We start from the raw sequence: 72,089 nt of genomic DNA, 5'->3' as shown, positions 1-72,089 counted from the left end.
AAGGTACTCTTTGAAGTTCCTCTTCCAGTGCCCATCTTTACCACAGTGGAAGCACTGGCCTTTGTCCTTTGTTGGGTCTTTCTTAGCAACCTTTGCTTTACCTGGTTTGCCCTTGCCCTTTCCCTTCTTAAGGGACCTTTCTGCTTTCCTTTTCTTTCTGGTCTCACCAATGTAGAGAACTGGCTTCTCTTTCTTAATAATACTCTTTGCCTCCCTCAACATATTGAGGAGCTCTGGGAGAGTCACCTCAAGCTTGTTCATATTAAAATTCATTATGAACTGTGAAAAGGAATCTGGTAGGGACTGAAGAACAATGTCCACACACAAGTTATCCTCTAGGACCATTCCTAGACCTGTGAGTTTCTCTATCCACTCAATTATCTTTAGGACATGGTTCTGAACCGGTATCCCCTCAGTCATCCTAGCGCGGAAGAGGCTCTTGGATATCTCATATCGTTAAGTCCTTCCCTGTTCCTCAAACAATTTGCGGACATATAGGAGAATGGATCTGGCATCCATCTTTTCATGTTATCTCTGTAACTCAGGAGTCATAGAGCCCAATATATAGCACTGAGCAAGAGTGAGTCATCAATGTACTTCACGTAGCGAGCGATCTCATCCTCGCTCGCCCCTTCTTCGGGCGTAGGCATCACTATATCAAGGACGTACATGATTTTCTCCGCTGTGAGAATAATTCTCAAGTTACGGAGCCAATCCGTATAATTTGGACCAGTGAGGCGGTTGACATCAAGTATGCCACGTAAGGGATTTGAAAACGACATTTTTTGAAAATAAAGATGTAGCAGAAATGAATAATATACAGATTTTACAAGAAATAAACTATCAAGATATGAATTCTATCTTAATATGCTCCCACTATTTTACTAACGAGTCACACGACACCCTCAACACATGAAACGGAAGTCTCCGGCAAACTTCTAGTGGGGATCAGGATCCAATCAGCGTCTTAGTGTAACCTCGAGGGACTCGACCAATCACACTAAGCCTAAAAGGTAGGCAACTCTTGTCAATCATAACTCCTTGTGATTCCCGTCCTATTCGGCCTCCGAATCACTATGGTCTCGAGGGACTCGACCAACCATGATGCTTAGTTAAGTCAACACCTTCGTTACAAGATGAGTCTGATTTGATGATATACCCTCGATGGACTCGACTAAGCATACCATTCCCTCAGGTCACCGGTGACATCTCTATGTCGTAAGCAAGATAGCGAATCGCGATATAGGTGAGTCTCGAGGGACTCGACCAACTCAACCTACACCGGGAATCGGTTCCTACTCATAACGATGGAAGGTCACGTGGGTCAATCTAATTGCCTCACGTTTACCGACTTAATATTATCGAGAGATGTTTCTATGATTTGGTCTCCTAATATGACATGTCACACATATACATATTTAATATATATCTACATCGCATGCAAATATATATCATATCTAGTATGTGTATAAACAATCACACCAGATGATCATGGACCACAACCTAATGTGATTAGGCCCGAGCCAGTAGGCCTAATCACTCACATCAAGATCTATGTGTGCAACGGTGCATCTTCATGCCCTATGATCGTCCATCTCGTCCTCGTTGGTTCCGTCGACATCTTGATGCATCTTCATGCATCGCGATCATCCGTCTCGTGGGTCCCGCTATCGCATCCACGCTCCCGCTGTGCCTCCTCATGTGATTACAACTTAATCATAGGCACGTAGGCCCGATAATAACCGAGAAATATAATAGAGGCTCGCATACCTCAATAATAATAATCACAAGTACACACATCACACGGTCCATGATCATCCGTCCATACATCATACATCACATATATAAATAATCATCATGTAGGACTACTAGATAATAATAAAAAATAATAATCAACTAAACCTTTTAATTAATTAGTATTTTATGAAATCAGGGACATATAGGGAATTTTTTAATTTATAGGGGTATTTTCATAATTTGGACAAAAGATAGAAACTGAGATTTCTCAAATTTCGAGGGGCAAAATTATCTTTTGCCTAAAAAACCCTAATGCCCTACTCCCCTTTGCTACTGTCGCTTGCTGGCGGCGGCTTGTGCGGCGGGGCGGGGGCGCCGCCCCTATAGGTGGGCGCCACCGTGGGTTGGCGCCCCTACGGGTGGCGCTGCTCTCGCAACTGGGCGCCCCCGCGGGCGCTGCCGCCTCCGCGGGCGGTTCTACCCACGAGGCAGTGCCCGCAGGTCGTGCTGCCTTGCCGGGCGGTCGCCCCTACGGGCGGCGCTCCTCACCCTACTGGAGAAGCGGTCGCATACACCTCTGCCCGCGGGCTGCCAGCCCCACCGGACGCAAGCCCGCTGCAAGCAAGCCGCCGGCCGGCTGCTGCAGACGCAGCCCCTGTGCTGCCTGCCTGCGGCTGTGCTGCACGCATGCAGATCGAGGGCAGCAACTGTTGCTACCCTTTCTCGCTTTTGCGTCAACGATTTTGACGTCAAAAGTTTCTTCAAAACACAACACATGCAATTCAAAACTAATATATCACACGAACAACCTGGCTCTGATACCACTGTTGGAAAATCTTGGGGGCGACATCACATGCGCAGCGGAAGAACAAGAAAACAAAATCTCCGATTCCCAAAGAGATGTTCGTCGTCATGCGAAGATTGGTGCGCAAAATCCGTGAAACTTAAAACTACGTATAGAGTAGATTGTGTTACCTAGGGAGATCGTATATCCCTGTTTCCTTGTAGATCCTTAGGAGAGGTTGAAGGAGGTCAAGCATCCTCCTCTCTAGCGGTGATCCACAAAACAGGGTTGCAACGACACTCCTCAAAACTCCAGGCCTACTCTAAGGTGGAGAGGGGGAGGAGAATAGGAGAGGCAAGCAAAGGCTTTAGCCTATGAGGCTCTGAATCCCTCCTATTTATAGAGATCCCCTGTCAAACCCTAATGGGTCCTCTCCTAGTGGGTATTGGATCTGCATCCAATAAGACAAGGGCTCCGTCGGATATCTTATATCCGAACCTCTACTCATCGCAATGCCTACCATGTGTGTGTGACCCTCTAGGCCCAATATCGAGCTGGCCGTGAGTCATACCTGTCAGAACTCCTTCTAACTCAGTGAATTATTATTTCTGTAATAATTCACTTGACTCATCGACTACGGACGTACTAGGCCACTACGCCGTAGTCCCCAGATGATATAGGGGAATCCAATCCATTGGACCTATCTATCCTCAGTTACCGTGTACCTATAGTCTCTCATCCATCTAATATCCCAGAGACCATATATCGAGCATGGTGCTGTCAGACCCACACGGTTTCTACTCGAGTCTCGCTCTAATCGAATTCTCACGGAGAACTCTTTTTCTATCAACCCGAATGACCCTAGCCAGGGATTTGTCTGAGCAAGAACACATGGGATATTCTTCTCATGACGCCGAGAGTGGATAATCCTCTATCGACACTCAATAGCCCTCGTAAGGTTGACTACCACTCCCAATGACCAGCTATACTAGATCTGGGACAGCCAAACCTATAAGTCTGGTATCAAAGAGTGGAGCACTCATACAGGACATCCTTGGTGTCTCAAGTCTAAGGACCAGATACACTACTAGGACTACGGAATCGTTGTCTGATAATAATGCATCATCAACCATCCAACATTCCGTAAGCGGGTCAATCAGTGAACTCATTCTCCAATGAGCACTTGTACTGTATCCCTAGTGTCCCTACACGAGCAGCTATGAGACCAGCTGCATCCATCATATGGATGGGTATACAGCACACCAGTCTGTCCGGTTATCACGATGTCCCTCTCAAGTAACCTATGACCGGGATTATTTAGGATATGTGTTTAAAGGTAAATCGATCTCATTATCGTGATCTCATCACGATCCGATTCCCATTACACAAATTCAAGGACATCACAATATATATGCACATATGCAATAGTTATAAAGTGATATACGCCAAAATATAATAAGCAAAAAGATTCTATATCAAGTCACACGTGTCTTCACTCACGTGATTGGCTTACTGGGCACCTATGACTAGCAGCGAGGCCCTCTTCGATAAGGCTCCCACCTTCCACTAGTAAATCTCTTGAAGGAGAGGGGCAAATACCCCTCTTACAACTTTTTACAAGCGGTTCACACTCTTACAAATTTTCAGCAAGAAAGAAGGAGGTGAAAACTCTAGCAAATTGAAAACAAGACTTGCTAAGACTTTTCTAAAACCTTTCTCTCAATCAATTGCTGCTCAAAAAGTTGTAATCTCAACTGAGATTTGAGGGGTATTTATAGGCCTCAAGAGGATTCAAATTTGGACTCTAAAATTTGAATTCTCTTTGGTTCCCGATGTTGGTGGTGCCACCGCCTATCAGTGGCGGTGCCACCGCTTGGCTCTCGGGTGCTGGACGGTGCCACCGCCTGGCTCTCGGGTGCTAGGCGGTGCAACCGCCTAGTTTGGCGGTGCCACCGCCAAACCCTTCGGTTCACTGGTTGGGCTTTAAATTTAGCCCAAACCAAGTCTAATTTTGGGCCTAGTTGGCCCCTAACCAAGATATAGGATTATCTCTTAATCCTAATCCTAATTACATGTGAACTACATAACTAAAAACATCCTAAGCAAGTTTTCAACCATGAACGTTAGAGTCTTGTTCCAGCGAGATTTTCGACGAACTTCTTCCGACGGACTCCCAGCAAGCTCCCGATCTTGTGATGACTTTAACGAGTAGCTGAGTCTTCTCGGTGATCTCCGCGAACCTCAGACGATCTCTTCGGTGAACTTCCGAAAATTCCGACATGTTCCTGATTTCTTCTCGGTTGGTTCCGGCAGCATCTCCGACGATTCTTCGGTCTCTTAAACGTCCATCGAACTTGACTCTAGTATTTTTGCTTTGTGTTTTCTGGTTATCGTAGTGAATCCTGCACACTTAACTCAGTAATATGGATTAGATCAATTAACCCATCAATTGATTTTATCATCAAAATCCGAGATTCAACAATATCTTAGTTTTGTGTAATAAACTAAGATCACTACTGGCAAGTAAAATATCATCTACATATAAGACCAATATAATAAACTTGTTTCCACTTACCTTCAGATATATGCATTGATCAATAGTATTTTTTTTAAATCCAAAGGAAGTAATAGTATCATAAAACTTTATATACCATTTTCTAGAAGCTTGTTTAAGGTCATAAATGGATTTCTTAAGTTTATAAGCCCAACTTTCTTTTTCCTTTTATATGAATCCTTCAGGTTGTTCCATATAGATTTTCTCATTCAGATCCCCATTCAAAAATTTTGTTTTCACATCCATCTAATGTAACTCAAGATCATAATGAGCTACTAATGCCATGACAATTCTCAACGAGTCCTTTCTAAAAATTAGAGAAAATGTCTCATTATAGTCGATGCCTTCTTTTTGAGAAAAACCTTTGGTCACAAGTCTAGCTTTATATCGTTCGATATTGCCCGTTGAATCATGTTTTGTCTTAAAAATCCATTTATAACCGACTCTTTTATAATTATTTTGTAATTTAACAAGTTCCCAAACACCATTCTAGACTATTGATTTTAACTCTTCTTTTATTGCATCATATCATTTTTCAAAATCGTTATTTTCTATGGCTTGTGAAAACGATAAGGGGTCTCTTTTTATTCTTATATCATAATCTGATTCTTATAGATATACCACATAATCATCAGAAATGACATGTTTCCTTTTCCTTTGAAATCTTCTCAAAGCTATAAATTGTGATTGTTCTACAAGATCATTAGCGGCGATATCAACATCAAGCGAGAGTTTTTTTATATTATTTTATTACTCACTCTCGTTAATACTCTCATTGATTTGAGGAACAATAATTTCTCGAATAGGAGATGATAGGAGAGAATTAACCTGAATCTTCTCAATATCAAAATTGATCCTTCGAGATTTTTCACTCCCATTGATTTCATCATTTTCTAGGAATTTTACATTATCGGATTCTACTATCCTCGTACTATGATTAAGGCAATAAAATCTGTATCCCTTGGATATTTCTGGATAACCAATAAAATATCTAGAAATAGTTCTTGGATCCAATTTCTTTTTATGTGGATTGAATACTCTTATTTCTACAGGACATCCCCAAATATATAAATGTCTCAAACTGGGCTTCCTATTAGTCCATAACTCAAATGGAATTGATGGAATTGACTTGCTAAGAACTCTGTTCAAGATGTACATAGTTGTCCTAAGAGCTTCACCCCACATCGACTCATGTACAGAGGAATAACTCATCATACTCCTAACCATATCCATAAGAGTATAATTTCACCTTTTAGCAACACTATTCTACTGTGGCACACATGGTAATGCATATTGAGCACAAATACCCTATTGTTCTAGGAATCTAACAAAATGACCAATGTTCTGACCAAATCCATCATATCTACCATAAAATTCATCACCCTTATCAGATTTGATAATTTTAACTTTTCTATCTCTCTCGACATCATTTATGTATACTTCAAGAGTATCAACGGCTTGAAACTTTTTATGTATATGGACAGATCATCTATAAATGTGATAAAATATATTTCTTCACTAAAATAAGGAATATGAAGTAGTCCACAGATATCAATATGAATAATCTCAAAGAGTTCTTTGCTTCTTGTAGCATTTTTTTTATATGTTTAGTTTACTTTTCCTTAATACAATCTATACAAACATCAAAAACAGTGAAGTCTAAATATTCCAAAATATTATCTTTCACTAATCTTTAAATTCTTTTTTTGGAGATATGTCCCAATCGTCTATGCCACAATATAGAATATCTTTCATTATTGAAACTATATTTCAATCCAACACTTGATTTTAGGTCAATAATGTCTTTACAAACTCAAGATCCAAATTAATTTTGTACAAACCATTACATAGAATTCCTGAACTAACTTTTATTGAATCATAAAATATACTGAGTTTACCATTACTAAAAGAAAGACTATCCTAACTCATCAATTCTAGATAGAGAAACTAAATTTTCAGAAATAATAGGAACATAACATGTGTCAACAAGATCCATCAGATGACTCATCTCTAAGCGTAGACGATAAGTCCCCACTGATATCACTTTCATTTTAAGATGATTTTTCATAATGATGAATCTTTCATGTTATTTTGGTTTCCGATTGAAAGAAATCCCTACATATTATTGATAACATGAGTTGAAGCACCAGAATCAATCCACTAAGTATTAGAAGAAACTTTTGTAATGTTTGATTCGAAACATACAAAGGTTGAGTTAATACATTTCTTTTCGAACCAAGTTTTACGTTTAATGCAGTCCTTCTTCACATGTCCTTTCTTATCACAAAAGAAGCACTTTACTATAAAAGCTTTTTTTTTTCATTAGTCTGTTTAACATTTCCAGACCCAATAAATTTCTTTGATTGATGATACTTTAATTTTCTTTTCTTATTGTCAGCTCCTTGAGTAGCAATCATGACATTATATGAGCTTTCTTGCTTTAATCTTAATTCTTCCTAAACACACATGCTAGTTAACTCATTCAAGTCTTATTTATTCTTATTTGTATTATAGTGAATCTTGAATGGGCCAAACTGAGAAGGAAGAGAATTGAGAATGAACTGTACGAGGAAAGACTCATCAGCATCAACGCCCAATGCTTTAAGTTTTGCAGCTTTATCAGCCATATTGATGATGTAATCCTGAATTCCTCGAGTGTTATCATATTGAGTTGTAGTCAGTTCTTTCATTAGTGTGCTAACCAATGACTTATCAGCAGATTTAAATCTATCTTCAATAACCTTTAAATATTATTATGCACTAGTTGCAATCGATAATAAAATCTTTATATTATTTGCAATCACCATTCTTATGAATATTAAACTAAATCTATCAGATCTTTCTAAGCTTTTATTTCATTAACTTGTTCTATAGTATTTTTATCAATCAAATATGTAGGCTTTTTAACAAGTAATGCTAAATCAAGATCTAATACACCTAGTGTAAATTGCACATGCTCTAACCATTCTGAATAATTTGATGTAAAGAGTATAGGGACACTAGAAGCATATCAATATATAGACGGAAGTACCACTGTAAAATATAAAATAACATCAATGCTTTGAGTTTTTTTTTTTAATTTGATGAACTATTGATATCATCTATATTACACTTTTGGGTGAAATATTGACATATCTAGTGTTCACTCAAAGATCATCTATGGAAGACTGATACCATTCTTGTGAAATAGTGTTATTACCTTTGTGTATACAACCCTAAACTATAAGGATATCCAAAACAGTATCATCCTACTCTATCACATAATTATTTGAAGTAGATTCTCCTTTGGGATTATCTAAATCTCTTAATTATGTGTACCATTGTAAATATTATTTCTTTAATATCATTTAGGACCAATTTCTTAATATTATTTTATAAATTATTAGTCTAGGTCACTTTAGTGGCTACAAGACCAATACAATAATATAAAATATAATTTAAAATATCATATAAATAATAAAACTTTTATTGTAATTCACATCACAAAAGCTTATCATCCCAAGCCATTTTGACAACTACAAGTCAAATAATAAAACTTAGGAATATGAGTTGAGTTACAAATAATATTTATCATTTTTTCTTCAATTTAATTTATACTAAACAGTTCAATAATAAAATAACAATCATAATAATTATTAAAAATTAATCATAAAAAAAAACTCATATAATAATCATGATAACATATAAATCATAATGAAATGAATATCCAAAAATAATAATTAGATTTTATTTACCATAGGTAAAAAACATAATCAATAATTCATATGAGAAAACAATAAAACTAAATCATAATTTATATTTTTTTTAGTCAAAGATTAATTCCAATCAAATAATCAAAATATAATCATGATTAAATTTAATCATAATGATAATGAATCATATTTATCAATTTTACAATTGAGAATATAAATTAGAATTCTCAAATTCATAAGGGTAAAACTATAAAGATTTGACAAGACATAAATTAGAATTATAAAATTATAAAGGGTAGAATTGTAATTTGATAAAACTACCTCGAGGGCAAAACCATAAATATGCTAAAACCCTAACTTGCATGCAGCGCTGTCGTTGACCGTACGCGATTGCAGACACCTGCGCGTGCAGCACTACCGCTTCCCGGGCGCAACCACTGCGGTGGTTCCTGCCCGCGCGCGGCGTTGCCGCCATGGGGCCGCCTCTACTAGCGCGCAGTAGTTGCGATGGTTCTTGCCCGCGCTGGCTGCCACCTTGGGGTCGCCTTTGCTTGTGCGTGATCGCTACAGCAGTTCCTACCTACACGTGGCTGCCACCTGGGCGGGGTTGCCGACACCTACACACGACTGGCCGTGGTTGCCGCCAACGCATGGCCGCTACCTAATGCAACTGTCAACCCTCGTGTGGCCACCGCATGGACGCGGGTTCTGCTCGTGTGTGGCCGTCGCATGGATGCGGTGTGCCTAGTGTAGCAGAATCACTAGTTGTACGCAGCAAGGTCAACGACGACTATTGCAGCTTCGCGATCATTAGAGAATAGGTATTATTTATGCATCGTAAACAAAATAATATATCTAATGTATTTGATCCCAAGAACCTAGGCTCTGATACCAATTTTAAGCATAAAATCTGTAATATGTTGTATTAAATGTAAATCTTTGTTTGATCTGCAAAGGCATTGTCTTTAATTAAAGATCGTTGTGAATATGTAAAAAGAACTAGATCTTTCTCCTCTCTTCCTAAAAAGACTGTAATCCCTCAAGATAACGTCTCTATTTTCTTGTTCTTCTTATCTTTAATCTCGTCCTGTCTATTTATAGGCGAGAGCAAAGGGTCTATAATAAGTAATTAGGAGAGTTCCTCCCATCAAGGTTATGTCCTAAATAATCCTATTTTAAGTAGACTTTTTTTATTGACAAATATATTTTATCAGAATCCAATTAGTTATATTATATATATCTTATCCAATTATAAAAAATCTGAGCACTAAGAATTATATTTTTATCTTTTTAACTTAATTATATATTTCATAATATAAATCTGATTCAGATATTTATATGTTATTAAGTGAATGCACTTCTTCCAGCAGTCCAAGTAGTGACTCTGTTGCAGCAGCCGTCACTGGGCCCACATACCTTAACCTCTTCAGGTACGTGACAGCCAATGGCCGATGTAAAAATCGCAGCGACAGGCCCGCTCTATTTATCTCGCAGCAAGTCCTTTTCCTTCTTCCTGTAGATGTTGAGGCAAACATCTCACGGTTGCCAACCCCCAAATCACCCACCGACACACATCCGGAAAGGATCGCCTCACAGCAGATCTCTGCGATAAGAGAGAGAGAGAGAGAGAGAGATGCCGAGCGTGGCGGTGAAGCTCTACAGCGTGTTCTTCAAGCTCCTCCTGAAGCACAAGCTGCAGCAGCGCCTGCAGATGGAGGACGCGGCGAGCCCCTTTGGCGTCACCTCCCGCCCGGAGGAGTCCACCGCCCCGGCCAACCCCTCCTTCGGCCCCGACGGGGTCGCCACCAAGGACATTCACATCGACCCCCTCACCGCCCTCTCCATCCGCATCTTCCTCCCGGACCCCGCCCTCGACCGCGTTGGCACCAAGCCACGCCAAGCCCCTGATCAGGACCGCCGCAACAGCTACGGCGGCGCCTGTGCCACCCCCCCGCTCGACCATACCCGCCGCAGCAGCTATGACGGCCCCGGATCCCAGAACGGCAATGGAGCCGCTGCGGCTGAGACTGCCGCCACGGGGACCTACAGGGGATACCTGCCCTCTGTCGTGGATGCGCGTCATCGGACTGGCAGATCGAAGAAGTTGCCCATCGTCGTCCAGTTTCATGGAGGCGGGTTCATTGCCGGGAGCAATACTTCGACCGCGAATGATTTCTTCTGCAGACGGATCGCTAAGTTGTGCGATGCCGTAGTGATTTCGGTTGGGTATAGGCTGGCGCCAGAGAGTCGGTATCCTGCTGCATTTGAGGATGGGTTGAAGGTACTGTATTGGTTGGGGAAGCAGGCAAAATTAGTGGAATGTAGGATGTCGATGGGGACTGCCAGGGGATTAGGGGTTGGAGAGGTGAGGAGATCCCAGATCGTTGATACATTTGGGGCTTCCACTGTGGAACCATGGCTAGCAGCTCATGGTGATCCTTCCAGGTGAATCTTCTTCTTAGGGTTGTGTTGGTCCTAGGTAATTATTTCTGTTAGCTCTATGCCACAGAATTTGATCTCAAGAAGATAATGCCTAAAATTAGTTCTCTTTTGTGGTTATTTGTTTATCTTCTCATTGTTGGAGGATCTTCAGATGGAATGATATCTAAGCTTCTGGACTTGGTTGGTGTATGTGAATAACATAGATGAAAATAGTGGCTGACATATGGATCACTGCTTATATACTTTTGTGAAGTTGCTTTGGACTGGAACCCCAATTAGAGATAATTCAGATGCACATCTGATGACTTTACTGCATGAACTTTGGCACTCGGTAATGTAGTTGTGCATGACATGAAGTAACATTTAAAAAGTTGGCATTAAACATGCATATATGCAGTAAAGTATTGATTCACCTAGGAAACATTAGTTACATAGGGAACTTTGTGAACCATTAATGGAGGATTTAGTTTGGCACTTGAGTTATAAATTGTTGGTAACTTATAACTTGTGCCAGACACAACAACTGAATGAGCAAGGTGAAATTCTTGAGCTTAACTTTAAATGCAAGATTTTTTAAACAGCTTGTTAATGAAATCAAATGGAATGGGTGCGTGGCTACATATTATTGTGTAAGACACATTTTGAAAGATTTATTATGAAATACTTGCATCATGGAAAATGAACACGATTTTTTGCCAAAAGATTTGTGTGCTCATATGCATTTTTTATATGCGAGGCACAAGATTTGATATGAATGAAGAATTTGGGATCTACACAGTTGGTTTTTTATTTTGTTGCTAAGTTTAACTCACAACAAAATGGTGATGCTTACCATTTGGCAAGTATTTAAATGCTGAACTGAATGTATATACTTATCGTGGTTTCATGTTTTTGCTGCATACATGCAATTTATTGGCTGCAATTCTTCTTAGATGGGAATGATGGCATATCGGAAAGAACAGAAGTTTCGGAGGTTTTGTTTAAATAAATACGGGGAGAAGTTGTTCAATATGCAGAGTCAAACACTGTTCTGATTATTTGTTTCTTACATCTAAGAATTCAAAGAGAATTTCAGAAGCCAAGTATGTTATGGAATATAGATGCTGCACCGAAGTCTAAATAAGATGATGGACTTAAGTCTTTAATTGTAGTCATTTTTATAGACTAAAAATGTAAGACCGATGTTTTTCTGGTAACCAATTTCAGACAAGCAATTGGTTTTTTACTGAAAGTAAGAAAATAATATGTCATTTTTTTTTTTAGCATTGTTTCATTGTACTTTTTTTGGACATCTTGAAAGATTGTGTTTCATTTTCTCTGAGGTCTAGCATAGTGCTTGCATCATATGTTATGTCAACTGCCCAGTACGTCACATGCCTATAATTGAGATGAGTATAACTTAAAGTAAATGCCTAATGTGTACTTTCTTAATGGATCTTAAGAATCTGAATTGTTAAGTGGTGATTGAGTTGTATTTTGAGCATGAGATGTTCAATAAAACCCTTGGGGTAAACCACTCACATCATGTTTGCTAATTCAATCTGACCAAGTTGGGCTGACACATATCTTGTTCTGTCACTTGTGTCGTGTTGACTTGGACTCCATAGTTGTTACCTGAACAACATGTTATGTTAAAGAAAAGTGGCAACTTGAGATTATGGAAAAGGATTGGATGAGTAGTTCGGGGGATGATGGATGGGACAGACACTAAATTCTGTGCAAAGCATCCATACTCTTAGTAATTAAATAAAGATACCTTTACCTTAGATATTTTTATATGACAAATGAGAAACTGGAAAGAATAGGATTTCACTTCTCAGTAAACAAGTATTTTTTCTTCTTTTTTTCTTTTTTGATTTTCTTTTTGTTGTCTGTGTTTCTATTTATTTATTTTTGTTTTCAGATGGTGGAAGTTTGAGATGTGTGAACAGAATAAGATCACTTTTTTTTTGTAAAATGATCTTTGTTTCTGTATAGTTCTTGACCTATTTGGTTTTCTAGGGGAATGTGCATCTTTAGATTGGTTGCTAATGAAGATCATGGTAGAAACTGGCAATAAGACTGAGAGTTTGAATTGTTAAAACTTAAAAGCAGTATAAGTAGGTGAGTCTCTTAGGTTGAATTTTTGCAGATCAACAAGGCGCAATAACCAACTTTTATTCTGCTTGCCACAAAAATGCCAAGCCTAAGTATCAATTTATATTCCAATTATGTTTTTTAGCCAGTTGGAAGTGTTGGTATCAGCAATCTTGCAGGTCCTTTGGTTTTGGTAGTTGTGGTTTTATGGACTATTGACAGGTTTTGCCTGTTCAGCTGATTCATATTGGACTTGGTGGTTTTTAATTGAACATTAACAGATATAATTATATAAAAATCATAGAACACCATTAGTTGCTTTTGAAACTATTAATCTGGATCTGAACCAAAAGTTTGAAGGAGTTTTGAGTTAGGTCCAGCTGATCCAAATCCATTGTGCAGCTTCTTTTCATCTTAATGTTTGTTTTATTTGTTTATTTGATATGCTCAAGGTTTTCATGCTGGTTTTATTGGCCTGTGCCATTAGCTTGGGCACTGGCACCATGTTGTTCATGCTAGTGCTGTGCTCATATACGTACGATAAGCTATGTGACTATGCATGTGATAGACACAGCACATATGTGGCACTTGGAGACATGCAACAGCACATTGCTTTCTGGTCTGAATCTGCATGCATATGTTGTGGTTGCTGTTTGCAACATTTGTTTCAAGTTTGCTGATACTTAGTAGCTGCTGATACTATCTTCAGCTACTATTTGTTGAATATCATGACAACTCTTTAAATTAGTCCTCCTTTAAGCAACTATGAACCTCTCATAAGTTATATTGGTGAGAGACTCATGCACTGCACCGTCTGCCTTTTAAACAACTATGAGATGTTTAATTGTAATTGTTCGGTATGTTCCGTTAAATTCTTCAGATATTTTAATATTTGGTGACCTGTTAGTGTATCTCTAAAGGTAATAGCTATTACATCTGCAGCTATAGCATTTGACCTATTGGCTTCTGGCTGCTGTGTTGAAACAGATGTGTTCTACTTGGTGTAAGCTGTGGAGCTAATATTGCCGATCATGTGGCTCGTAAAGCAGTTGATGCAGGAAAACTCGCTGAGCCAGTTAGGGTTGTTGCTCAAGTTCTGATGTGTCCCTTCTTCATTGGATGCGTCTCCACCCGTTCTGAGATAAAGCTAGCAAATTCTTACTTCTATGACAAATCTTCGTGTGTGCTTGCTTGGAAGTTGTTCTTACCAGAGGATGAGTTTAGTTTAGACCATCCAGCTGCAAATCCTCTCGTTCCAGGTAGGGGACCTCCATTGAAATGTATGCCTCCGACCCTCACAGTGGTTGCAGAGCATGATTGGATGAGGGACCGTGCAATTGCATATTCCGAGGAGCTTCGCAAGGTAAATGTTGACGCACCAGTCCTTGAATACAAAGATGCAGTTCATGAATTTGCCACGCTCAACATGCTCCTCAAAACTCCACAGGCGCAGGCCTGCACAGAGGACATTGCAATATGGGTGAAGAAGTATATATCGATCCGTGGACATGAATTCTCATATTAGATGCCACAATTTTGTGACTTAGATATCAGGGAAGGGCATTGCTGCAATTTTCTTTGCAGGGGCTGTACGTTTGTTTAGCTGCATCTGGTTGGCACGGTTGATGTGGTCAATTCTTTTATGATATTCATTCTTATATGGTGTAAGATGTGAAGAACAGGCTCATTAAATGTAATGCTGTTTCCCTCTGTTCCCATTATCACTCCACAAGAACTATGAGACATTTCTTCTTCATTGCAGACTTAGTGATGAAATTTGGATGTATATATATTTTATTTTGATCATAGTTTGATAATCCTCTTTATGCTGATAGCGATTATGGATGTTAGTTTAATTTAATCCTTGCCAAAACATTTTGGTATATGGATAGATACTTACGAAACGAGCACTTTGGTTTGCTCGATGTTCTTTTCTTTGATGTTCTTTGGTTGGTTAATTCATATGAGAGTTTTACATGTATGAGTCTTTATTTTTTATCCAATGTACTAACTAGGACTTAGCATGGGTGCTGATTTGGAGTCAATTAGGATTAGGATCCTTCTCTGTCTTTGTCCCAGGATTGTGTTGACTAAATTGTCGTCCGCTTCTACTTCTGAATCACATCAAAACCTATAAAATTGGATTGGGAGCATTTCGGATAAGGCTTCTCGAACACATTTGTACAGACTTGGGTGCCAAACCACGGGTATTACGTTGAGTTGGACCACGAGCTTTGGGCCACATTGGGCCTATGTCATTCTTGCTTACTTGACTCTGGTTTGATTCTCACACAGGTTGCATCGGACTAGACTTAACCTAGGTTTAATTTGGTCCATCTTAATAGATTGTTTCGACTCAACTCGATCTAGTCTAGGCTAGACCAAAGTGTCGATTGGACAAGATCCAATAGTGCCTCATCGATCCACATTTTAATCTAACAAATAATTTATTATATAATAGTATAAAATTTGTAACAACACAACTAAACTAACAATGATAAGGTAATTTAGTATCATTATGAATTATAAATGTAACTCTCTTTTTTTTTTAAGTCTAGTATCAAATAATATGTGAAATTCATAAAAAATCAGCAACATAAATTGAATATTTTCAACTTAAATTAAAGAAATATTGGAGGACTTACATATGTCCTCGATCAATGATCACTGCCCTTCGTCCTTTCATCCTTTCCACCAAACACTTCATGATCACCGTGAGATTGAATTGGGGTACATCATGTGACCTAAATAGGAGAGTAGCGAGGATGTTAATTACGATAGAAACTGTAATTGTATTTTTCTATTCAATAATTAATTAAATAATTATGTTAGTCCATATTTGCTCATTAGAAACAGAAAAATAGTCTTTTTGTTTAAAAATAAATTTTCATTTTAGGAAACACCTATCAGGAAGTAAATTGTGCTGTTATTGTTAATGGCTAATTATGGAATGATTTAGGAAATAAAAATAAAATTTTGGTGATTGCACTATGGTGATTTCATTTAAGAAATTAAAAATATAAAAAAAAAAGAATTTGGTCCTCACAATTTACCTTATGGTAAAAGATGTAGTCATGTTCTTTGACGTCCTTTTCCTAAATGGCATAATGGTCTTTGTGTAATATTATTAGCAAATTTTTACTAAGAGTATGATTTTATTCTAGAAAACTGGTTTTCAAAATTTGAATGGGTTATCTAGATGAGTAGCATCATCTCTCAACTTGGTTTGTGTCAACATGAGATGGATTTTCGATATATTTTTGAAGCATTAGTATGTACATTATGTGTGTTTGCAAATGCTAGAGTCATGGTCAATCGGTAAGCCACAAATTCACTAACCTTAGATAATATAACCAAGACCTTGTTGGACTGTGTCCAAGGGGTTCCATATGGAGACAAGATTATTTTATGTATTTTTCCTTTTGTACCACCTGCACAGACTACGACATTTCAAGCTTTACAAATAGAATCATAAAAATAAAAACATGCTGCCAAAAGAAAATTAATGCTAATAAAAATATGTCACATCCTATCCCATATAATAAGTTATCTATGAGAAAATATTTGAGAACACTGAAAAAACCATAATCGAAAAGCATCAAACACCTTAACTACGAGGAGGTTTTGGGTAAATTACCAAAGAAACAGCTATTTTAAATTAATATAAAATAAAATTAATTATATAAATATTTTGCTAAGATTAGATCATAAAACTTTACAATTATTATAAAGGCCAGGTTCAAGTTCAGGATTATGAAGGTAATTAATGAAGGAAATATCTTTCCATACTTTTTGAGTTAGTCAATATTCAAGTTAGTACACATGAAAATTTTATTCCTTCTTGGTGTTTTCTAAAACAGCCTCGGTACTCGACTATCTTCTAAAAAATGACGTGAAAAATATTTTCGAAAAAAGCTAAAAATAATCATCTATCAAATCTTATAAAATAAATAATATTTTTTGTTCATTTATATTGGACAATTTTCCTAGAAAATACTCGATTATTCCCCAAAAATACCCCATCTTTTGTTTTTTCTAAACAATATCTTTCATTTAAAACATATCCCAAATACCCATCAAAAAGTTTTTCCACCAAGTTTTTTTACCCGTTCTTTTACTAGTTTTTAACTGATATAGTATTTTTATTCATCTCATTTATAATATTTTTCTATAGTATTTACAATGTTTTATTAATATACTGAAAATATTACAAATTATTTAAAAAAATTATAAGTTATATCATATCGTGTCTATTTAGTTATTATTGCTCATATACCATTTCAATATTATATCTTTAGGCTTATAGTTAGTTTGATATAGAATATTCAGATCATTTACAGTGTTTTTAAAATATTATATTTTTGATATGGTGGCCTAAATTTATAATATTTTTGTCATGGTAGTCAAAATATCAAAATTGTAACAATCTAAAACATTATAATAGACGAACAGTTTAATTTTTAAAAAAATTAGGGGTATTGTTTGAAAAAAACATAATGAGGGATATCGGTTGGAAAATATCTAAAATATAAATACTTTATAGAAAAATTACCCATTTATATTTATGTGATATATTTAAATTTTATTTTGGACTGATATCCAAAATAAGTGACAGTAGGTACGTTACTTTGACTGGTAGAAGGTAGATCATTTACGAACAAGTTTAGGGTTAAGATAAGAAGTAGAGAAATAAGAGAACAAGTAAAATTAAAAGAGAAAATTAGATCTATATTTTATATTAGAAAAAAAATTTATAAGAGATGATGGATTTTGTTCCTTTTGATGACCGCCTCAACCATTTTTTTTTCTCATGCTCGATCAGTCTCGGCAAGCAAGCAGGTGAAGCTGCTCCCTCTTTTCCCCTACAATGGTCCGGTTGAATCGGCATTCATGATCGGGAGATGGAACAGTTGACCACCAGCGTTGAGACTAACATGCAACATTTTTGTAAAAGGATATCATTCCCTTTCTATAATTTACAATCTTATCTTAATAATTTTTAATATTCTTAAAATACTCCTCTATAAACCCACATAAATGTCTTATTCTTCCTCTTATTTCCCATTGCTCATCCCACTGCCATCGCCTAAGCTACAGATATGATCACCTCCTGCATGACTTCGGTGGCTGCTACTACCACCTTCTTCTTTCACTCATTGTCCGTGCTTCAACAACTTTGTGACCGCCGTCATCGCCTTTTCTCCCTTCAGTTATTGTTGATATTGCTATCCGAAATGATTTCAAGAAGCCCCACGTATTGTTCTTGCCAACCCTATATTACTAGTGGGATCCACCTACTACTGGAGTGACGAGGAACCAAGGAGCGAACGACGAGCAAAGTCAATGGCAAGCAATGTAGGCAGTGGGTGAAGAGGTGACGAGCACTGTCAATTCTTACTGCACCCTATTCTCACATATAAAATTAAAAATTATAAGTGAGATATTTGATATAATGTTAAAGTATGTCTGTATTTTTTAATTTTATTCATAGTAGGTAAAGGATAAATAGTAGACTAAATAATTTTATTTTTTTAAATTTTAATGATCGACTTGTAGATAAAAGTTATGTGGGCCCTTATGAAAATTTTGATGTGGATCATTTTAGACATTTTATATCGTTTAAAATTTATGAAATTTATTTGTAATTTATATTGATTATAAAGTGTTTAATGAAATGATTGTTTGTATATCTCAAGTGAAATATTTTCTCTAATCTATTTTTTTTAAGTCTATTTGAAATAATTGTATCATATAATTTGTACAAAAGTAATTAAGTCCTTGACACTATGATGAACTGGGAAGAAGCGTTGATAGTAAGTAGAGATGAGTCGAAAGGAGTGACAAGCGACATTTACGAGTGACGTCGACGATGAGCACTATCAACAACGAGTATAAATATAAGATTAGTAATAATGGGAGTATAAATATTAAAATAATATATTATTATTATTTTTTCGATTATCAATAATAAATGAGTTGTCAAGGCGCGCCCCCCGGGGGGAGACAGTAGACAGTTGAATGTAAACAGGAAAATAATATTTTATTATTTTATAAGAGATTATTAATAATAGATGAGTTGTGAATGGAAAGTCTCTTTGTGAAAAGGTAGAAGGTTGAGGGCAAAAGTTGTTGGTGAGACCGCTTTATCCTTATTAATTCCTTTCCGCACTACACCAACTAGGGTTTGGTTTCCTTGATTTCGGGAGTGAGGCTCGGTGGTTATCTCCAGGATTTGAACGGGGACAAAATCTTTGATACCGTCTTCGTTCTCTATCTAAGAAGGTAAGTTATTTCTTGTCCCCCGTGCTCTCGTTCGTTCTCTTTCTTTTTTCCTTTTCTTTTTCTCTTTCTTCGTTTGTCTTTTCGCTTTTCTTTGTGGAAGTATTTATTTATTTGACACATCAAATTTTTGAAAAGAAGCTTTCGATGGATTGGTTTGAGGGATATGGTTGCATTTGGATGGTTTTGTCGCATTTTATTTTTGTCACAGGTAAACAATCTCATGTGATAGACAGAAGGCTTTATGACTATTTGTGTGTTTTTTATTAAAATATTGTGCTCTTAATCTTTTTAAATTTATCGTTGTCATGGGTCAACATTCGGTTGGAAAATGGATTAAAAAGAAATGGATGTTTCTTCAAATTCTTGATTTTTGGATTATATTATTTACATTAATATTTCTAGACGTTTGGACTTAAAAAAATCCATTTTTTTGAAATGGATTAGAGCCGTTAGACTGGTCGGATATAGCCAAAACCACATTGAATATGAATACTAAGGAATGCTAACTTTAGAAATCATATTTTTTTAAAGTGGATACAAATTTACATGTTAATATGAATAAAAATCAAATGTTAAAGCTAAACAATAAAACAGATCATGGGAGGATGCAATGTGAATCAAATATGAAATGGACACATGTTATAATAGATTGATGGATATAGGTTAGTAATTAATGTATTATGAAAAATTATAGTTTGCAAATTTGCTGTCAGAATCGAATTGACCAAGGGCTCCATGAGTGTCTTTTTGTTAAAGCCTTCAGCATAAGTAAGCTTTTGTTCTGCAACATTTTTTTTTTCAAGATACTGAACAAACACAACATGAGATCAACATTTACAAGAGCAAAACAAAAGATGCAATAATGAGAATCCCCTTCAGCTGTTGAAAGGTATAGGAACTTACTGCTGTGGTGCATATTATGGATTTTCTGTGAATCCAGCCTCCTATAGCTCTTTGGATTTCCTAGGTTAGGTTAATTAAGCTCTGGGCAGCTGGGTAAAGAATTTGATATTGGAGATAAACCCTGAGATTTATCATCATCATCAACAACTCATTACCACTTCACATTTTATTTGTATTTTATCTTTGTTCTCATGGCTTTATGTTGCCTTGTATTTAAAGCTGTTTAAGTCAGGCAAGAAGCTCAAGAGGATGTCACTACCCTAATCAACTCAAATTATGCATGAAGTTTATAGTATGTGACAAATAACATATATAGAAAATTTACCAAAATATTTTTGTAACATATTCAATTGTCTATCTTGTTTTATATTCTGACATACATCTTTGGGTATGCCTTCATAATTTGGCAGCTGATGACTAAATGCAATTGTGTAAACTATTAAAATAAATAGTTGTTAAATTTATTAATCTTTTATGCCTATATCTTGCTTTTGAGAATATCCAGTGCAAATCTGATGCTCTTTCTGTGCTTCCATGTTATCATATTTTATCTTCTTCTGATATGTTATTAGGTAAATCCTTTATAAATGATTTATGACAGGGTTTGACTTCTTTATGATGCCTGAAAGTTCTTCTGTTACGCAAAATGAACTAGGGCCTGACTATTTTGGTTACTTCAAGCATCTATTCTTTGAGCTGTTTCCTCAAAGTGGTGATAGAGCTTCACCTTCTCTGCCATCAAATTTGGAGTCACTGTTAGGATATCCTAGTGGACAGGTTGAAGGCATTGTTAGTCCAAACAATGTTGTGGAAGATAAAAGTTGCTATCATTCGGCTTCGTTCTTTACCAGAGTAATTGGTGAAGAGCTTTCAGAATATAAGAAGGAGAGACTGAAGGCAATCCTCCACCATGCAACAGTTTGTCTTAATCAGGAAGCTGATGAAGTACATTACAATTTACTTTTTGTCACTATCTAAAAATGTCTCCTTAATAATTAAGTTAGCTTTTTACAATCTGTAAATTGTTGTTTCAGGAAACTTTTGCAGATAAATAGTCATGCTTGGCTGCTTGCATCAAAAACATATATTATGCATCAACAGTGTATAATTACAGCTGTTCATGTCATATGAAATTTAGATGTATTTGACAATATTTTGGCATTCTAAGCCTCTCTACTTCTGTTCTCTAAGATACTATCATATGTATAAAGCGACATTTTTTGTTGCCTACAAAATATCCCTTTAATATGGTAGTAGCATTCCTTGCCGCTTGAGGCATTAAATTGTTCTGTCTGTAACATGTTTTGTAGCATGAGGTGGCTAAGTTTATCAATATTTTATTTGTTCTTATCATATGAAGCAATCAATACAAGTTGCAAAGATCTATAATGATTATTACCACCTTGAACAATGAATGCAGGTTTTTGGCTGTATTTTAACAACTCTACTGATCGAGTTGGATCTGCAAGATAAAAGGCAATTGTCATGTCATTCAAGTTTCTCAAATGAAGAGATTTGTGAACCTCTTTGCAACAAGAAGCGAAAGTCATCTTCTCTCGACAACTTTGGTGGCTTTTCTAATCCTTTCGGTGTCAATACCCAGTTTAGGACAAAGGTATATGTTATGTTTAAGAAATTTATCTTAAAGATATGCATAGTAGAATAGTCACTACTCTTAGGAAAGTAAGAGATATGTATAACTTGTATCCTGTAGTCATAAAGCAGTACCAAGCATTAATGTTAAGTTTTTATATTTTTGAATTGATAATGGATGAACTTACAAAGCATACACATAGGCTTTGGTGCTATATTTTATTTGTTGATGATATCATTCAGACTCATGGGTGTTTAGTTGGGTTTAATTCTAAATTTGAGTGTTATATATATACATATATATATATATACATATATATATATATATATATACATATATATATACATATATATATATATACATATACACATATACATATATACATAAATATACATAATTACATATACATATACATATATATACATATACATATATATACATATACATATACATATATATATATATACATATACACATATACATATACACATATACATATATACATAAATATACATAATTACATATACATATACATATATATACATATACATATATATACATATACATATACATATATATATATATATACATATATATATATATACATATACACATATACATATATACATAAATATATATACATATACATATACATATACATATATATATATACATATATATATAAGAGTTAGAAATGACAGGTTTTAACAAATTAGGATTGTGATAGGATAAATGAGATATAATGCTAAGAAAAAAATTATAGACTTATTTAAGATACATGGACAAAAAGATCACAAAAATAAAGATTTAGATATCTTTGATCTAATATTTAACAAAAAAGAGAGATTGATGTAGATATTATTTATGGAGTATGGACTAAAAGTGCGATGGATAAAGTGAGGAGAGGCATTAAGGGTTTTTGTTTTATTGTTGTGTATCATAAAAGAAAATTTATATGTGATATTACGAGGCCAGCCACATCTCGTGGATCAAGATGTTGAGGAATTACAATATAACATACAAAAAAGTTAATGCCACCAAGATGAAAATGTTGGGATGGATGTGAAGAATTATGTAGAAAGGATTAAAAGTAAGAAGTTCAAAAATAACATCCTATTCAGACAATAAGTATGTGTCTTTTTCTTTATCTTTTTCACCCATGTGATAATGAAGGCAATAGCGGCAACAATTCTTAAGACAAAGGTGGTGGCACCAATCAGAATGGTGCTCTACCATAATGGTGGCAGATGTGGACTGCATGTCATAGTGCTATTAGTAGATATCATGGACTACATATCATTTATAACTTCAATGTTGTAACCTATCACAAGGATTGTGATGGTACATAGTATCAAGGTTCGCCGTACTGTACCGTACCGGGGTTTCGACCCGGGCTCGATACGGTACGGTACCGGTGTATTGGGCGGTATATTAGGGCATACCGAGCGGTACACCCTGATGTACCGAACAATTTAATATTTTTTTCATACTGTAGCATTGCTACAGTATAGTACTGTAGCACTATAGCGGTACCGGGCGGTCCGCGTACCGGTAACCTGTCGGACCGGTACGTACCGCCCGGTACGGGCGGTATGCTTCGGTCTGACAGACCTTGCATAGTATCATTGTACTTAAATGAATCAGCACCCTGCCCTCCAGATGCTTTGTCGATAAACTCCAGATATTCATAGTACAAGGAAGAAAACATGCTTTATGTAAAGCATGTCCTATCTTGCCATGGGTCTTTAGGTGTGATAGTTAGGTACAATAAGAGCACCTTTCTCCTTGGTTAATCTCTCTTGAGCATTGGGTTTACTTTGGTGATGTTTTGGGTGATGTTGTCTTTATGTATATTTATACATACGCATGTACTTGAGAACTATATGCAATTCATCATTTGAAGTACATGAACTGAAAATATAGATACATCTGACGCTGACATGAGAAACATCATCTGTCTTTTAAACTGTCAAAATGTAATGATTTTAATTATCTAATGAAATGGAGAGATTGTTGAAGATATTGTTCATAGAGTAAAAACAAAATGATTAAAATGGGGCATTAGGAGTTTTGTATAAGCATTAGTTATATTTGTTGGATAAGAAGTTTATGTTGTTGAGATGAATGTTAAAGTGGATGTATGAAGTTTACAGGATATTTCATGAACAATTAGGTGTCTATTCGATAGAGGATAAAATAAGAAAGAATGGCTTAAGATGATATGAATGTGCTATAGAGATCATATTGTAGAAAAGATAAAATGATTACTATTAGAGGTACAACAAATGAAGGGAGACATGAAAATTTTTTAATAAAAATTATAAACAAAATATTTAAATATTTTTAATGGTTCTTTACAAGATCTCAAGGACAGCAAAAGATTCATGTAACCGATCTCAAATAGTTAAACATTATAATTTTATTGTTGTTATGGATGTTATTGTTGTAGAAACCAAGGTATGCAATTTTGAATAATACTGCCCGGTACGGGCGGTACGTACCGGTCCGTTGACCGATACACGGACTGCCCCTTACCGGACGGAACGAACTATATATATATATATATATATTATATATATATATATATATAAACGAGGTGACGTTGCGTCGCCGAGGCGATGCGACATCGCCTTTTATAAAAAAAATATAAATATATATAATTATATATATATATATATATTTATTATTTTATATATATATAAACGAGGCGACGTCGCCCCGCTTGAGAGAAGAGAGAGGCACGTCGCCGAGGCGACGCGACGTCACCGAGGCGACGCGACGTCACCTTTTATAAAAATATATATATATAAATATATAATCTTTTATATATAAATATATATTTATTAATTATATATATATATATATATATATATATATATATATATATATATATATATATATATATATATATATATATATATATATATATATATATATATATATATATACGTCGCCCTGCCTGAGAGAAGAGAGAGGCGACGTTGCTTCGACGACGTCGTCAAATTATATATATATATATATATATATATATATATATATATATATATATATATATATATATATATATATATATATATATATATATATATATATATATATATATATATATATATATATATATATATATATATATATATATATATATATACACACACCGAGTGGTATATCGAACGGTATACCGCTCAATATACAATATCGTACCGTACCGAGCGAACGTCGAAACTCCGGTATGGTACGATATTGCATACCTTGGTAGAAACTAAAGATGGTAATTCTTAAGCAACTTAAACTATGAGTTCCAAATCTTAACATGATACAACGTGAAATTTATAATAGAAACCGGTAAGATGAGTGCTTTGTACAATTGTTCCTTTGTCCAAAGTCCCATAGATCATACAAAAGCTAATGTAAAAAGAACTATACAATTATGTAAGTGATTTTTAAGCATAATAATATTTACATATGCTTAGTGAGAAATTAAATGTTCCAAGAGGTTAGTTGGAATCAACAGTTTAACTAGGTGCCCGGGTGCTCGCCTAGGCGCTTGGGCAAGGCGAGGCTTGAACGCCTTAAGGGTGGACCAAGCAGCATGCTTCAATGAGGCGCCGCTTGGATGCTTGCCTGAACCCATGCATTGGGCACCTCAAGTAAGCGCTCGGCTCAAATGAAGCAATTGAACTAGTTTGGTTCGGTTCAATAGTGGTTAGTTGGTTCAATCGATCCAACTAACCAATTTCTTACTCACAAAAGCCACCCCCAGATGCTCGTACTGCCCCGAGCCATCAACCCTAGCGTTGGTTTTGCCTCCGCTGTTGACACTTTCTATCGCTGTCTTCGTCGCAGACGCAACAAACCAAGGCTTCCTCTATCGTCGACAGATAGGTCCGACGACCTAGCCTTCGTCTGTAGCTTCCTTTCTCCACCACTGCTTTTGTGTGCAGTTCTTTCCACCGTTGAGGGAGAGGACCGTAGCTTCCTACGCCATCGATAGACACTTTTGAAGCTTCCTTCGCCCACGACGTCGTCGTCCGCAACTTTCGCCACTAACATCGTTGTAGCTGTTGCTTGTTAGGACTCTAGCTAGGAGAGTCCTAATTGAGAGGGTCATTCATGTAAAACTTACCTAAGCCGACCCCTATTAAAGAGGTGAAGAGGCCGGCTAGGGTTAGGAGGTTGTTTCTTAGAGAAGAATTAGGAGTTGTAAAGGAATAAGAGTCTTGAGTAGGAGTCCTATTAGGAGTTAGGGTTTAGAAGCCCTATAAATAGCCATGTATTCCTCTTTTCATAAGCAATAGATGAATCTTTTCTGCAGCCTTTGAGCAGCAACTTAAAGGGAGGAACCCCTATAGAGTTCCAAGGAGGCCGATCCCCTAAAGAGATCAACCCCAAGTTTAGAATCTGCAAGGGTTCTAACACCTGGTATCAGAGCAGCGTTCTTGGCGTCTCGCTGCCCTTCCACAGCCATCCATCAGCCCTCCACAGCCGCTCAAAGCAATTCCCACAATTACTTAAAAGATCGTTTTCAAATTCCGCCGTCATCTTCACCATCGTAGATCATCCTTTGATCTCCTTGTGAATTGCAATAGGTTCTGGTTTCCTACCTTACTTCTGTTGCAATTTAGTTATCCTTATTCGAAAATAAAAAAAAAATTGTTCCAAAATTGATGTATAAACTTTTCGTCGCAAAGTTTTCATCTCTACGACGAAAGATACATTGCAGAATTCCAACCGCATAGTACAGTCTGTTTGATCTTGCTATTGCGTTTTTTCTATCCAAATCTCTACGAAATTTTTATGACAGCTTTGACACTTCCTAACAACAGATTTCTCTTTAGTTTTGTCAAAAAATTCTTAATAATAACCATTGATCTTTTACGTATAAACTGCTATACTTGAAAATCTACACTATAAAATTCCAGCTACATAGCACAGATTGTTTGATCTTGCTACTACGTTTTTTCTAACCAAACCTCTACGAAATTTTTATGACAGCTGTAATACTTCCTAACAGCAGATTTCCCTTTGGTTTTGTCAAAAAATTCTTAATATAAACCATTGATCTTTTACGTCTAATCTGCTATACTTGAAAATCTGCACTGTAAAATTCCAACCGCATAGCATAGTTTGTTTGATCTTGCTACTTTGTTTTTTCTGTCCAAATCTCTATGAAATTTTTATGATAGCTTTGACACTTTATAACAGTGGATTTCCCTTTGGTTTCGTCGAAAAATTCTTAATATAAACCACTGATCTTTTACGTCCAATTTGCTACACTTGAAAATTTGTGATGTAGAAAATTTCAGCCGCATATTGTTGCCTTAACCCATCTATTTGCAATCTTTTTTGAATAAAATTTCTTATACACTTCATAGATCATCTTGACTTTCATATAAGATTGATCTATTGAGGAATTCATCTCTAAAAACGAATTTTTATAGTTACAAATTTTTGTCGTAAACCGCTAAAATTTTTCGACGAGAATTCTGCTATCACAACTTGCATCAATTTCCTTGTTGTTATACTACCGAAATTTTCTTGATTAAATTGGACATCCTTGCTGTCATATAAACTAAGATTTTACTGTCAATTCTCTCTTTAAATTTCTTAAGTTTTTGGTGGAAATTTCATCGAGAAATCGTTATTTCTTCGACGACAATTCTGCTCTTACAAGACAACACATACCTGCAGCAACTTCTATTGATTTCTATCAAACCTTTGCTGTCATCTACCACAGATTTAAAACTTTCATACACAGCCTTAAAACTCCACCAAACCACACCCTCAAACTGCACCCAAAACAGCTACAAAACAAGCCTAAACCGCAGCCTACATCCACCAATCCACCAACCCTTTCAACCATCATTTCTCTCAACCTATACATGCCTTTAACCCGACAACAAAAGAGAGATCTTAACATCATAGATTTGGAGGCATATACTATGGCATTTGAGGAGGTAATCAATGCTAAATTTGAAGCCTTCGAGGCGCGAATGGAGGATAAGATTCGGACTCTCTTTACCAAACTCAGTTTGGGCAGACCACCAAGCCCGAAGAAATCACATCAAGGAGAGAGTTCTAACCAATCGCACCAAGCCCGAAGAGATGACTTCCAAGAGAGGGGAGGCTCTATGATCGACCCCAACTATCCAGGCATGAGAGTGGACTTCCCTAGATAGGAAGAAGGAGACCCGATTGGTTGGATCTCGTGCACGGAGCGATACTTTTGGTACCACAAAATTGCAGACGCATCTATGGTGAAAATTGCGGCTATACATCTTGAAGGGGATGCCATACAGTGGTTTAACTGGTTTGAATACACTCATGTAGTCCTCTCATGGCAACAATTCAAAGAAGGACTGCTGATCCGCTTCGGACCAACCGATTACGAGAACACTAACGGACAACTAGCAAAGATCCGATAAACCTCCACCATTCAGGAGTACCAAACCAGGTTTGAAAGGTTATCTAATTAAACTCATGATTGGCCTGAAAAACAGCTATTGGGGATCTTCATTGAGGGCTTGAAGCCGAAGATCCGGGGAGAAGTTAAAGCGCGACAACTGTATACGCTTATGGCAGCCATCTCTTTCGTACGATTTCAAGAGGAGCGATTGAACCATGAAGCCCGGAGGACTAGGGTCGCTCCTCGACCAGCAATACTGAAGCCCTCAGTCTCCCATACTATCGACCGAGTCCCTGCACTAAAAAGGTTGACAAGAGAAGAGCTTCAGGAGCGAAATGCGAAGGGGTTATATTGGCATTACGATGAGCCGTGGAGCCGTGAGCATCGCTGTAGTAAAGGGAGACTTCTTATGATTGAACTAGTAGAAGAAGAGGTCATTGAACATCCATAAGAGAGCCTTGAACATAAAGAAGAAGATGTAGAAGAAGAGCCACAACCGACCGAAGTTACGGTACATGCACTAGTCGGCTACTCAAACCCGCAAACGATAAAAGTTGGAGGCCTTCTCAAACAACAACCGATCATTGTTCTCATCGACACGGGCAACACTAATAATTTCCTAAACAGTAAGGTTGTTGTCCAAATGGCCTTACCTATCGAGAATTGCAGTAGGTTTGATGTTAAGGTCGCCGACGGATGAATTTTGAAGTATGATCGTAGGCGCCCACGAGTGAAACTGTTGCTGCAGGACCAAGAGATAATTGCATATTTTTTCCTCCTCCCTCTTGATGATTATGAGGCCATGCTCAGAATTGAATGGTTGATGACATTAGGTGATGTTTCCTGGAATTTTATGAAACTAATTATGAAATTTTACAGTAAGGGGAGACAGGTGATACTGCATGAGAAACGTGGGGGCGACGTAACGACGATTTGCACACAACAAATGGAGAAGGTTTTGCATAAAGCATACGACTTTTTGGTATAACTTGAGCAACAAACTAAGGGAGAGCCAATAGAATTTGAAGATCCAAACCTACTTCTTTTGCTTGCTGAATTTTCATATATATTTGACGAACCGCACAACCTACCTTTTACCCGTCGGCATGAACATTATATAACGATTCTTCCTGGCAAACCTCCAGCAAATACTCGGCCGTATCAGTATCTACATCTCCAGAAGAATGAAATAGAAAGGATTGTAAAAGAGATGCTCGAAACAAGAGTTATTCGGCCATGTTATAGTCTCTACTCTTCACCGGTGCTACTTGTACGCAAGAAGGATGGAACATGGCGAATATGCGTTGATTCCCAAGCTCTCAATGGCATAACCATCAAGGATAAATACCTTATTCCAGTAGTAGATGAATTGCTTGATGAAAGGGAGCACAAATCTTCACAAAGCTGGACCTTCGATCCGGGTATCATCAAATACGAGTGTGCGAAGAAGACATACCGAAAATCACCTTTCGAACACACAACGGTCACTACGAATTTTTGCTTTTTTCAACAAAAGGTGAAATATCTTGGGCATATCATATTAGAGGAAGGTGTGACTGTGGACCCCTCTAAAATAAAAGCAATGCAGAACTGGCCAACCCCGAGGAACATAAAATTGCTACGTGGCTTTCTCGGTTTAACAGGCTACAACCGTAAGCTTATGAAAAACTATGGAAAGATCAGTGCACCACTCACTTCTTTTCTGAAAAATGATACCTTCTAATGGTCGGACAAAGCCTCCGCTGCTTTCAACAAACTTAAGGCAGCCATGACGACGATGCCGGTGCTAGCACTACCAGATTTCAGTTGACCCTTCATCATTGAGGCCGATGCATCTGGAGTCGGAATTGGATATGTTCTCATGCAAGATGGTCGACCACTCACATACACTAGCAAGGCATTGTCTCCTTCCCATCAAAACATGTCAACATATGATATGGAGATGCTCGCCATTGTGCGCGCAGCAACGAGGTGGAGATCGTACTTGATTGGGCGATGCTTTCAAATCAAGACCGACCATAAAAGCCTAAAATATTTCTTGGAGCAGAAAGATATCTTCCCCCAAATAATAAAAATGGGTAACAAAGCTTCTTTGATATGATTATGAAATAACTTACAAAAAGGGGAAAGAGAATGTTGTTGCAGATGCGCTTTCATGGCTACCTAAGCAAGCTGAATTTTTGGTCATTTCATTTTCGACTAGTGACTTCCTTAACGATATTAAGAGGGAATGATAGGAAGATCCGGAGACTAGTAAGATCATAAAAAAATTGGAGGAAGCACCAAGCTTCGTGGCTCATTACAATTGTGACTCAAAAGAATTATGCTATAAGGGATGCATTGTGCTTGTGACAAATTCTACTTGCATTTTCACGAGCAGATTTTGGACAAAGTTATTCTATATGCAGGGTACTAAATTGAAAAGGAGTACGGCATATCACCCATAAACCGACGGCCAGACGAAAGTTGTAAATAGGTGCTTGGAGACAGCCCAAAGCCACCCACCAAATATGACTACCCAAGGAGAACTCCAGACCCAGCCAAGTGCCATTATTGATCGACGGATCATGACTCGATGGCAACGACCCACTACTGAAGTGCTAATACAGTGGGCGAACCTACCAATAGAAGATGTCACTTGGGAGAACTATGACGACTTGAAGATCAAATTCCTAGAATTCATGAATCATCAGCCTTGAGGACAATGCTGATTTGAAGAGGGCGGGTCTGTTAGGACTCTAGCTAGGAGAGTCCTAATTGAGAGAGACATTCATCTAAAACCTACCTAAGCCGACCCCTATTAAAGAGGTGAAGAGACCGACTAGGGTTAGGAGGTTGTTTCTTAGAGAAGAATTAGGAGTTGTAAAAGAATAGGAGTCTTGAGTAAAAGTCCTATTAGGAGTTGGTTAAAAGTAGGAGTCTTGAGTATGAGTCATATTAGGAGTTAGGGTTTAGAGGCCCTATAAATAGCCATGTATTTCTCTTTTCATAAGTAATAGATGAATCTTTTCTGCAGCCTTTGAGCAGCAACTTGGAGAGAGGAACCCCTATAGAGTTCCAAGGAGGCCGATCCCCTAAAGAGATCAACCCCAAGTTTAGAATATGCAAGGGTTCTATCATTACTGTCTGCTGCTTTCGCTACTGTCGTCCTGTCACAAACGATCGTCGCGCATTGCAACAACTCCGTTCAACGAACCGTTCATCGCTCTAATCTACATGTACAGCTGCTTGGCAACATGTTTTGGCTTGGCTTTAAGTCCTTTTGTTTGTAAAAATGTAAGTTCGAACAAGTTGCAGCGCTACAGTGCGATCGCTCATCGAACTGAGCAAAACAGCTCTGTTTTCGCGTGCCATGGGCTGATTTCTACAGCTCGCTGTTGCACGCGAAACGTCAGCCGTCTCAGCACCCTGGAACCACCCGGGTGGCACAAGGTTGGATGGGGCTTCGGTATAGTGTCGGGCGTTGAACACTCTTTCGCAAGTTCGCACGTTACCTTGACGGGAACTTGTTGTCGCGCCCGGCACTTGGTGAGCAGCTGTTTGTGGACTTGCAGTTGTTCGTTCAACCTTCTAAAGTCTTTGTTTTCCCCCTCTCCCTCTTTTCTCTTGTGCATGCAAGGTGCTCGCTGAATTGCTTGTAAAGCTTCCTCTTTTCGCGAGACGTCGGGACTTGTCCGTCGCTCGTTCTTCGAACTAATCAACTTTCTCTTTTATAGGTCCTTCGGGACCTGCGAGAGGTTGCAAGTGGGCAGATATTTGCAAACGCAAATCGCAAGGGGAAGTGCGACTTTGGCAACGTAAGCTAAGTTCGCGTCTTTGCCGCAAGGGTGCTTCGCGACTTAGGCAACGCAAGCTAAGTTCGTGTCTTTGTCGCAAGGGTGCCTCACGCCTTAGGCAATTCCAAATAAGGCCGTGACATTGTGGTATCAGAGCGGGCAAGCACTTCGAGCGAGCAGCAAAGGAACTTCGCAACTTCGCCATGGCTAAGCATCGTGGCGAATCAAGCAAGACGGGGCAAGTCGGACCCTTGCCCTAAGCAGCCGCAGGTGGGTTGCAAGTGCACATTCGCTCGCATGTTGTTGGAGCCGCTCAGGAGGAGCGTGACAGCGAACATGACGAGCGAGAAGTTGGCTACTCTTCGCGAGCGGAGGAGGCGCAATATGGAGCGTCAATCGGGAAAAAGAGTCATAAGGAGAGACTCACAACGGCGGAAACCCACTTGGATGTTCTCGAAGCGAGCTTGGAGGAACTCTACCATGGCCAACGAAGGCTTGTTTGGGTAGAGAGCTCGCAAGAAGAAGCGGAGTCCAGGATCGACAAGGTTGAGGCCCTAGTCGACCAATTGTTAGATGACACCAAAGTGTCCGTGCAACACTTGCAGGAAGTTGTGGCAGAACTCACTTCGAGGGTGTCCATGCTCACAAGGGCACTAAATGCGGGAGGAAGCAACACTCGCGTTTCGTCGCCACAAAACTTGAGGGCACCCGAGTCGCATGGTTATGGAGGGGTCAGAGATGCAAAAGAGCTCGAGAATTTTCTATTCGATATGGAACAATACTTTCGAGCTACGAGGCCTGATTATGAAGAAACCAAAGTTTTTATAGCGACCATGTATCTGAACGGAGATGCAAAACTTTGGTGGCAAACCCGTTGGGAGGAGATCCAACAAGGTCAGTGTCGAGTTGACACATGGGAGGACTTGAAGCGGTAGTTGAGAACTCAGTTCCTACCGGAGAACACCGAGTTCGTCGTAAGAAGGAAATTGAGACAACTCCGCCAAAATGCTTCCATTCGAGACTATGTGAAGCAATTTTCTGCGCTAATGTTGGACATCCAGGACATGTCCGAGAAGGATAAGCTGTTCAGCTTCCTCGATGGTTTGAAGCCATGGGCACAACAAGAACTACATTGAAGGAATGTCGCCGATTTGATCAGGGCAATTGCTGCCGCAGAAAGGCTCATAGACTTCGTTTCCTCTGAAGACCCGGGAAGAAAGAAACAATCTTCAAGCAACTGCCCTCCAAAATATTCTCGAGGGAAGGAGCTCGGGGGCGAACAAAAGAAGAAGAGTTCCCACAAAGGGCCAAGCCCGAAAGGCAAGACCCCGAAACCTAACGGATGCTTCTTGTGCGGAGGGCCACACATGGTGAGGGAGTGCCCACAAAAACATGCACTCAATGCTTTAACAGCTTTCATCCACCCTCCCAAATCGGACAAGGGCAAGGCTGTCGCTCTTAGTTCGAGTAGTTTTAAATCCAGTAGCGACGGCGAGGAGTCGCAAGGACCCCGAATGGAGCAATGCGTTTATTGAACGCCGTGCGGGGTCAAGTGGGGGAGAACACAAAGACAAAGCTACAAAAAGCAGGAAGTGTTGAGCTGATGTACGTCAACATCAAGCTAAATGGCCAAACGACCCGTGTAATGGTGGACACGGGTGCTACCCACAACTTTATTGCCGATTGTGAAGCAAAGCGACTTGGGCTAATCTTGGAGAAGAGCCCAAGTCGAATGAAGGCGGTGAACTCGGAGGCCAAGCGAATCTCCGGATTGGCAAAGGGTGTCCCCATCAAGATTGGAACATGGAGCGGGAGCATGAACATGATGGCGGTGCCATTGGATGACTTCCAAGTGATCCTTGGAATGAAGTTTATGAACGCGGCGAAGTTGGTGCTAATGCCGTTCCTAAACACCCTATGCATGATGGGGGGTGACGACCCCTGTGTGGTTTCCGTCTCTAGGAGAGGAACCAAAGACCCCCAGCAGATATCGACATTACAACTGAAGAAGGGGGTACGAAAAGGCAAACTAATATTCGTGGCTGCTATGAAGCTAGAGCCACTCGACGAGAAGGCCATTCATGAACCTGCTGTGGTGGCGAACATCCTGAAAGAGTTCACTGACGTTATGCCACCCGAGTTGCCAAAGACTCTTCCGCCATGCAAAGGCGTGGACAATAATATCGAGCTAGAGCTAGGAGTGAAGCCTCTAGCGAGACCACCCTACCGCATGCCCCCGCCAGAGCTGGCAGAACTCAGAAAGCAGTTAGGTGAACTGCTAAGTGGTGGTCTCATCCGCAGTTTGAAAGCACCATTCGGAGCTCCAGTTCTCTTTCAAAAGAAACAAGATGGGAGCCTCCGACTATGCGTTGATTACCGAGCCGTCAACAAGGTGACGGTGAAGAACAAGTATCCCATCTTGCTCATCGCGGACTTGTTCGACCAATTAGGCAAAGCCAAGTATTTCTCAAAACTCGACCTTCGGTCAGGGTATTGGCAGGTGCGCATTACTGAAGGCGACGAAGCAAGGACTACCTGTGTGACCAGGTATGGAGTGTTTAAGTTCTTGGTGATGCCTTTTGGCTTAACCAACGCTCCAGCCACGTTCTGCACCCTCATGAACTAGCTATTCAAGGAATATTTGGATAAGTTCGTGGTCGTCTACTTGGACGATATCGTCGTCTACAGTCAAACGCTCGAGGAACATGTCAAGCACCTTCGGACAATTTTCAAGGTTCTTAGGGAGAACACTTTGTTCGTAAAGAGGGAGAAATGCTACTTTGCCCAAACGGAGATCTTATTCTTGGGGCATCGAATCTGTGATGGCTCCATTCGGATGGACAAATCGAAGGTGCAAGCGGTTGCGGATGGCGAACTCCAAAGAAGGTGCCAGAGTTGAGATCTTTCCTTGGCTTCGTCAACTACTATCGACGCTTCATAGCGGGGTATTCAAAACGTGCAACTCCATTGACGAAGTTGTTGAAGAAGGAGCAGCCTTGGAGGTGGTCGGATAAATGTGAGATTGCATTCCAAGATCTAAAGGCTGCTGTATTGGCAGAACTGATGCTTAAATTGTCGGACTATGGGGAGCCCTTCGAAGTCCATACAGATGCTTCAGACTTCGCTATTGGGGGAGTACTCATGCAGGAGGGTCATCCGGTGGCCTACGAGAGTTGTAAACTCAACGAGACTGAGCGGTGGTATCCGGTGCACGAGAAGGAGATGACAGCGGTGATCCAACTGGATGAGCGATGTGCTTCAGCTTTTGTCTTGGGCCTGCCCTGTCCCCTAGACGCTGAAGCTAGGTGTCCTTTGGGCAGTGTCTTTAGCTAGTGCAAGTGCCCTTTCCAATTGTTGTTGCTGCTGGAGGACGGTTGGCAGCCAATCTTTGTACCAGTTGCTGTTCCCTGCGCTTCTTCTTCGATACTCATCCACTTTGAGTGAGTGGATGTCTTTATATTGTTGTAGGGCTTTGATTGCTTGCACTGTCTACGAGTTTGGCGACACTACCTTCTTGGATCGTGATTTATACTAAGGACAGTTTTGGGTCCAGGAAGGACTTGTTTATACCAAAGGGAATAGGGTTTATGTTTCTTGAGTGGACAATCTGAGACGTGAACTCTTAAGAGAGTGTCACGATTGCCTTTGGGCTGGGCACCCTGGCATTCACAGAACCTTGGCTCTCGTGGAGAGGGCCTTCTATTGGTCGAAGATCGGGACTGATGTGGAGGAATATGTTCGAACGTGCCTCACTCGCCGCAAGACAAGATGGAGCAACGGAAGCCGGTGGGACTTTTGGAGTCGTTGCCCGTACCAGAAAGGCCGTGGGAGAGCATTTCCTTAGACTTCATATTAAGCTTGCCCGCAGTAGGGAGACTCGGATCGATACTCGTGGTGGTCGATCGATTTTCAAAGTATGCAACTTTCATTGCTGCTCTCCTACATTGTTCAGCGGAGGAGACGGTCAAGTTGATGATGAAGGATGTAGTGAAGTATTGGAGAGTCCCGTACAATATCATCAGTGATTGAGACGCTCGGTTCCTGGGACGATTCTGAACCGAGCTTTTTAAATTGTCGGGGTCCAAGTTATACTTCTCCACAAGCCTCCACCCCCAAATAGATGGTCAAACCGAAAGGATAAACTCGCTCTTAGAGCAATATCTTCGGCACTACGTGAGTGCCAACCAACGAGATTGGGTGAAGTTGTTGGACATTGCCTAATTCTCCTACAACTTGCAATGGAGCTTTGCGTCCAACAAGAGCCCCTTCGAGATCATTACAGGACAACAACCGTCAACTCCTCACACCATGGCAATCGGGTATATGGGGAGTAGTCCGTCAACCTACCACTTCGCAAAGGAGTGGCACCGAAATGCAGATATTGCGGGGGCTTACTTGGAGAAGGCGGCAAAAAGGATGAAGAAGTTGGCAGACTTGGGAAGGCGACCGCAAGAGTTCAAGGTCGGCGATTTGGTGCTAGTAAAGCTCCAACCAGCATCACTCCAATTCTTTAGGAACAAAGTACACAAAGGATTGATGCGCAAGTATGAAGGGCCCTTCCCAATTATCAGCAGGGTGGGCAACGTCTCCTACAAGTTGCAGCTGCCGGTATGGTTCAAAATTCACAATGTTCTTCACGCCAGCAACCTAAAAGCCTACCACTCGGATCCGCAAGATGCTTCCCGAAGTGTTCCAACTTGGCTACCCCCCACCAGAGTCTCCTACGAGAAGTGAGTTGAAACTATTTTAGTGGATCGCAAGATAAAGCTACCCAATGGAGCTGAGCAGACCGAGTGCTTGGTGAAGTGGCGAAAGCTTCTCCGAACTGAAGCCAAATGGGAGCCCGAAGATACCCTACGACATGAAAAAACAATTATCAACAACTACCAACAAGCGTCGACGAGGGCGTCGACAGGTTGAGTGGGGGAGAATGTCACGAACGGTCGTCATGCACCCGCAACAACTTCGTTCAACGAACCATTCGTCGCTCTAATCTACATGTACAGCTGCTTGGCAGCATGTTTTGGTTTGGTTTTAAGTCCTTTTGCTTGTAAAAATGTAAATTCGAATAAGTTGCAGTGCTACAGTGCGATCGCTCACCGAACCGAGCAAAACAGTCCCAAAACAGCTTTGTTTTCATGTGTCACGGGCTGATTTCTATAGCCCGCTGCTGCACGCGAAACGTTAGCCATCTCAGCACCCTAGAACCACTCGGGTGGCACAAGGCTGGATAGGGCTTCGGTATAGTGTCGGGCGTTGAACACTCTTTCGCAAGTTCGCACGTTACCTTGACGGGAACTTGTTGTCGCGCTCGGCACTCGGTGAGCAGCTGTTTGTGGACTTGCAGCTGTTCGTTCAAGCTTGTAAAGCTTCCCCTTTTCGCGAGACGTCGGGACTTGTCTGTCGCTCGTTTTTCGAACTAATCAACTCTCTTTTACAGGTCATTCGGGGCCTGCGAGAGGTTGCAAGTGGGCTGATCTTTGCGGACGCAAATCGCAAGGGCGAAGCACGACTTAGGCAACGCAAGCTAAGTTCGCGTCTTTGCCGCAAGGGTGCTTCGCGACTTAAGCAACGCAAGCTAAGTTCGCGTCTTTGTCGCAAGGGTGCCTCACGCTTTACGCAATTCCAGCTAAGGCCATGACAGTCCGTTGCTTCTTTCGCCACGGTTGTCATCCGCAGCTTCCTCTACTGTTGTTGGTACCATCCACAACTTCGTCATCGTCGTCGTTGTCCGAATGTTTCTTCATCACCGCTGCCATTTCCTTCCCCACTTTCCATTATCGGTGACACTTTTCTCCCCCTCTACTACTGTTAACAGCTCTTTTCTCCCCTCTAACTACTGTTAATAGTAAATAATATACTGTTAACAGTAGATTGTTAACTACTGTTTAAAGCAATCTCTATTTAGATTGATAATATACTATTTAGATTTTAACACTGCTAATCTTTATTTATTTAAAATTATTATTAGAGTTTTAGAATTAATGGCAAGTGTACAAAGCAATTTAGAAGATTCTTCAAAAACTTTAAAAATGATCTTACCTGAAAATACAATTATATAAAGGATGCTAATGATCATAATGCAGTTACTTGCATCTTTTGTGATAAGACTACCAAAGGTGGTATTTTTCATGCAAAGCAGTATTTAGTAGGAAATTTCAAGAATACGTCAGCTTGTAAGAAGTTTCTATTTCATTAAAAAAAGAACTATTGGCTTATATGACAGAAAAAAGACATAAAAGAATTAATCTTATGGGATTTTACCAAAGGATAGTGTTGAACATATTATAGATGATGAAGAAGAAGATTATTCTAAAAGTGTCAATCCAAGTGAGAAAAAAATATGTGATAGAAAAGGAAAAGAAGTCATGGTTATTAAAAAGGGTAAAAAGGGACCGATGGACTTATATATGTATCAAGGATCACAGAAGCAACAAGGGCAAGCAAAAGTAAAATTAAGATAAACAAATATAAGTGATACTTATGATAAAGAAATAAGGGGAAGAACAATTCAGCATATTGCTCGTTTCTTCTATCAGGTTGGCTTTCCTATTAGTACAACTCGTTTAGACAGTTTTAAAGAGATGATTGAAGCTATTGGATGATATGGTGGGGGATTAAAACATCCAAGTTATTATGAGATGCAAGTTTCATTATTGAAAAAAGAATTGAATTATACAAATAACTTATTAAAGGGTCAATTATGGGTAAAGCATGGTTGCTCTATTATGTTAGATGCTTAGACCAACAGGAGACATAGGAGTATAATTAATTTTATGGTTAACTGTTCTTTAGGAACCATGTTTGTGAAGTCAATAAATGCATCATTTTTTATGAAATATAGAGAAAAGATATATAATTTGCTTGACAACTTTGTAGAGGAAATTGGTGAACAAAATGTCGTCGAAGTTATAATCGATAATGGAAGCAACTATGTGTTAGTTGATAACATTTATCTTTTGACTTTTTTAATCTTTTAATTATTTTATCTCTAATTTGAATGAAAGAATTATGTGATTCTTAAGTCTTATCAATTTTGTTATCCTTTATTTTAGGTAAATTACTTGAAGTAAAAAGACCACTTATATTGGACTCCATGTGCAGCATATTGTATTGATTTAATGTTGCAGGATAGTAGAAAGATTTCTGAAATCAATAAGACTTTAGAAAGGGCAATCTTTGTCATTGGATTTCTCTATAAACATGCTTGGACTTTGAATATGATGAAAGAATTCACAGATAATAAGAAATTGGTGAGATATTGTGTCATCTAATTTGCTATTTCCTTTTTGACATTACAGAGCGTGCATTGTCGATCTTTTGTAATCTTGTAGTTCATATATTAAAGGTAACGAGCCCTTTTGTTTGAGCCTTTCAGTTGGTAAATAATGAAAATAAGCTTGTAATGTAATATATTTATGAGGCTATGGATAGAACAAAGACGATGATTTAAAAGTCTTTTGATAGAAACGAAGAAAATTATAAGAAAATATTTATAATCATTGACGAAAGGTCAACTTCATTGTCCATTACATGCAGTAGGACATTATTTGAACTTAAAATTCTTTTATAAAAACACCTTCGTTAGGTTTGATGCAAAAATTGTAAATTGGTTATATTAGTAGTGCATTGCAAGATTGGTTTTAAGCCTTGAGGTGCAAGATAAGATCATACGTGAATTACCTTATATAAGAATGTCGATGGTCTTTTTGAAATTCTAATGACAGTTCGATCTTGGATAACTACATCCCTAGGTATTAATAAATTGATATAATTAGTTTTATCTATAGTATATTACTATGTTATTGCTAATAATAAAATAAATTTTGTAATGGTGGAGTTTATTTGGGAATTCCACATCGATCTAGCAACAATTGGCTATTAAAATTTTTTACTTGACATGTAGTGTCATGGGTTGTGAGCAAAACCGGAGTATCTTTGAGCATATAAGAATCAGAGAATATTTTTGTTTCAATTAATCAATTCTTTTTTAGATAGATGTATTAATATATTTTCAAATTATATGACATGATAGATTTACATAAACAGAAGAAATCGGTTAGAGCATCAACAATTATATGATCTTGTTTATATAAATTATAATCAAGTATTGAAGGCTCGTCATTATTTGCGAAATAGTATTTATCAAATATCATTATGAGACATTGATGATTGAAATGAGTGGTTGGTGGGAGAAATGGGTGCGAACTTGCAAGATGCCGAAGACGAGCTTGTATTTGAAGATAATAGCTTGACATGTAGAGATGTGGCAAGAGCATCAGGTGTGGAAGAATTACAGATATGTACAAGACAGATGACAAAGGAAAAAATGAGTACAAAAGTCTTAAGCTCATCTTTTGTCATTGTTGAAGAGGAGGAAATATATTTTGATGAAGAAGGACGAGAGGAAGAGAAGGATGATGATATGTTTGAGAATAATGATGTTTATTCTAATGATGAATGAATTTGATACAAGACTTTATTGTTTTGAGTCTTTTGATATTTTTGTTATTTGAAGATGAATAATGTGACTTGGTATTTTAGATCTTTTTAATTTAAATTTATATTTTTATTATATATAATTATTTTTATTAATTATATTTTATAACTTTTATATTTTAATATTTTAGAGCGTTTCGCTTCGCTCGGACGAGTGCTTAGCACCTCAGGCATTTTAAGACTTTGGCGTCTAATGTTTTTTAAATCACTGGTTGAAATAAAATTCAACATCTTAAGCCGAGTAGTGTAGGTGAACATGGCTATCAATCAAATAAAGAACATATTTGGCCATAAACATTATATAGCATTAGAAGCTTAAGTAGAAAATTGTGTTTCTTTTGGTTTGGATCTTCCTTACCATTATAGGTATATGATTGGTGTGCTTACATTATCAATTTTGAGACTATTAGATATATATAGAAATTATGAATATTTCTTTACATTAACCTTAATCTATTGGATTCCTCTACAAGCATGGAAATGAAAACGAGTTTTTTTCCTTAGAGAATAGAGGTTTTATAAAGTGGACTAGTGGGTGATGGGTTCATCTAATTTATTGCTGAGTATTTGTACTAGACGGTGATTTAAAAAGTGCTAGGCACTAAAAGGAGCTAAGGTCCTAAAACGCCCGAGGTGCTGGGCGTTCGTCATAACGAAACAAGATGCTCTAAAATATTAAAATATAATAAATATATAATCTAATTAATAAATAATTATTTAAATAAAATATGATATTAAATTAAGAAAATCTAAAGTATAAAGTCACAATGTCACTTTAACAAAAGTCTCGAAATTCAAAACAATAAAGTTTTACATCAAAGTCATTCATCATAATCAACATTATCATCATTTTTAAACAAATCATCTTTATTAAGTTCGTCCTTTTTCTCTTGTCCTTTCTCATCAAAAGATATTTCATTCTCTCTGTCTTCAACAGTAGCAGGAGCCGAGCTTGATGCTATTGCACTCATTTTTCTTTTTGCAATCTGTCTTGTATATATTTGTAATTCTCCAGCACCTGAAGCTCTTGTCACATCTCCCTATGTCAATCTATTATCTTCAAATACAAACTCGTTTTTGGCATCTTGTAAGCAGTGATTTCAATAGGCGCTCGGGCGCTCGCCTAGGCGCTCGGGTGAGGCGAGGCTCGAGCGCCTCGCTTTATGTCCGGGCGCCTCGCTTCAAAGAGGCGCCGCTTGGGCGCTCGCCCGAGCCCAGGCGTCGGGCGCTTCGTACGAGCGCCTGGGTTAAACTAGGCGATCAAACCAGATTTTTAGGTCTGGTTGGTCTCCTGTGCTTTAGTTGGTTTAATTGAACCAACTATATCATCGATATCAAGCTCCCTCACGCGATTTCCCCAACTTCCCCAACCCTAACACGCGATTTTACTGTCGAGATTTCTTCTCCGCTACCGCTGCTCTCTATTGTCGCTGCCACTGCCACTGTCGTTGCTCGCCACTACTGTCGCTACTCGTTGCTGCCACTACTGTCGCTACTCGTTGCTGCCACAATCGCTGCTCGCCAACTGCTTGCCGCTGCCATAATCGCTGCTCGCCATTGCTGTCGTCGCTCGTCGCTGCTGTCGCCGCTCTCGTTGTCCCTTGCAGTTGCCGCTCCTATTGTGGTCGTCACTCGCCGCTACAGCTACGGTTGTTGCCTGCTATCGTTGTTGTTGCCTCGACAGCCTCTGTCTTCTCACAATCTTCTCAATATAGTATTAACAGTATATTAATAGTATATTGCTAACTGTATACTAATAATTATATTTTTATTTATTAGATTAATAATATATTATTTTAATTTTAATATTATTAATTTTTATTTATTTAATAGTATATTTTTTTATTCAAAAATAAAAAAAATACTATTATGATTTATTTATTATGATTTTGTACCTAATTTTCTTAATTTAATAGCATATTTTTTATTTAAATAATTATATTTATTAATTATATTATATATTTTTATATTTTAGTGCCTCGCTTCGCTCGGGCGAGCGCCTGTGGTATTTTTGGATCTTGGCGCCTAACGCTTTTTAAATCACTACTTATAAGTTGGCACCTATTTTTCTCACCAATCACTCATTTGAATCATCAATATATTGTAATGCGATTGGATCAATTATATTTCGCAAATCATGACGAGCATTCAAAGTTTGATTATATTTGATATAAATAAGATCGTGTAATTGTTGATGTTCTAACCGATTTATTCTCTTTAAGTGAATTTGTCGTGCCATATAATTTAAAAATATATTAATACATCTATCTAAAAAAATAAATTAATTGAAACAAAAATATTCAATGATCCTTACATATTTAAAGACACTCCAGTTTCGCTCACAACCCGTAGCACTATATGCCAAACTAAGTATTTGATAGCAAATTGCTGCAAGTTCGGGGTGGAATTTTCAAATAGACTCTATTATTCAGTTGCAAAATTTATGTTATTATTAGTAATAACATAGTAACATACTATAGATGAAATTAATTATATCAAATTATTAATACCTGGGGATGTAGTTGTCTCGGATCGAAATGCCATTGGAATTCCAAAATTACCATCAACATTTTTATATAGAGATAATTTATGAATAATCTTATCTTGTACCTCAAGGGTTGGAATTAATCTTATAATGCACTAATATAACCCATTCAGGACTTCTACATCAAACCCAACATATTTGATCTTATAAAAGAATTCTGGGTTCAAATAATATCCTACTACATGTAAGGGACGACGAAATTGATAATTTCATCTTTCGTCAATGATTGTAAAAATTTTCTCATATTTTCCTTTATTTTCATTAAAGGACATTTGAATCGTCTCATTTGCTCTATCAATAACCTCATAAATATATTTCATTGCTGGCTTATTTTCATTATCCACCAACCGAAAGACTCGAACAAGAGGGCCCATTACCTTTAATATATAAATTATATGATTCCAAAAGGATGACATTAAGATGATATCAGTGGTCCTCTTGCCTTTTGCTTCTTTTTCCCATTTGCTTATCACCCATTTCTTGAAGGCAAACATGTTTCATAGGTTATGTTTTTGACGATGCACGCTCTGTAATGTCAAGAATGAAGTAGCAAATCGGGTGATACCATATCTTATTAATTTTTTATTGCTTGTGAATTTTCTCATCATATTTAAAGTCCCAATATGATTATAGAGAAATTCAACAACAAAGATTGCTCTTTCTAAAATTTTCTTGATGTTATGGTTCATTCCAATATTCTCCAACATTAAATCAATATAATGTGCTGCACATGGAGTCCAATATAAGTGTTGTCTTTTTGTTTTAAGTAATTGACCTGAGACAAATGATAATAAAAATAATAAGACTTAAAGAGTTTAATACATCTTCTATTTAATTGAAGATAAAGTAATTAAAAAAATTCAAAAGATGAATCTTATCAGCTAATATATAGTTGCTTCCATTATCGGTTATGACTTGAACGATATTTTATTCACCAATTTCTTCCACGAATTTATCAAGTAAATCATATATCTTATCTCTAGATTTCACAAAAGATAAAGCATCTATTAACTTCACAAATATGATCATTAAAGAATAATTAACTATAAAATTAATTATACTCTTGCGTCTCTTATCGGTCCAAACATCTGACATAATAGAGCAACCATGTTTTACTCATGATTTTTTATGGCCTTTTAGTAAGTCATTTGTATATTTTAACTCTTTTTCAATAATGGAACTCGCATCTCATAATAACCTGAATGTTTTAATCTCTCACCATATCTTCCAATAGTTTCAATCATCTCCTTAAAATTGTTTAAACGAGTTGTACTAAGGGGAAGACCAACCTGATAGAAGAAGCGAGCAATGTGCTGAATTGTTCTTCCTCTTATTTTTTATCACGAGCATCACTTATATTTTTTTGTCTTAATTTTGAGCTTCCTACTTGTCCTTATTACTTCTGTGATCCTTGAAACATATATAGATCTATCGGTCTCTTTTTATCCTTTTTAGTAACCATAACATATATAGATCCATCGGTCCCTTTTTACCCTTTTTAGTAACCATAGCTTATTTTTCTTTTTTGTTGTGTACCTTTTTTCCACTTGGGTTGATACTTAGAATAATCTTATTCTTCATCATCCCTGATATGTTCAAAATTATCCTCTGGTAATTCCCATAAGATGCATTCTTTTGCATCTTCTTTTCATTCATATAAGCCAACAACTCTTCTCTTATCTCAGGTGGATACTTCTTGCAGGCTGTTGCATTCTTGAAATTTCCTACTAGATGTTTTGTACGAAAAATATCACCTCTAGTAGTCTTATCATAGAAGATGTAAGTAACTACATTAGGTTCTTTAGGATTCTTTAGATAATTATACTTCTATGTAGGATCCTTTTTGATGTCATTGAATAATCTATTGAGTTACTTTGTACACTTACTATTTATCCTGAAACCCTAACAATAATTTCAAATAAATAAAAATTAGCAGTATTAAAATTAAAATAATATGTTATTAATCTAATAAATAAAAAATATTGTTAATAGTATATTAACAGTATAATGTTAATATATTGTTAATAGTATACTGAGTCGATGTGAGAAGTAAGAGTAGAGACCTGTGTGAGGATTGAGGAGGAGACCGAGGCTGTTGATTGAGAGCAGGAGGCTATTGACAAAGAGCAGTGACAATGGTAGTGGCAACAGAGAGTAGCGATAGTGGCAACGACAGCGGCAACGACAATAGAGAGAGGCAAGGGCGGAGAGAGGCAGTGAAAATGTTGATGGTGGAATTGCACGTAGGGTTAGGGGAAGTCGCAATGAGGGTGAGGCTGATATGCATGCGATAGTTGGTTCAATCGAACCAGCTAACGTAAATGCGACCGATCTGACTTAAAAATCTGGTTCGGTCGCCTTGTTTAAACCGGGTGCTCGCTTGAAGCGCTCGACGCTTGGGCTCGGGCGAGTGCCTAGGCCATTAAATGAGGCACTCGGGCCTCACCTCACCTCGCCTGAGTGCTTAGGCGAGCGCCCGAGTGCCTTTGTAAATCACTGTCTAGACAAAACAAACAACGGAACTATTTAAAATAAAGTGTACTAAAGAAAGTCTTTCCTGGTCACACAAAGCACAGTGAGACTATGCAAATGCTTTCACTTTATCTTTATTCTAATTTGGTTTTGCCTTACATGTTTTTGTTGGGATTCAACTGATTCTTTCAATTGCATCTCAATTAATGTCTCTGAGTTCTGTGCCCCTGAATATCAACCTTGGCTCTGCTACTGATTACATTAAGACATTCTAATTTAGTACTAGTTTCATTAATATATTGGTCATTAAATATTTAGGTTTTGGATTACATTAGGTCTACAATGAAATTCAAGCTGTTAAAGGAGATGGTGCAATATGTATGGAAGCTGTGGAAAAGTACTCAGATAAGATAAATGAGAAGGTGCTCTCCTTAATATGTATGGTGGCTTGAAAGAATTACCTTTGAGTTCAATTTATTCCCTAGAATATAACATTTTTTTGCCAATGGATACTCGATACTGTTAGTTCAAAGTAGGGTTGGTGTTCTGAAATGTTAACACTGGAGCAAGAACATCTCTTGTTTTTTCAGCTTATGGAAATGGAGGAGAACATTGATGAATATCTGGATATGGTTGTCTCCAAATGCAGGTACTCTATTAGTATTTCTTGATCTCGAAACATGATGTTTTGTAGAGTACCTTCTTTTTCTTTCTTATGAAATCTTTAGTACGGGATGCATGGGCTATTTGGATCTCATGGTTAATTTAAAAGATTAATTCTCTAAAGACTCTACCTGCAAATGCTGCATAGAACTTACTGGACACGAATAAAATCAAAACTTGAAATTGTGGAAGAGTATTATAACCTCATCGATGTAATACCTTGACAGTCGAGTGTGTAAACTGTAATTTTTTTAATTTTACAGTAACATTCAACATGGCACCAAAGTTTCTGATCTAGAAATGACATTCTCTTGGTCCAGTTATCTTGACTCATCTAAAAAACCAATAATGAACTTGGGAGTATGATTTTTTTTTTCCATGAAGACCCTGATTATTTGCTAAAGGGATTAGTAATGTTTTGGCAGATGAGAATCTTAAATGACTGGGCACATGATTTAGGAATGCATTATGGCCACAATTGGGAAGGGAAATGGAAAAATCTTTTAATTGAAATTGATTTTTGTTTTTTTTTAATTTAGTTTTTATGGAAGCATGGAACTTGGTCTCAGTTCTTGAACCCAAAATTTGTGCCAGTATACCTAATTATCCATCTAGATCGAGGTATGCTGAGTTTTGTAGGAAATAGAAGGGAAAGATCTATCAAATCACATACATTTGAACACATCTGTAAATTTTTTGTGTTTTAAGGGCACTTAAATTTAAAAAAAAAAATCATCAATATGTAATGAGATGACTGGCAAGCAGATATTATAGTTTTTTTCCCAGAAATATCATCAGAGTATCAAAAGTCATTTATGATCCAATATGATAAGGTATGATGATCAATTTGTGAACATATTTAAGCTCTACAATTACCAAAACTGTGTTGGAATAATTTCCTGATACGTGTTCTTTGTGACCCTAATCTGGGTTTCTCAGTGTTTGTAGCTGACAAGCTTAATTTTGGGAGTGTAAATCTTCAAATTTTTGAAGATTTGAAGAACTGTCAATACAGCATCAGTAACTTATAGAATTTACCTAATGTCAGGTCTCTGCTCCTCTGATGTCAGTTATGTTTCAAATTTGCCCAAGTCACATAGGTTTTTAGTTCTGAATTTTTACTAACTTGTCAAATCATACCTTGATTGGTGGAGTAGTTTTCTTTATTATCAGTAGTTGAAGGTAATAAAGTGTACGGTAACAACAATAATGAGCCCTAAGATTTCAAGCATATAGGGCTGGTGCATAAAGTAAATCATAATTGGCTTTCTTGCAATGCATTGTTTATCACAAGTGAAGTTTGCTTTCTTTGTCCAAAAAAGTATATTTTCTTTCTATCTTGAGATTATATTTGTCTCTATAAAGCACCATTTTAAAATCTATATTTAGTTTTTTCTTAATGAAGCCTTTCCTCAGGAAAATATATTATACTTGCAGTTTGTGCTGTAATTTGCTAGTTGGATAATTGGGGCTTCTCTAAGTTGGTCTTCCATCTTATTTATATCGACTTATGATGTAGTAAATTTAGTACACAATCAGTATAATTTCTTATCTGATAGCCTTATGATGTATTGTCGCTATATTTGTGAAAACCATCACGTTTGGATCTTATACGAGGGAATTTGGGGTGACAAGACTTCATTTTCCAAGTGTAATGCTCTTGTTGTTGATGGCTGCCTGCTGAGACAATATATAGTATAGGTGTCAATTTTCTGGCACACAGGATATATGCAATCCAAAGATACTGATGCCGTTTTATGTAATTCTTGGGCTCGAGTAATTTGCAGACCTATGACCAATGCCGAGAAGCAGCAACTTGGTAGACGGATCCAGAAGCTCCCAGGAGAGGCGCTTGGTGGTGTGGTAGATATCTTTCGGCAAAGGAACTCTCCGGCAACAGATTTTCCTGATGATGTCTTTGTTAATTTGGAAGAGCTGGTAAGGTTGGCTCAGCTCTCTGGGTTTGACAAACTCAAGTTTTTTAGTCACACCATGAATGTTTCACTGCTGTTTTCTAGGATAATGTGACATTGTGGAGGTTGTATTTCCATGTTCAAGCTGTTGTGAAATCCAAAGAGCTCTGATCCGGGTGCCAGATTAGAGTACGAGTCGGGTGGCTGGTGCCACTTCACAAGATGGAGTTACAGCAACATTCGAATAGTCATGGTGGCATCTTTTGCATCCTAGTGGATAAGATATCCCTGAAGGTTAATGTGCCATGTACCAGTTATTGTACACTCTATATACATTGATGTAGTACAGGAAACACTCAAAATGCAACAATTTTGGCTGCTAATTGTGGACAAGGTGCCAGTTTAGAGTATTGAAGAGAATGTAGACATGGTGGCATCTTTTGCATCCTAGTGGATAAGATGTTCCTGAAGGTTAATTTGCCATGTACCAGTTATTGTACGCTCTATATACATTGATGTCGTACGGGAACACTCAAAATGCGACAATTTTGGCTGCTAATTGTGGCCAACACATGACAAAACTTTGGCTTCTAATTAGTAGATATAGTGTAGAACAGTTTCGTCTCCTTTTTCTGAATGTGTACTCGAACAACTTCGAAATGCTAAAGTCGTGTTGTTCTAATGTTCATATATCTTCGTGCTTGCAATGAATTTGACTAAAAAACCTCATTGTTTGTTGCTCAATATGTCACGTGCCACTGCCATCCTTGGGTCTCTTTTCTCGTGTGCAGGCTTCTTAGCTCAACTTAGTTGGTGCATCAGCGGCCCCATCTTTTCACAGTAACATTTGGATATTAACTTATAAAGGTTTGATTAGTATATAATTATTGATCATCAAGATTGATCATCACTGTTTTATAATGAGAGTATTTTAATAGTCTATCAAGATATGATAGTCTAATTAGTCTATCAAGACTGATTGAAGCACCGTTGAAGCAGAGAAAGCCGTAGACATATTCCACCGCTGTGTAAGCCATAAATATCCACTGTGAATGTGGATATGATGTAGGAAGTTTGAGTTTGAGCATCCGCACTTGTTATTCATCACCTTGAGTTTTAAACTAGTGTTGTTAGATGTGGGAATTAGAGATGCGTGCTTCTATTGGAAGTATTTTTGTGCTGCAATTAGCGGCAGGCTTGTAACTGTAAATAAAGCAGCTCCTGTGGAGAGAAGCCCGCGAGGTTTTGAACCCTCTTTTAGGATCTACGTTGGCAATTTGTCTTGGCGAAATGGATGATGCCCGCTTGGCGCAGGTCTTTCGGTGAAGAGGGCAAAGTTTTGGATGCAAAGGGTGGTGTATGACCGGACGCTCTCGTGGTTTCGGTTTCGTTAGAATGACAAATCACAGTCCGAGATGGACGATGCTATCGCTGCACTCGATGGACAGGTAATTCCCATTTATATTGGCTTTAAAGGATGTTTTGATATTATACCTGACCAGATCATACAACCGGATGTTAGGATCTTGTTCCTGAAAAGAAGACAAAGAAAAAAATAATCACAATTCGAAGTTTTGTTACTTGTTTTCTTCCGCTCAGTATCACAATAATGATGCCATTAATGACTTAATAAGATTAGAACTTGATGTTCGACACCTTAGGTTGCACCACCCGTACATTGAAATTTTAGGGGTTTGAATTTAGCGCTCCAAATTTAAATTTATTTGGGACCTATAAATACCTTAGCTATTTCTATATAGATAAGCAATAAATATTGAGCAAAACTCTATAATTCTAAAGTTGTAAACCTTAGAAAGTTTAATTCCCTCATCTCAAAGCTTAGAGAGAGCTCTAAGGGAGGTGTGAGAGAGATACATTGTAAAAGAGGGTCGTAAAAGGTTGTCTCCTAAACCTGTGAAAAGGAGAAGAGTGTAAAAGGTGATTGGTCTTTGCCTATTGAAGGAAGACCAACAGTGGATGCCGGTGGCCTCGATGGAAGAAGAATCGGCGGAGTGAATGTAGGTCATGATGATTAAACCACTATAAAAATTTGGTTTGCGTTTCTATTGAGCAATTTACTTTAACTGCAAATCACTTTACTTGCTTTACATCCACTATGCTTTTTCGTGCACTTTCAAAGTTATTACCTTTAAAAAACGATTTTTCATCGGAAACGGATTTAATCGCAATGAAGTTTTGAACCGACATAATTTTTACCGCTGCACTAATTCACCCCCCCCCCCTCTTAGTGCCACTCTTAATCCTAATAGCATGCTCCTTTTTCAAAGAGTTATACTTTTTACTCGAGGTTCTACATTAATCAAACAATTCATGGAAAGCACTTAAAAGCTCAACGAAAGATAAATTTGCATCTAATAAACTTGTCACCTCATCTCCAATAGCCATTAGTGCATAGTGAGTAACTTGCCCGGTGTTGATTGGCTCATCTTCTTCAGATACACTTGAGTCATCCCATGTTGCTTTAAGAGCCTTTTTCTTCTATGGTTGCTTCTTCTTCACTAAGGGATATTCGTTCTTATAATGTCTTGTTTCTTGCATTCGTAGCATATTACTTGATCTTTATTGGGTTCAAATTTACTTTTAGTATCATTTTAAAATTTATTCCTTTTTATGAATTTTTTAAACTTTCTTGTCAAGAGTGCCAAGTCATCATCAAAGTCCTCGTCACTTGAATTTTCTTTCAAGTGGTTTTCTTGAGTTCTTAGTGTCATATCCTTCATGTTCTTTGGAAGATTGTTCTCAAGCTCTTCATGAGTATTACAAGTCATCTCATAGGTCATTAGTGACCCGATTAGTTCTTCGAGAGGAAAGTTATTTAAGTCATTGGCCTCTTAAATGACCGTTACTTTAGGGTCCCAACTCTTTGAAAGGGATTTTAAAATTTTATTAAAAAGTTCAAAATCCGAGAAACTTTTACCAAGTCCTTTTAGACCATTGACGACATCCATAAATCAGGTGTACATGTCTTCAATGGTGTAACTCGCTTTCATTCGAAATAATTGATAAGTATGCAATAAAAAATTAATTTTTGACTCCTTCACTCTATTAGTGCCTTCATGAGTCACTTTGAGTGTGTGCCAAATATTAAAAGTTATTTCACAAATAGACACACGATTAAACTCGTTTTTATCGGAAGCACAAAACAAGGCATTCATAGCTTTGGCGTTTAAAGTGAAATTCTTCTTCTCCAGCTCATTCCAATCGTTCATTAGAGAGTTAGTTAGTTCTCCATGAAGGCAAGGCTCGCAAGTTACATATGACTCATAGTTGGTCAATTTTTCACTAAACATGGTTTCAAGTTTTCAAGGTATAACATGCACAATTTCAAAATATAAACTCATAAAGCATGATTTCAAATTATCAAGCATGGTTTCATTGAAAAAAAGTATTTTCAATCAAAATAAAAAAGTAATATGGAAATCATCAATATACATATTATTACTTCATTATATCATTGAAACATCAAGCATGATTTCATTAAACATAAAGTATTATTCTTTTTAAATGAATCTAACTTTTCATGCTTAGTGCTAGGAGTTAACATGCAATTGTCATGCTTAAATTTTTTATTTTTCTATAAAATCACTAGAAAAAGAAATATGATAATTTATATATATATATATTTTTTATTTTTTACTAACTAATTAAAAATAACAAATGAAAATCATCAAGTAATTTCAAAATAAATTAAAGGAGTTTCATTTGGGTTGTTTACCTCATTGCCGAGAGTCACCAAAGCGAAGTTCGCCACTTCGTCTTCATCGGTTTGCTCCTCATCTTTGGATGCACTCGTTTCGTCCCAAGTCACCTTAAATGCTTTCTTTTTCTTTGGTAGCTTATTCTTTTTAAGTTTATTTCGTTTTTCTTAAATGAGTAGAGAAGAAGGGATTGGACAGTTTGTAATGAAGTAAAGTTGAATGTAGTAAAGAGATTAAGCAGTAAGGAATGAACACACCATAGTTTATAGTAGTTCGGTCATTGTGACCTATATCCACTTCCGAATACTCCTCCGTTGAGGTCACCGGCATCCACTAATTGTCTTCCTTCAATAGGCGAAGACCAACCACCTTTTTATAGCTCTTTCTCCTTTTCGCGGGTTTAGGAGATAACCCTTACATGCCTCACACCTCTTCTTGGATGATTACAAAGCTAAAGAGAGGGAGGAGGAGGACTCTTCTTACTTTTACAACACTTTTAACACCCCAACACTTATAGTTTTTTTTCACACTTTGATTGCACTTTGTTACACTTTCATGCAGAAAAGGGTGGGGTATTTATAACCCCCAATAGCTTCTAAATTGGAGCTAAAAAGTATTTCATCCCAGATTTTTAAGGTACTGGCAGTACCACAATTAGTACTGAGCAGTACCACTGCCAGATATTTTGATACTGGATGGTACCACCGCCTGATAGAGTCTTGGATACTAAGCTCTAGCGGTAGGTAATAACTACTGATGGTACCATTGCCTAGACCACCTAGGAGATCATTCCCTGGGTGGTTCCACCACCCCAGTCTAGCGGTGCCATCGCTAGACAAGGTCTAGCAACTTGGTTGGGCCTTGAATCCGGCTCAAACTAATCCAATTATGAGCCAAGTTGGCCCCTAACTGAGTTAGTGGGATTTACCTCCCAAACCTAACCCCCAATTATGTGTTAAGTACGATTCTTAAGGCATACACTAAGCAAATCAAGTTCGGTTAGTCTAGGTTTCTTCCGACGATCTTTCAGCGAACTTCCGATGATCTCTCGATAATGTTCCAATGGACTCCCAGCTATTAGGATTGAGTCGACACTAAGAGGGGGGGGGTGTGTGAATTGGTGTAGCGGATAAAATCACCAGTTTTGAAAATCCTTCATACGATAAAAACTAATCTCGTAAAGATAACTTGAAGTCTCGTTCGTATATGTAGCGAAAGCAGTAGGCAAGTAAAGTAGTTTGCAGTAAAGCTAAATTATTCAAATATAAATGTAAACCGTTTTATAGTGGTTCGGTCGTCGTGACCTACATCCACTCTGCCGATTCCCCTTCCGTTAAGGCCATCGGCATCCACTAACGATCTTCTTTCAACGGACGAAGATCAACTGCCCTTTTACACCCCTCTTCTTCTTTTCACAGGTTTAGGAGACAACCTTTTACAAGCACTCACTCCTCCCTAAATAGAATTCTAAACTTAGAACTAGAGGAGGGGATCTCTCAAGTGATTGCAATAGAGTTTTCCCACTTTTAAGCTCTCTGTGCTTGTGTGTGTTAACCAGGGATGAGAGGGGTATTTATAGGCCTCAAGTGGATTCAAACTTGGAGCCTAAAAGTAGCTCATCTTGGGTTTCAGGTCCTGGAGGTACCACCGCCGGTGTTGGGCGGTACCACCACCTGCAGCACTAACATTGGGCTGTACCACCACCCAATCTAGCGGTACCACCGCCTGACACCCTGCCACTGGGTGTTACCACCCCCTAGTCTAGCGATACCACTGCCTGATAGTCTCAAAAATTATGCCGTGATGGTTCCACTTGTTGGGTTACTATTTAGACCTTTCACTTGGCCCAGCATAACCCAAACTTGGGCCTAATCGGCCCCTAATTGAGTTGGCCCAATTCCAATCCAATTGCGCCTAAAACCTACTTCGATCGAGACAATTATTGCAAAGCCAATCAAATGTTTTTTAGCATGTCATTGGTTTATCGATGCCTTGTCCAATTCTTCGGTGCATCGCCCTCTCTTGCGGCCTATTGCCCAATCGGTCAGTTGACCTCCGCAACTCTGATTTCCTTGACACAATTTTCGCTCTTCTTGCCATGATGCCCAAAGCCTTCTGTCTATACGTCGACCGATCCTCCAGCTCGACGTCCAATTTTCTGATTTTTTGACATGTTCTACTCTGACCCAACATGATTCTTCCTACTTTAATTGTCTTTCCTGATCGAAGCTAGTCCTGCGTCACTCAAAATGCAGATTAGATCACAAATACTCTCAATTGGTTTCATCATCAAAATCCAAGATTCAATAATCTCCCCCTTTTTGATGATGACAACCAATTGATGAAGGAGTTAACCTTAACTTCATATTGATGCATATTGATAGAAACCTTGAATTTAAATTGAATTCAAGTCAAGGCAAATTTAATCATGAATCCAAGCAACATGTCATCATAAGATCATGCATAATCAAAATTTCAATATATCATTCCATGCATAATTGTCATCATACCTTCTCCCCCTTTGTCACCAACAAAAAGGAGAAGTACAACTATGCAAGCTAGTAAGATAGCAAGTATTGAACATGCAAGCTAGCAAGTTTTAGAGATGTATAGAATTTAGCATGTTTGCTTTTCTTTGCGATGTTTAAGATAGCAAGTTTTCGAAAAAGAATACAAGATAGCATTTTTGTCATTTTTTGAAGTGTTCAAGCTAGTAATTCTTACTTCCTTTTGCAAAGTGTAATTTGCAAGTTTTACTTTTTGTGATAGGCAAGATAGCACTTTTGCTTCTCTTGAGATTGCAAGATAGCATTTCTTGCTTCCTTTTTTAGATAAGCAAACTAATAAGTTTTGCCTCTCTTTGCGATGTGTATGTTTGCAATTTTTGTTTCTCTTTAGACGTGCAAGTAAGCAAACAAGTTTTTCTATCTTTAAAATATGCAAGCCAACAAATTTATCTCCCCCTTTGTCATTGTCAAAAAGAAGGGAAGAATACAATTTTGTAATTCTTTTTCCCTTTACAACAATTTTCAAAGCATGACAAGGATAAGGTATCAATCTTATTTTAATATGTTTGTGCATAATTATAGTTTCAAATTATTTTTACTTTTTGATTCATGTTTTAAGAACTTTTTAAGTTTTATTGTGAGAATTTTAAGGTCATCATCATCATCACTTGAGTTATAACTCAAGTGGTATTCTGTTATTCGAAGTGCCAAATCCTTCATGTTCTTTCATAGGTCATCAAAGACCCAATAAGTTCAATAAGTGAAAAATAGTTCAAATCCTTCGCTTCTTGTATTGCGGTTATTTTCAGATCTCAATTTTTAGAAAGAGATCTTAGAATCTTGTTTACAAGTTCAAGATTAGAAAAAGATTTACCAAGTACTTTTAAACTATTGACGACATCCGTAAAATGGGTGTACATGTCAACAATAGTTTTACTTGGTTCCATTCGAAATAATTCAAAATCATGCATCAAAAGATTTATTCTAGACTCTTTTACTCTATTCATGCCTTCATGAGTTACTTCTACTGTGTGCCAAATCTCATGTACAGTTTCGCATAAAAAAATACGATTAAACTCATTTTTGCTCAAAGCATAAAATAGAGCGTTCATAGCTCTAGCATTCAAAGAAAAAGTTTTCTTCTCCAAATCATTCCATTCATTATTAGAGTAGAAGACTTTTGAAAACTGTTTTCAATAATATTCCATAAATCAAGGTTTAAGGAAAGTAAGAAAACTCTCATCCGAGTTTTTCAATAAGTGTAGTCCATCCCATTGAACATGGGAGGACGAACGATAGAAAAGCCTTCTTGAAAGCTAAAAAAAGCCATTTCTCTTGGGTGTTAAACCAAGCGAGAAATAATGTGGCTCTGATACCAACTGTTAGGATTGAGTTGGCATTAAGAGAGGGGGGGGGGTGAATTAGTGCAGCGGATAAAAATGACACTGGTTCAAAAATCTTTCGTTCGATTAAAATCGATTTCGGAAAGATATTAACTTGAAACACATTCGTAAGAGTGTGTAGCTAAAGTAATGAGGAAGTATGGCAGTTTGCAATACATGTAAATAGCAAAGTAGAAATATAAACTAGAATTTATAGTGGTTCGGTCGTCGTGACCTACATCCACTCCCGATTCCTCTTCCATCGAGGCCGTTGGCATCCACTAACGATCTTTCTTCAATGGGTGAAGATTAATTACCCTTTTACACTCGATTCTCCTTTTGACAGGTTTAGGAGAGAACCTTTACACCCCCATTTACTTCTCTCTTAGGCCACACTATCACTTCCCTGAGTCTATACTCATAATAGCCTTCTCGTAGGTTTGAGGATCAATATCCTCAACATCCTCTCCTCTAATATGTCCCACATATCTCTCAGGAGGATGAGATACTCTATAAGACCCATGTAAAGTTGGAACTTGTGTGCTAAGTACCTGAACAGACTCAGACTATGGAGTGGTGCTTGAGTTAGGTTCTCTAACCTCGCTCAAATCTATCACACTCTCATTGTCTCCGCCAAGCATGTGTTCCTTCTCAAGGAACACTACTCTCTTGGCTATAAAGACCTTTTGGTCCTCGGCGTGATAGAAATAATACCCACAGGTTTCCTTGGGGTATCCCATGAACTTGCATCGCTTTATCCTAGATTCTAACTTATCGGGATCGTATCTTTTAACATGGGTAGGTTAGCCCGAAATCTTAACAACCTTAAGATCAAACTTTTTCTCTTTCTATATCTTATATGGTGTAGATACTACCGACTTAGTTAGAACTCTATTCATAGGTAAGCTATGATCTTTAGGGTGTATCCCTAGAATGAGATGGGTAGGTCGGTGACGCTCATTATAGACTGCACCATGTCTAACAGTATATTATTCCTCCTTTCAGATACACCATTGAGCTGAGGTGTATAAGGATGTGTCTATTGAGATAGAATCCCATGGTCCTTGAGTAATTGGGTGAACTCTGTACTCAAGTACTTACCTCCTCTATCTGATTGAAGAGTCTTGATACTCTTTCTAGTTTGATTCTTCACTTTATTCTTATACTCTCTGAATTTCTTAAAGGCCTCAGACTTATACTTTATTAAGTATACATATCTATACCTTGAGAAATCTCAGTAAAAGTAATAAAGTAGGAGTAACCACCTATGTCATAAGTTGACATGAGTCTATATACATCACTATCTATAAGTTCCAACAGCTCAATGACACTCTCTCCATTTTTACTAAAAGGAGAGTTGGTCAGTTTTCCATGAAGGCAAGGCTCGCAAGTTGCATATGACTCATAGTTAGTCAATTTTCCACTGAAACATGGGTTCAAGTTTTCAAGGTATAACATACATAATTTCAAACTATAAACTCATTAAACATGATTTCAAATAATCAAGTATGGTTTCATTGAACAAAAAGAATATTCAATCAAAATCAAAAAGCAATATGAAAATCATCAAGATACACATTATTATTTCATTACATCATTGAAACATCAAGCATGATTTCCAACAGCTCAATGACTCTCTCTCTAGTTTCACCAAAAGGAGAGTTAGTTAGTTTTCCATAAAGGCAAGGCTCACAAGTTGCATATGACTCATAGTCGAATGTATCTAGATATCCATCCTTTAGCATCTTTTAAATCCTTTCCTCATGGATGTGACCTAGCCTACAATGCAATAAGTATATACTGTTTATCTCATCTCATTTCCTCTTAGACATACTTACATTCATGATATATGGAGTAGTGTCACAATGTTCCTCTCGTGATGATCTCATCATCTAATAATATTGAACAACTATTATTTTTAAAAATTAATTTATATCCACTAACTATCAAATATGAAATGGAAATAATATTTTTGACAATAGAATAAACAAAATATTATGCATCCAATACAATAATGGCTCCACTAGGCAAATATAGGGTGACATCGCCAATAGCTACTATAGCAACTTTTGCTCTATTGCCCATCTTGAGATCCATCTTGTCTCTCACCAATCTCCTAGGTCTTGCCAGAACAATTGTAAATATGATAAGCACTACTAGTATTCAATACTCATGTGTTATCATAAGAGTCTGAAAAATTAAGACTGATCATTAATGTACCTGAAGCTTCTCTAAGCTTCTGTTTCGCCCTCTCTGCAAGATACTCTTTATAGTTCCTCTTCCAGTGCCCATCTTTGCCGCAGTAGAAGTACTGGCCTTTGCCCTTTGTCGGGTCATTTTTAGAAACCTTTCCTTTACTCGGTCTAAGTGTAACATATAATTCCAAAACATATGATTTCAAATCATTACTTCAAGGCATTTTTAAATAAAATCAAAAATTAATACGAAAATCATCAAGATATACATTATTTCTTCTTGAAAAACATACATTGGATTATCATTAGATTTAAATCTAACATTTTATTCTTTTAACATAAAACATATAATTTTTATTATCATTTTTAAAATTACTAGCATGATAAGCATGATCCTATTTTATTTTTACATTTTTCATTACATCATTAAACATGCAAATTTTAAGAAAAATAATTAAATTAAATTAAAAATAACTCATTAAAAGCATCATGTAATTTTGAAATAAATTAAAGAAGTTTTATTTGAGTTGTTTACCTCATTGTAGAAAGTCGTTAAGGTGTAGTTTGCTTGTAGTTTGCCACCTTGCCTTTGTTGATTTTCTCCTCGTCTTCGGAGGAGCTCGATTCATCCCAAAGTTCTTTCCTCTTTTTGCGTTCATAGCAAGTAGTTGCGTTCTTTTTGTTCTTTAATTTTTATTTCATTAATTTTATAAATTTCATGAGTAGTTCAAGTTTACCATCACTTGAGCTTATGCTCAAGTGGTCTTCATGTATTCTAAGTGCCAAATCCTTCCTATTCTTTGGAAGGTTGGTCTTAAGTTCTTCACATGCATTGCATGTCATTTCATAAGTCATTAGAAACCCGATGAGTTCTTTGATAAAAAAAGTATTCAATTTTTTTGATTCTTGTATAGCAGTTATTTTCGAATCCCAAGTTTTAGAGAGTGAGCATAAAAGTTTATTCACAAGTTCATGATTTAAAAAACTTTTACCAAGAGCTTTTAAACCATTGACGACATCCGTAAAACGAGTGTCCATGTCAACAATGGTTTCGCTCGGCTTTATTCGAAAAAGTTCAAAATCATGCATTAAAAAGTTGATTTTCAAATTTTTAACTTTGCTAGTGCCTTCGTGTTGTTAGGATCAAGAGCACTAGGGGGGGTGAATTAGTGCAGCAAAAAACTTTCAACGATTAAAACTGCGTTCGTACGTTGAAATCTGATTCCGACGTAAAAGTCGTTTCGAGCAGATAATAACTTCGAAAGCTTACGAAAATGTATTTGAAGTAAAGTAAGGAAGGCAGTTTGCAGTTAAGATAGAAATCAGAATGTAAGCGCAAACTAAAATATGATGTTCGTACGATAAAACCGATTTCCGTCTTATAGCCGATTCGGAAAATACTTAAATAAGAAACACGTTCGTAAATGAGCAGAAGGTAGTAAGCTACTGAGGAGGTTTGCAGTAAAGATAAGATGTTCAAAGTAAATGCAAACCGAGATTTAGAGTGGTTCGGTCAGTCTTGACCTACATCCACTTTTGGCTTCCTCTACCAACGAGGTCACCGACGTCCACTAGAGGCCTTCCTTCAATAAGCGAAGGCCAACCGTCCTTTTACAGTTTCACTCTTTTAACGAGCTTAGGAGACAACCCTTACAAACTTTTCTCTCCTCTCTTAAAAGATCAAAACTTGGAAGAAAAGAGGGAGGAGAACTTCTAGACTTTACAATACTTTTAAGCTCTAAAATTACAGAGTAAGATCAAGCTTTTGGTGCCCTTTTATGCAGGACAGGGTGGGGTATATATAGGCCCCAAACTAGTTTGAATTTGGAGCTCAAAAATGTCTTTTCCCAAATTTTCGAGGTCCTGGCAGTACCACCTCTTGACTGGGGCGGTACAACTGCCTGGCAGCTCGGAGACTGAGCCTTTGGGCGGTGCCACTGCCTGACAAGGGCGGTTGCACCGCCTGGTAGAACTCGGAGACTGAGCTCAGGCGGTTCCACCGCCTATCAGGGGCGGTTGCATCGCCTAGTCTCGCTCGGAGACTAAGCCCAGGCGATGCCACCGCCTGACTTTGGCGGTTGCACCGCCCAGCTTTCCTGGGAGACCATCTCCTGGGCAGTGCTATTGCTTGGCAAGAATTCTGGTCCGAATGGGTTGATCCATTCGGCCCAATTTGGGTCTATCAAGGGCCCAATTGCCCCCAGATTAAGTTAATGGGATCACCTCCCATTCCTAACTTAATCTACATGCTAACTACGACATTTCTTAAGATATTTACTACAACTTGCTCTAGTGCATCAATTGCTTCTTTTGGCGAGCTTCCGGTGAACATTCGACGAACCTTCGGCGATGCTTCGGTGGACTTCCGGCAAACTCCTGGACTTGCGATGATCCACTTGGCAAGTTCCAACGAGCTTCTTTGGTAAGCTCCTAGACTTCTCGATTTGTTCTCTTAGAACCTCCGATGACCGTCCAAACTTTCGTTGAACTCTCGAACTCCCAACGTGATCATAGTCTTGACTCTGGCGTAACTCCTGCTACATGTCTTACTTCCATCGTAGTTAATCTTGCACATGTAAAACAAAACTTCAATCGAGATAATTAATCCTAAGCAATTAACCAAGTTGTCCGGCATGTCATTGGTCCCTCGACGATTCGTACGATTTTTCGGCGCATCGTCCTCTCCTGTGGCCTATTGCCCAATCGGCCAATTGACTTCGCAACTCCGATATCCTTGGTGCAATACTTGCTCTTCTTGGCTCGATGCCCGAGTCCACAGCTCGTAGCCTTCTGTCGATACGTTGACCGATCCACCGGCCCGACGTCCAATCTTCTAACATGTTCCTCCGACATAATATGATTTTTTCTGCTTTAATTGTCTCATCCTGATCGAAGCATCATACATCACTCAAAACCCAGATTAAATCATAAACATATATCAGGTGGTTTCATCATCAAAATACGAGATTCAACAATCTCCCCCTTTTTGATGATGACAACCAATTGATGATGAAGTTAAACTTAACTCCTGGAGTTTAAACAAACTCCCTCTATCAATATGCCATATTGATAGAACCTTGAATTCAAACTGAATTCAAGTCATTGCAATATTCATCATGAATACTTGCAACACGTCATCATGAACTTATGCATAAACTTATGCATAATATTATACTTCTCCCCCTTTGTTATTAACAAAAAGGAGAAGTACCACAATCAAGTGTTTGTAGTATTAATTCAACTTATTGCATGAAAAACATAATATCAAGTTTTATCATCATGTAGTTTTGAAGCTAGAAAATTTAGCAAGTGTTACATCATTCTTAGAACATTCAAGCTATCAAGTTTTAGATATGCAAGTTTTACAAGATAGCACTTTTGCTTCTCTTTAGACTACAAGCTAGCAATTTTTATGATATGCAAGTTTTACTACATACAAGCTAGCAAAGATTTCAAAAGCTAATGCAAGATAGCTTTCTTGTGTAAGCTCATGATTCTTGCTTCCTTTGCAATGTTTGAGCTCGCAATTTTGCTTTCGTTGCTAAGTGCAAGTTTAGCATGTTTAGCATATTGAGATAGGCAAGATAGAACATTTTTGCATTTTCTTGAGATTTCAAGGTAGCAATTATCGGTGATGTTCAAGATAGCAATTTCTTCTCTTTTGAGAAGTGGAATTTTTGCTTTCATCTTGAATTGTGCAAGCTAGCTAGTTTGCCTCTTTTCATAATGTCCACACTAGAAATTCTTGCTCCCCCTTTGTCATTGTCAAAAAGAAGGGAAGATCCATATATCAATTTTCAGATTATGACAAAGGTGAGTAATCATTCTTATTTCAAAATTCCATAATTGAGATAAACCTTGAATTCAAATTAAGATAATTTTAATTATGATTCACATTATATGCAATACATCACATACATCATAATAAAAGACATAAGTATTGCATGCATAATGCCAAATCATCATGTATATAAAATATAACATCATCATTACATGCATGATTCCAAATCATCATTCTATCAGAAAATGATAATTATTGATTTTCACATTATTTCAAAAAAATCAAAGTGTTGCATGCCTTTTTATCTAAGGGAAAATATAGTGATGCATGCATTTTTATCTAAGGAAAAAATCATAGTGTTACATGCATCATTCCAAAACATTTTAAGCCATGCAAGCCATAAATACAAAGAAATCAGGTCATGACGGATAAAATCATTTGAATACCAAAAGACATGATTCATATAGTAAATATCTTCTTTAAATAAAATATCAAGAAAAATCATAGGAGTACAAAGAAGAGATCTTGTTTTAAAAGAAAATCAAGTAATAAATCTAAGAACTCACAAGGAAAAATCATGATTCATTTAGAAAATCTCCTCTTATGAAAATATCAAGTAGAATCGTAGGAGATCGATTAATGAGAAATTTTGATTCAGAATAAAATCTCATGTATTGAATATTGAGAAATCAAAATGATGATTTATATAAAAAATATCACAAGTTATATTCTGTTAGGATCGAGAGCACTAAGAGGGGGGGGGGGTGAATTAGTGCAGCGGAAATCTTACAGCGATTAAAAACCAAAAGCTGCGTTCGTTCAATAAAAACTATTATGATGCAAAAGCTAATTCTCAGTTTGTATCTAAGTGCAGTTTTGCGTCTAAGCGCAGTTTACGTCTAAACTCAGATTTACGTCTAAACGCAGTTTTACGTCTAAACGTAGATTTACGTCTAAACGTAGTTTTACGTCTAAACGCAGATTTACGTCTAAACTCAGATTTACGTCTAAATGTAGTTTTGCGTTTAAAAGCAGTTTTGAACCTTGAAAAGCGTTTTACGTAGAAAGCAATTTGCAGTTATAAATGGAGTCCGAATGTAAGCGTAAACTGCAGTGTGAAGATCGTACGAAAACACGATTTACGTTTGAATGCAGATTCTGAAAGAACAGCACTTAGAACTTGTTCGTGAAAGCGCAGAGAGCAGTAGTAATGGAGGAGGTTTGCAGTAATGATAAAGTGCTCAAAAATAAACGCAAACCAGAGATTTAGAGTGGTTCGGTCAGCCTTGACCTACTCCACTTTTGGCTTCCTCCACCGACGAGGTTGCCGACGTCAACTAGCTGCCTTCCTTCAATGGGCGAAGGCTAACTGCCCTTTTACAGTTTCTCTCCTTTTGACAGGCTCAGGAGACAACCTTTACAGATCCTTTCTCTCCTCTCTTTACAACTCAAGACTTGAAGAACAGAAGGAGGAGAACTTTAGGACTTTACACAAATTTGAGCTCTTAGAATCACTGAAAAGATCAAGAATTCGGTGTGGATCTATATATTTTCAGTGCTGAATGGGTGGGGTATTTATAGGCCCCAACCCAGTTCAAATTTGGAGCTCAAAACGATCAAATCGATCAAATCCCAGAATTCTGGGATCAGGCGGTTGCACCTCTTGACTGGAGAGGTGGCACCGCCTGGCAGAGCTCGAAGACTGAGCTCAGGCGATTGCTTCTCTCTGCCAGAGCTCGAAGACTGAGCTCGATGGTTGCATCACCTGGCAGAGCTCGAAGACTGAGCTTGGTGATTGCATCACCTGGCAGAGCTCGAAACTGAGCTCGGTGGTTGCATCACCTGGCAGAGCTCCAAACCGAGCTCAGGCTGATGCACCTCTCTGCCAGAGCTCGAAGACTGAGCTCGGTGATTGCATCACCTGGCAGAGCTCGAGACTGAGCTCAGGCTGATGCACCTCTCTGCCAGAGCTCGAAGACTGAGCTCTGTGGTTGCATCGCCTGGCAGAGCTCGAAACTTGAGCTCTGGCGGTGCTACCTCTTGGCAGAGGAGGTTGCACCGCCCAGTCTAGCTCGAAGACTGAGCTCTGGGCGGTTGCACCTCTCGGCTGGGGCGGTTGCACCTCCCAGCCTCGCAGCCCTGGCGGTTGCACCTCCTGGCTGGGGCGGTTGCACCTCCCAACCCCCACAGCCCAGGCGGTTGCACCTCCTGGCTGGGGCGGTTGCACCTCCTGGTGCAATCAGGGTCCGAATGGTTCACTCCATTCGGCCCACTTTGAATCTTTTCAGGGGCCCAATTGCCCCAAGATTAAGCTAATGGGATCACCTCCCATTTTCATGCTTAATCATCATGCTAACTACGATTAACTCTAAGACAACTTCTGCAGCTTTGCTCCGATGCGTCAATCGCTTCTTCCGGCGAGTTTCCGGCCAACTTCCGTCGATCAACCGATAACCCTCGGTGATCCTTCTGCGGACATCCGGCATACTCCTGGACTTTGCGACGATCCACTTGGCGAGTTCCGACGAGCTTCGCTTGGCAAGCTTCTGGACTTCTCGGATCTGTCCTCGCTGAACCTCCGACGACCGTCCGAACTTCCGTCGAACTCTCGAACTCCCAACGTGATCATGATCTTGACTCCGGCGCAACACCTGCTGCTTGTCTTACTCTTATCGTAGTTAATCCTGCACACTTATCTCAACACTTAGATTAGATAACAAATGACAATTGACTTCATCATCAAAATCTGAGATTCAACAATCTCCCCCTTTTTGATGATGACAATCAATTGATAAAGGAGTTGTCCTTAACTCCCCCTATCTATATGCCATAGTTGAGATAAGTCAACCTTGAATTCAAGACCAAAGAATTAAAGTGACGTATTGATAAGTTAGATCAGTTAAACTTATCAATACTCTCATCATGATGCCCATCATGATGTATCTCTTCAGGAATGATGTCAAAGCATGACATATATCATCAAGTTTGTATTATAGTGTTTGTAACTGTTCATCATGTAAACATATAAAGCTACGAAGGACTTTTTACATGATGCACACATTTGAGATTTTCTAGCAAGTTTGCATTTACTTCACAAAATAGGATATCAAATCAAGATATGATGCAAACTATAGCACATGTTCACATATCTCTTGGTGATGCAAGGATGGCATAACATTGTTTATAGCATCACTCAAGTATTTGCAACTATGACATAGATATGATGATGGCAGTTCAGCTATGACATAGTGTTTATCAATTCATATGTTTCTCCCCCTTTGTCATCAACAAAAAGCATGATAGCATTATCAAGCATATAAAGGAAGTCATGACACATATATCTTTTTATTATTTTTGCTTGACGGAGGAAAGTCATTTTTCAAAGAGTTTTCATAAGAGTGTACAAGAACATCCCATTTTTAGCATACAAACCGAAAAATGAACTTCTTACATGCATCTGGTTAAAAATATTTGTCACATAATTTGCAACATGTTATTTGATCAAGCGTTTGTCAAGGCATGTAATAGTAATAACATCCGAAAAATAATTTTAACTAGTTAAAGTATTCGGACAATTCAACATTCCTAATTCTCTTCTTATGTAATCAAATTGTTCTTCACATAGGGGTTTTGTAAAAATGTCAGCTAGTTGATGTTTAGTATCAATGAATTCTATGGTTACGTCATGATTGGTGACATGATCTCGTATAAAGTGATGTCTAATATCAATATGTTTTGTTCTTGAGTGTTGTATAGGATTTTTGGTTAAGCATATTGCACTTGTGTTATCACATTTAATTGGAATATTTCTGAGATAAACTTTATAATCTTCTAAGGTATTTTTCATCCATACAACTTGTGCACAGCATGCACTTGCTGCAATATATTCAGCTTCGGTTGTTGATAGTGCAACTGAGTTTTGTTTCTTTGATGACCAGGAAACAAGGGCATGTCCTAAAAATTGACATGATCCTGATGTGCTTTTTCTATCTAATCTACACCCAGCAAAGTCAGCATCAGCAAAAGCAATTAACTCAAAATTTTCTGATTTTGGGTACCATAATCCTAGATTTGTGGTACCATTAAGATATCTAAATATTCTTTTAACTGCTTTGAGATGAGACATCTTAGGGTTTGATTGAAATCTAGCACAAAGTCCTACACTGAACATGATGTCTGGTCTGGTTGCAGTGAGGTAAAGTAAACTTTCTATCATACCCCTATAAGTTTTTTGATCAAAGCTTTCTCCACTTTCATCAATTTCTAATTTAGTGGAGGTGCACATAGGAGTGTTACTGGCCTTTGAGTTGTTCATATTAAACCTTTTTAATAAATTCATGGCATATTTAGCTTGACTAATAAAGATGCCATTGCTTAGTTGTTTGATTTGTAAACCTAAGAAGAATGTTAATTCTCCCATTAAGCTCATTTCGAATTCAAGACTCATAGTTTTACCAAACGATTCACAAAGAGATTCATTTGTAGAGCCAAAGATGATATCATCAACATAAATCTGAACAATGAGAAAATTATTTTCAAAATTCTTGATAAACAATGTAGTATCAACCTTGCCTTTTATGAAATTATTTTCAATGAGAAAAGAACTAAGTCTCTCATACCAAGCCCTTGGGGCTTGTTTTAAACCATAGAGAGCTTTAGTTAGTCTAAACACATGATTAGGGTAGCCATTATTTTCAAATCCAGGGGGTTGTTCAACATAAACTTCTTCGGAAATGAAACCATTTAGAAAAGCGCTTTTAACATCCATTTGAAATAACTTAAAATTATTGCAACTGGCGTAGGCAAGGAGCATCCTTATGGCTTCCAATCGAGCCACAGGTGCGAAGGTTTCTTCGTAATCGATACCTTCTTCTTGGTTGAAACCTTTGGCCACTAATCTAGCCTTGTTTCTAACCACGATACCATTTTCATCTTGCTTGTTTCTAAAGACCCATTTAGTACCAATAACTAAATGGTCATTTGGCCTAGGAACAAGCGTCCACACCTCATTTCTCTCAAATTGATTTAATTCATCTTGCATTGCGATAATCCATGAATCATCTTTCATGGCTTCATCAACACATTTGGGTTCAATTTGGGAGAGAAAGGCGGCGTTGGCACAAAAGTTTTTAAAAGAAGATCGTGTTTGAACCCCCTTTGATGTGTCTCCTAGGATTAGCTCCTTAGGATGAGCATCTATATACTTCCAATCCTTGGGTAAGGATATTTCGGAAGTGGATGCATCCAAGTTGCTAATTGGAGACGGGGTTTCGTTTAAATTCAAGGAATCAAAATCATCATCAAGATCATTTTTCTTAATTTCTGAAATCTCATTGAAAACAACATGGATGGATTCTTCAATAACTAAGGTTCTTTTATTGAAGATGCGAAAAGCTTTAGAAACCGAAGAATAACCAAGAAAGATTCCTTCATCAGATTTAGCATCGAATTTTCCTAAGTTATCCTTTTCATTCAAGATAAAACACTTACACCCAAAGACTTTGAAATATGAGACATTGGGTTTTTTGTTATTCCATAACTCATAAGGAGTTTTGGTGAGTAAGGGTCTTACTAGGACTCTATTTAAAATATAGCATGCAGTGTTTACAGCTTCGGCCCAAAAATATTTGGGTAGGCTATGTTCATTCAACATTGTTCTTGCCATTTCTTGTAAATTTCGATTTTTTCTTTCTACTACCCCATTTTGTTGAGGATTTCTTGGAGTAGAGAAATTATGGTTATATCCGTTGAGTTCACAGAATTCTTGGAAGTCATGGTTTTGAAATTCTCCACCATGATCACTTCTAATTTACGAAATCATAGATCCTTTTTCATTTTGAACAAGTTTACAAAACTTGGTAAAATATCTAAAGCATTCATTTTTCTGTTTTAAGAAGTAGGTCCATGTATATCTGCTATAGTCATCAATAATGACAAAGGCGTATTTGCTACCTCCTAGACTCGATGTAGAGATTGGTCCGAACAAGTCCATATGGATCAATTGTAAGGGCCTAGAGGTGCTTATTTGATTCTTAGCTTTGAAGCTACCCTTAATTTGCTTACCTAATTGGCAAGCATCGCATACATTATCTTTGATGAACTTGATATGAGGAATTCCTCTTACAAGTTCTCTAGATGATACTTGAGTGATTAGTTTCATGCTAGCATGACCTAATCTTCTATGCCATAGCCAAGCATCCTCATTCATAACGGCAAGGCACATTTCATCACATAAGTCATTGATGTCAATAGTGTATACGTTGTTTTGTTTTAATGCAATCATAGATATATTTTTGTGTGGTTTTTCAATGATACAAGCATTAGATTCAAATCTTATAATATATCCTTTATCACATAATTGACTAATGCTCAAGAGGTTATGTTTTAAACCATCAACTAGTAAAACATCTTCAATAGAGAGGTTGGATTTGTTACCTATGGTTCCTTTGCCAATGATTTTACCCTTGTTGTTGTCTCCGAAGGTGACATATCCTTCGTCTATGCTAGTGAGCTTAGAGAATTGAGATGGATCTCCGGTCATATGCCTTGAGCATCCACTATCAAGGTACCATTTCTTGCTCCTAGCTTGCGATTGTTTAGTTTTCTACAAGAAAGGATGATGTTTAGGTACCCATTTGCTTTTGGGTGCCTCATAAATAGATCTACATTTCTTATCATGTTGCATAGAGTTTATCATGGTTCCTTTAGGAACCCAAATTAATTTGTTTGGACTTATTTTCTTGAATGGACAACAATGTGTCTTGTGTCCAGATTTGCAACAAAAGTTGCACTTGGTTTGGTGTTGAACATGTAAGATGGAGCCTTTTATGAAGGTGGTTGGATTTTGGTGAGGATTTCTCACAAATCCAATCCCGCTCCTGTTTGGAATGTGACCCTTGTTTGCAAGGATCATGTTTAATGACTTGCTACCAACCTCGAATTTCTTCAAGGTGTCCTTGAGTAGCAGGTTTTCTTTTTGCATAGTTTCTAAATCATGACATTTGATACATGAATTTAAACTATCATGATGTTCGACTTTTAACTTATCAAACTCACAGGTAAGACTATCATGCATCTTTTTCAGCAATTTATATTTTCTACTTATACTCTTGCATTCGTCAAATAAGTCATTGAAAGCATTTAATAATTCATCGAAAGATAAATCAGCATCTATTGAATTTGTTACCTCGTCTTCGATGGCCATTAAGGCGTAATGAGCAACTTGCTCGGTGTTGGACTCCTCTTCCTCAGATGCACTCGAATCATCCCATGTTGCTTGGAGCGCCGTCTTCTTTGTTGTTCTTTTCTTGACTTGGGGACAATCACTTTTGTAGTGTCCCGGCTTTTTGCATTCATAGCAGATCACTTGGTCCTTTTTGGGTTCAAGTTTATTTTTTGCATCATTCTTAAATTTGTTTCTTTTAAAGAACTTTTTAAACTTTCTTGTTAGTAGTGCCAAGTCATCATCACAGTCCTCATCACTTGAGTTTTCTCTCAAGTGGCATTCTGACGTTTTGAGTGCCATATCCTTCCTGTTCTTTGGAAGGATGTCTTCTTGCTCTTCATGAGCTTTACAAGTCATTTCATAGGTCATTAGTGACCCGATTAGTTCTTCAAGAGGGAAATTTCGCAGATCTTTTGCCTCTTGAATAGCGGTGACTTTAGGATCCCAACTCTTAGGAAGGGATCTTAGTATCTTATTAACAAGCTCAAAATCCGAAAAGCTCTTTCCGAGTCCTTTTAAACCGTTGACGACATCCGTGAAACGGGTAAACATGTCGCCAATGGTTTCACTCGGTTTCATCCGAAAGAGTTCGAAAGAGTGTAACAGCAAATTGATTTTTGACTCTTTTACTCTACTTGTGCCCTCATGGGTCACTTCGAGTGTGTGCCAAATATCAAATGCAGTTTCACAAGTTGAAACACGGTTAAACTCGTTTTTATCGAGTGCACAAAATAAGGCATTCATAGCCTTTGCATTTAGAGCGAAAGCCTTCTTCTCCAAATCATTCCAATCGATCATTGGAAGAGAAGACTTTGAAAAACCATTCTCGACAAGATTCCATAATTCAAAATCCATAGAAATAAGAAAGATCCTCATTCGAGTTTTCCAGTAGGTGTAGTCCGTCCCATTAAACATGGGTGGACGTGTAATAGAATGGCCCTCTTGGTTTCCGGCGTAAGCCATCTCTCTTGGGTTTTAATCCTTTTGAGAGTTAACCGGGCTCTGATACCAATTGTTAGGATCGAGAGCACTAAGAGGGGGGGGGGTGAATTAGTGCAGCGGAAATCTTACAGCGATTAAAAACCAAAAGCTGCGTTCGTTCAATAAAAACTATTATGATGCAAAAGCTAATTCTCAGTTTGTATCTAAGTGCAGTTTTGCGTCTAAGCGCAGTTTACGTCTAAACTCAGATTTACGTCTAAACGCAGTTTTACGTCTAAACGTAGATTTACGTCTAAACGTAGTTTTACGTCTAAACGCAGATTTACGTCTAAACTCAGATTTACGTCTAAATGTAGTTTTGCGTTTAAAAGCAGTTTTGAACCTTGAAAAGCGTTTTACGTAGAAAGCAATTTGCAATTATAAATGGAGTCCGAATGTAAGCGTAAACTGCAGTGTGAAGATCGTACAAAAACACGATTTACGTTTGAATGCAGATTCTGAAAGAACAGCACTTAGAACTTGTTCGTGAAAGCGCAGAGAGCAGTAGTAATGGAGGAGGTTTGCAGTAATGATAAAGTGCTCAAAAATAAACGCAAACCAGAGATTTAGAGTGGTTCGGTCAGCCTTGACCTACTCCACTTTTGGCTTCCTCCACCGACGAGGTTGCCGACGTCAACTAGCTGCCTTCCTTCAATGGGCGAAGGCTAACTGCCCTTTTACAGTTTCTCTCCTTTTGACAGGCTCAGGAGACAACCTTTACAGATCCTTTCTCTCCTCTCTTTACAACTCAAGACTTGAAGAACAGAAGGAGGAGAACTTTAGGACTTTACACAAATTTGAGCTCTTAGAATCACTGAAAAGATCAAGAATTCGGTGTGGATCTATATATTTTCAGTGCTGAATGGGTGGGGTATTTATAGGCCCCAACCCAGTTCAAATTTGGAGCTCAAAACGATCAAATCGATCAAATCCCAGAATTCTGGGATCAGGCGGTTGCACCTCTTGACTGGAGAGGTGGCACCGCCTGGCAGAGCTCGAAGACTGAGCTCAGGCGATTGCTTCTCTCTGCCAGAGCTCGAAGACTGAGCTCGATGGTTGCATCACCTGGCAGAGCTCGAAGACTGAGCTTGGTGATTGCATCACCTGGCAGAGCTCGAAACTGAGCTCGGTGGTTGCATCACCTGGCAGAGCTCCAAACTGAGCTCAGGCTGATGCACCTCTCTGCCAGAGCTCGAAGACTGAGCTCGGTGATTGCATCACCTGGCAGAGCTCGAGACTGAGCTCAGGCTGATGCACCTCTCTGCCAGAGCTCGAAGACTGAGCTCTGTGGTTGCATCGCCTGGCAGAGCTCGAAACTTGAGCTCTGGCGGTGCTACCTCTTGGCAGAGGAGGTTGCACCGCCCTGTCTAGCTCGAAGACTGAGCTCTGGGCGGTTGCACCTCTCGGCTGGGGCGGTTGCACCTCCCAGCCTCGTAGCCCTGGCGGTTGCACCTCCTGGCTGGGGCGGTTGCACCTCCCAACCCCCACAGCCCAGGCGGTTGCACCTCCTGGCTGGGGCGGTTGCACCTCCTGGTGCAATCAGGGTCCGAATGGTTCACTCCATTCGGCCCACTTTGAATCTTTTCAGGGGCCCAATTGCCCCAAGATTAAGCTAATGGGATCACCTCCCATTTTCATGCTTAATCATCATGCTAACTACGATTAACTCTAAGACAACTTCTGCAGCTTTGCTCCGATGCGTCAATCGCTTCTTCCGGCGAGTTTCCGGCCAACTTCCGTCGATCAACCGATAACCCTCGGTGATCCTTCTGCGGACATCCGGCATACTCCTGGACTTTGCGACGATCCACTTAGCGAGTTCCGACGAGCTTCGCTTGGCAAGCTTCTGGACTTCTCGGATCTGTCCTCGCTGAACCTCCGACGACCGTCCGAACTTCCGTCGAACTCTCGAACTCCCAACGTGATCATGATCTTGACTCCGGCGCAACACCTGCTGCTTGTCT

At 38.1% G+C, this 72,089-nt stretch overlaps 2 protein-coding genes across 6 annotated transcripts; both read left to right on the top strand.

Moving 5' to 3' along the window:
* Positions 1 to 10,254: 10,254 nt before the first annotated feature.
* Positions 10,255 to 15,111, top strand: LOC135615206 (probable carboxylesterase 11). Of its 2 annotated transcripts, XM_065113389.1 has the most exons (3): positions 10,255 to 11,212; positions 14,273 to 14,648; positions 14,733 to 15,111. In XM_065113389.1, the coding sequence occupies exons 1-3, from the start codon at positions 10,401 to 10,403 to the stop codon at positions 14,808 to 14,810; spliced, it is 1,266 nt and encodes a 421-aa protein (XP_064969461.1). In that variant the 5' UTR covers positions 10,255 to 10,400; the 3' UTR covers positions 14,811 to 15,111. The 2 variants fall into 2 exon arrangements, with proteins under 2 accessions (XP_064969461.1, XP_064969460.1); XM_065113388.1 differs by having other exon boundaries at positions 14,273 to 15,111.
* A 4,291-nt stretch (positions 15,112 to 19,402) lies between these two features.
* Positions 19,403 to 49,023, top strand: LOC135585075 (uncharacterized). 4 transcript variants are annotated; one of them, XM_065113386.1, is made up of 7 exons: positions 19,403 to 19,567; positions 21,072 to 21,415; positions 21,891 to 22,085; positions 46,095 to 46,181; positions 46,350 to 46,408; positions 48,210 to 48,360; positions 48,441 to 49,023. In XM_065113386.1, the coding sequence occupies exons 2-7, from the start codon at positions 21,086 to 21,088 to the stop codon at positions 48,504 to 48,506; spliced, it is 888 nt and encodes a 295-aa protein (XP_064969458.1). In that variant the 5' UTR covers positions 19,403 to 19,567; positions 21,072 to 21,085; the 3' UTR covers positions 48,507 to 49,023. The 4 variants fall into 4 exon arrangements, with proteins under 4 accessions (XP_064969458.1, XP_064969459.1, XP_018682597.2 ...); XM_065113387.1 differs by having other exon boundaries at positions 19,411 to 19,567; positions 21,072 to 21,367; XM_018827052.2 differs by having other exon boundaries at positions 19,411 to 19,567; positions 48,210 to 48,365.
* Positions 49,024 to 72,089: the final 23,066 nt, after the last annotated feature.

This window comes from Musa acuminata, chromosome BXJ2-6, assembly GCF_036884655.1.
Source record: "Musa acuminata AAA Group cultivar baxijiao chromosome BXJ2-6, Cavendish_Baxijiao_AAA, whole genome shotgun sequence".
Taxonomy (NCBI): domain Eukaryota; kingdom Viridiplantae; phylum Streptophyta; class Magnoliopsida; order Zingiberales; family Musaceae; genus Musa; species Musa acuminata.
Note: the sequence above shows the minus strand (reverse complement) of the source record. Positions and strands in the feature narration are given on the sequence as shown.

Bases quoted from the DNA above. Each gene is read 5' to 3' on its own strand.
- LOC135615206 (XM_065113388.1), top strand. From the start codon at position 10,401: ATGCCGAGCGTGGCGGTGAAGCTCTACAGCGTGTTCTTCAAGCTCCTC. The intron at 11,213-14,272 runs GTGAATCTTCTT...GTGTTGAAACAG, and splicing joins GCTCATGGTGATCCTTCCAG to ATGTGTTCTACTTGGTGTAA.
- LOC135585075 (XM_065113386.1), top strand. From the start codon at position 21,086: ATGATGCCTGAAAGTTCTTCTGTTACGCAAAATGAACTAGGGCCTGAC. The intron at 22,086-46,094 runs GTATATGTTATG...GGATTACATTAG, and splicing joins ATACCCAGTTTAGGACAAAG to GTCTACAATGAAATTCAAGC. The intron at 46,409-48,209 runs GTACTCTATTAG...AGTAATTTGCAG, and splicing joins ATGGTTGTCTCCAAATGCAG to ACCTATGACCAATGCCGAGA.